The sequence below is a fragment of the Castor canadensis genome, chromosome X, assembly GCF_047511655.1.
Source record: "Castor canadensis chromosome X, mCasCan1.hap1v2, whole genome shotgun sequence".
NCBI classification, from domain to species: Eukaryota; Metazoa; Chordata; class Mammalia; order Rodentia; family Castoridae; genus Castor; species Castor canadensis.
In genome coordinates, this window is record NC_133405.1 from 132,713,642 (window position 1) to 132,785,730 (window position 72,089).

Here is a 72,089-nt window from a genome sequence, read left to right on the forward strand (position 1 = left end):
GTGAGATAGTCTGGTCTTTGCCCATTTTCTGCAAAAAGGATGGTTGATTTTTATTTTTTCTTTTTTTGCATGTGGGAAATGATTTTGTTGATAAGCATGACTATTAAGAAACTCTGTTTTGAGTCCTAAGAGCCACAGCAAGTTTTAGCTAACAAGAAAAGAAAGGCCATTTTTACTATCCTTTGCTTTTAGAATGAATCAGATGAAAAAGTAAGTCCAAACTGTCCAATGTTGATAAATTCATATGGTCCAGGCTAATCCATGATCAAGAGCAAGGTCAGCAAACTTTCTGCAAAGGTCCAGATAATCAATACTTTAGGCTTTGCCATCCTGTTACACTATTCAACTCTGTGAAAGCAGTCAGACAAACCATGGGCATTACTGTGTTCCAATGAAATATCTTTTACAAAAACGGCCGAGAGCTGGATATAGTTTGCAGGCTGTAGTTTGCCAGTCCCTGGTGTAGAGGTGTCACTCAGTGTAATTATTTTGAATTTTTTATTAGCTTTTTGTTTGTTTTGTGGGGTTTAGTTGTGGTGTTTTTTCTCTAGTTTCTTTTTTTTCCAGTGGTACTGGGGTTTGAACTCAGGGCCTCACACTTGCTAAGCAGGTGCTCTTACCACTTGAGCCACTCTGCCAGCCCTTTTTTTGTGATAAGTATTTTTGAGATAGGGTCTTCAGTACTATTTGCCCGGGGTTGGCTCTGACCTGAGATCTTCCTGATCTTTGCCTCCTAAGTAGCTAGGATTACAGGCATAAGCCACTGGCACCCAGCTTCTCTTTCTTGCTTGCTTGCTTTTCTTTTACCCTTGTCACTTTAGCATTTAAGCAATCATAAAAAGAAGGAAAAAAAAGAAAGGAAGGAAGGAAGAAAAAATGAAAGAGAAAAGAACGTCCTAGATGGTGCAAAGCTTCCTTGAAGAGCCAATAAATAGTTTGGCCATAGTGCAAGCAATTTAAAGGGCCAGCTGTTTTCACTCTGCATTGCTAGATGGAAGAGCCATCCGGTCTCAGAACAAGTTCCAAGCTTCAATTTGGAATTTCAAAAATAGACTTTGTTACTGGAACATCTCTATCTCTAAGCATTTGGAGGAGATGAGATGTTATTAAATAAATGTCATGGGCCAAATATGTCATGTGTCCAATGCTATTATTAGGTAATATATGAGAAACTTTGACTTACGTGTATAAGAATTCAATTTTATGTGTGCAAATAAGAACATTGTGTATGGGGATGAAATGCTGAAAGAAGAAATCAATGGATGAATAATACCGCTACAGTTAAATGCACTGAAGGTACAGCGTGTGTATTTTGATTCACACTGCCACTGTGGTCACTGACACAGACTTCAATTCCAGGTCTTGTTTGAACCTTAGACAAACTTTTTGGCACACATGGCATTTCCCTCCTCATGTGTAAAATAAAGAGGTTACATGAGATCAGAGGGTCATAAACTCAGATTCCCCCTTGGGCCAGGATGATAATATAAGCATTTAAGCACAGTCTAAAACAGTAAATGTTAAGCTGATTGTGCTGTAATCTGCTCTCTTATTCTGTCTTTTAGAACAAGGTAGAGGATAAACAGTGTTCTTTGCCAAGTTCGTGTTTGGCCTGTGGGTTATCATCCTGTGACCATAAGGCACAGAGGGTTTCTGCACCTCTACCCTGTTAGCATTTTGTTTCAGATGTTTTGAGGTTACTATGTAAACATGAGTGTGTAGGCATGAACTGTATCCACTGATACGAGTGGATACTGAAGAAAGTATAATTCGTGCATCAACAGTATCAGCATTACTTGGGAGCCTGTTAGAAATGCAAGTTTATAGGCCCCACTCTGTACTGACTGACTGACTCAAACTCCTGTTTGGGGTCCATGAATTAGTGTTTTATCAAGTCCCCCTCTCTAGGTGCTTCTGGCACTCACTGAAGTCTACGAAGCACTGAAATAGATTCTTAGGGGAGCAATTCAAGCTTTTCTTCCCTCTTGAATGGAGTCTCATCTCTATTGGAAGTGATCAGGATTCTAACTGGCAGGGTGGAAAGCAAAATGGTGAAGGAAGATAAAGAGAAGTGCACTTCAGTTTTCATCAATGAGAAGGGAAAGAAGGAAGCAAAGAACTAGATTTTGGTGGCATTTGATGAATGCCCTTGAAGAGCTATAAATAACATGGAGTTCCTGATATGAATTCCACTGACTACTTACCTGTATATAGTATCTAGGCTCTCTTAACATGTTTGGATCATATATCTACAGTGATTAGATGACAATTACAGTGGCTGTCACTCCAAAACAATCTCCCCTTCTTCAGTGACTGAAACTCCTCCACCTTCTCCACCTCTGGTAACACTTTCTTCCCCTCTCCACTCACTCCAGCAGGATATATTTGTACCTCTTCTCCTCCAACCTGGAGTGAGCACACAACTCCAGCCAGACTCAACCGAATCCTCCTGTGATTTTTTCAAGCTAGATCTAGTATAGTGGCTTGAAAGAACTGAGGCAGAAACAGGGAAAGCTAATGATTCCAGTTGGCCTCATATCCCTCCTGTGGTCTGAGTGTGTAATACCAATAAATGCCTCCTCTTTTCAACTTAGGTTATTTGAGTAAGCTTTCTATCACCTGCAACCACAAAATCCTGACTAATAGCTCAGCTATAGTAATGTAGCAAATATGATGCCTAGTACCTACCAAGGACTCTGACTTGGATTTAGGATTGTAAAATATGCTGTAGAATAATACTAATACATTAACTTTTCTTCAGATTGACAAGCCATTGTGAATATTTATTACAGTAGTATAATGCTAAAAGAGACTTTTGAATATCACTGTTTTCATTTATTTATGATTTGATTATTAAAAAGATTTTCACTATTTTCTCATCTCCACATTGACTTTAAAAAAAGGTAATTTTCATATTGTTCAGATTTTTCTTGTTTAAAGAACTAGACCCCACAAAATATGAGTCAGGAAAGTCACTGTAATGTGTGTGTATGTGTGTGTGTGTGTTTTTGTATGTGTAAATGTGTAACAAATATTCATTAAAAGACATATGGCAAATTCAGAAAGGAAAAAGAAAATTAAACTGGTCCATAATCCTACTATTTTCAAGGTAACTGTGATTAACATTTTTTGTTTCTTTAATCTTTCCCTTCCATATAAAAGTTTTACAGTACTTCAGTTTTGGCAATCATCAAACACACTAGGATGTTCCAATTAGACCTGTGGAGTTGTGCTGAGCACTTTACAAAACAGCCTAACTGTATCTGATCTATGATCTCTAGCTGCTTACAATCTAAAAGGGTTTGCAAAGTTTATCTGTAAAAAGCCAGCTACTAAATATTTTAGGCTGTGAGCATTATACAACCCTATTGCAACTACTCAACTCTTGCTACTGCAGTGAAAAATTGCCACAGATAATATGGAAATAAATGTGTGTGGCTGTGTTCCAATGAAACTATTTACAAAAGCAGGCATGCAGACTGAGTCTCCAACCCCCAATCTAAGCAAATCCAACAGGTCAGCATTTTAAGGCCAATCAATTAAGAAAAAAAAAACCTCCTACATTAAGTGATTATTGTTTCACTTGGTAAAGAATAAAGAGAGCAATAGTACCACCCTATGCAGCCACCATGAAAGTTAAAGAGGAATGAACGTCATCTGGAATAAAATCCACACCCTCAAGTGTTCTCAAACCCTCAGGAGCATATACATGTGCAAAGAAATGATTCCAGGACAACAAGCCAATTGGATTGTGTTAAGCTAGAAGAACTAGAACTTGGCTTGCATTAGCAAAGCCAGGAGAAGCTGTATTGGTGCTTATCTGGGAAACAATGCGGTACATTTCTAATATGTATTTCTTTCTGTGAAAGAAGCCAAGGAAAAGGAACAACACTGAGGCTTGATGTGGATGAAACTTCTTGGAGTGACCTTGACAGTACCTAGAGGTCCCCAGTGTCCCCTGGTTCTAGAGTGGTGAAGGTGAATGGGAACTACTCTGCACTGGATCAATTCTGGAACTCCCTAGAGGATTAGATTTTCCTCTGAAACAAGTCAGGAGATGAGTACTATGAGACACTTCCTTGCTCATTGCTGGAATGCTGCTGGCTTCCCAGCAAGTACTGGGGCAGGGGCAAGTTGTCACTGAACCTTCTTTCAATGTGAAGAGATAGATGATCTCCACAAGACTTGACTTGTTGGTGAGTCTTCTTTTCCCATGACAGGACTGACTCATGGGACTTATTGTAGACAAAATACCTTAGAAGCCAGCTCATTGTGATAATCACTCCCCAGGGCAGCAGAACTTTGCCTAGGAATTTAGATTGGGGAGCCTGAAGGCACATTCTAGGAGTGAAAGCTGGAGGAAGACTAAAAGCTGAGGCTCTAAGAAGGGTACCTAGAAGAAGGTCAAGGATGACAGACAGTCATGAAGAAACTAGAATAGAGACTAGAACTTACTTACAAATAGAAGAGTTGGGAGGAAAAAAAGCTAGGACTGGTGCTTAGATCAGGATTTGAATTTTGGGAATGAGCAGGAAAAATCTAAATTAGTTATAAGTTTTCCCTGAAGCCCAATCCAGTTGAGGTCAATCAAATACCAACAAGGCAGCAGCGGGGTTCTCAGAACTTGAGTATGCATAAGAATTTTTGAAGGTCTTGTTTAAAACGTAGATTACTATATGTCATACCTCCTCCCTTCAAAGATTCAGAGCCAATAAAACTAAAAAAAAAAAAAAAAGCTAAAATTGGCCTAGGGGATTTACATTTTTAAGAAACAGTCCAGGTGATTCTGATAGTCCTTGAGCCATACTTTTTGGAAGACTGGACATAATAAGATAAAATTATGTCTGTTTTACTATTACACCTCTAATAGCCTCTGGGTCTGTTCATTTGTTTAGTATTTTTAATCTTAAAAGCAGTCTTGTACCTATTATTTGATTTAATTTTCTTTCCAAGAATGTTAAAAACAAGGATTTTTGTAATCACTTAAAATTGAGGTTCATAACACTTCATATATAGTAATAAATAGCCAAGCTTGCTGCATGCACTGAAATATACACCCAGATGAAATATACAGGGAGCTCTTCTAAGCACAGTCTCAAGTGTTTTTTGCCCATTGTATCAGATACTTGTACAAGAAATGATAACGTGTAGACTATAGCAATCCTACCCAAATCTTTTGGATCTTTGAGAATTAGAATGACTTGGGATGAGATCAGGAATCCTCTCAATCTTACACATGGAAGGTATGCAATATGGTGGGCACAGGCCCAAACAGAGATAAAATCTTTAAAGGTAGGGTCAGTGTGGTTTGACAGAGTAAAATGGAAAAGAAGGTACCATTGAGAATACCAAGATTTGCACACCGCTGATCCAGGGTACGGCCTACCATCAGAAAAAAAACAAACTTGGCAAGATTTACACAGGCAAAAAGACCCAAGAAGGACTTGTAGCCAATCAAAGGAAGTTTCAAGCTAACTGATGAGATGTGGTTCACTTGCTATTCCATATCCCCTACTTCCGATTCCCAGAGAAGGCTTTAGAGTCAGTAGCAGACGTTAGAGCCTCATCTCTCTGAGTAGACTCAGTAGAGTCAGCCATCTCCAAAGGGCACCTGTCTCCTTGGCACTTGTAATTGAAACAATAGATGCACCTTAATCTTGTGACTAGTCCCTCTCTTGAAGAGTCCTGGAAACTAAGATTACCAGTGCCATACATTTAGAGCTACTTTTGTTTGATGACTTGTAACTAAAAGTGTGGTCCATGGACCAGCAACATCATCATCACCTGGGAGATTGTTAAGAATACAGAATCTCAGGTCTGACCTAATACTGACTGTATCAAAATCTACAAGATCACCCCTGCAGATGCTCTGTATGAACATTCCATGTGAGACTCTAAAGCAGACTCTCTTCTATAATTTGTATTCAAACTAATACATTGGCTAGAACCTTTTGGGATTAGATCAGCTCCTAGCATCAGAAGCAGGAGATAAACTTCCATAAATTTTAACTCTTTTCCTAGTAATCTCAGGCTATTTACAAGAAAGTAAAGATGCACAACAGGAGGTTGAGGGTTTGGCTTAACTGGTAGAAATCTTGCTTAGCAAGTTTTAGGTCCTGGGTTCAATCCCAAGTAACACACACACACACACACACACACACACACACCCAACAGGTTTAGAAAGAAAAAACAAAACAACTGAAAGTTATTTAAACAGTTTTAAAGTATGAGTAGTAGTTGACTGGGTGTAGAGACGGATGACTGTAATCCTAGGATGCATGAGACTAAGGCAGGAGTATAGCACATTCAAGGCCAGCCTGGGCTACACAGTGAGACCCTGTCTCAGAAAAATCCACAGCAATATTTCTCATCCTTCCAGAATCCTGCCATTTCCTTATTAAAAGATGGACTTCATTTCACTTCCTGAGGAAGGACTATGATTCTACACTGAGAAAAGAATGTGGCAAAAGTGATAATGCCTATATTCTAAGTCTATGTCACAAAAGGCAACCTAGAGGGCAGATATGGTTCTGTGGTGAGAGCATGTACAACCTTCCCCCAGCATTGAAAAATACATACATAAAAGAAAAGGAAAACTTATAAAAAGCAGCATAGCTTCAGCCCAACTTGGTCTATCTTGGGCTGTTTACCATTGGTACCCAGTCACCATGTTAGCCATGTGGAAAAGTGACATGTCAGTATTCCAACCATAGCCCCAACTGTTTTTGTCTTCTCATCTAATTGCATTAACTTTCACTCAAATGAGCAAGCAAACCTTCAGATGATTTTAGCCCCCAGCCTTTGAACAACCCAAGCAGATGCCATATGGAACAGAGACCAGCTGTTCTGCCAAGCCTTGCCTGAAGTGCCTATTTGTGAACAAAATAAATCAATGTTGTTTTAAGCCACTGTCTCTTAGGATGGTATGATACATGGCACTAGATTACTGAAACATAGCTATAAACTTTTTCCATAGTTATGAGAATCAGGTGAAAGAAAAATAAGAGCAGAAAAATAGTAAGCCTAGTAATAAAAAGCATTTGGGGAAACGTATGCTTTGTTTCTGAAATATGGGTGAGGTTTTGTTTTGCTTCGGGTTTTTGCCTAAGCTTTCTGGAAAAGAAGCATATAATTAAATGGTTTTTTAACATTATCACCTAGGGGTTCTATTAAAATGCAGATTTCAATTCAACAGGTCTAGAATAGAGCCCAAGATTGTCTATTTTAGAAAAACTCTCAAGAGATGTCAAAACTGCTGTTCCCAGCACCACACTTTGAAAAGTGAACATGTAAGGGGTGATTATTTTTTTGCAATACATAAAAATAAGCTGAATAAGACTGACCTTAGAAGAGGCCTTCATTATAGATAAATGCCTAAGGCAGAAGAACATTCACTAAGTAATCTGTGAGGGTCCAAGCCATGATAGTCAAGTACAAAACTTGCTGATGGATTATACTGGTCCAAGGGTAAATTTTTAAATACCCAAGGATGTACTTCATTTCTTAAGTAATCCTCCAAAAATACATTCTCTTATAAATATTCTTTTGATAAGGTTTGCAGGGTAGAGTGTTCAACGTTAACATACCTGGTGCGAACACTGCACAGACATTTCCTGTTGCTAATTAAGGAGAGATCCATATGTTTTAACTACCAAAAACATAGGATAGACTTATGGTCATTTTAGGAAATTTCAAATGCCAATTCAAGACAAGTGTATGGATCTTCATCACAGCCATCACACAGAGAAAGCAAATCAAGAACATGTCTGTTGTATTAAGCAGAGTTCTCCATTGAAACAACCAGTGGGATCTATACAGACACATAACAGGGAATTTATTGTAGGAATTGGCTCACATGATTTGGGGGACCAAGAAGTCCCACAACATGCTCTCTGGAGAATCAGGAAAGGCCGTGGTTTAACTCCAGGTCCAAGGCCCATGGCCTGAGAGGCAGGGGTTTATTGGTGTAAGTTCCACAGAATGAGAGCCTGAGAATCAGATGCTCCAATGTTCAATAGCACAAGAACATAGACGCTTCAGCTCAAGAAAAGTGAGCACACTCACCCTTCCTCTGACTTTTTGCTCTGTCAGTCCACTGATTCAAATGCTAATCTCCTCTGAATACACCCTCTCAGACACACTCACAAATGATGTTTTACCAGTTATCTGGGCATCCTCAACCCAGCAAAGTTTGCACATAAAATTAACCAACCATGGACAATAGCTCCCTCAACAAATAGTTCTGTACTATTCCAACCTTCAGATAAATGGTTAGTCAAAGCTCCATATGTGGGTCGATTAGTATTCACAGGAACTCTACAAGATAAGTGTCTGCTCTCTGTTAGGGGACATCTTGTACTGAGCTTGACCTTAAGGGTTGGAAAAATATAGGGTTTGCTTCATTAGCTAACATAGCTTAGCTCTTCACTGATTTCCATCTTACAGGCTGAGAAATGACCAATGTAAACTGCAAACAACAAAATGTTTTCATTCACACATTTCTTCTCGTCTAATTGCCAGCATTGATTTTTCACCCATATGAGTGAGCAATCCTTCAGATGATTCAAGTCCCCAGCCTTTGAGCAGCCCCAGGTACAATGATTGTTAATTACAGACAAATTCCTGAATCCTGCCTGGCCCTAATGAAGAATACTGGAATTGCTAAACCCAGGCTTACGATCCCAAAGAGGAAACAGACGAAGAATGAAAACGGACAATTGAATGGATGAGGTTGGGTCCATAATTAGGAGAGAAGAGAGAATTTTTTTTTCATTTTTCTTTTATTATTCATATATGCATACAAGGCTTGGTTCATTTCTCCCCACTGCCCCCACCCCCTCCCTTACCACCCACTCCGCCCCCTCCTTCTCCCCCCCCTCAATACCCAGCAGAAACTATTTTGCCCTTATTTCTAATTTTGTTGTAGAGAGAGTATAAGCAATAATAGGAAGGAACAAGGGTTTTTGCTGGTTGAGATAAGGATAGCTATACAGGGCATTGACTCACATTGATTTCCTGTGCGTGGGTGTTACCTTCTAGGTTAATTCTTTTTGATCTAACCTTTTCTCTAGTACCTGTTCCCCTTTTCCTATTGGCCTCAGTTGCTTTAAGGTATCTGCTTTAGTTTCTCTGCATTAAGGGCAACAAATGCTAGCTAGTTTTTTAGGTGTCTTACCTATCCTCACCCCTCCCTTGTGTGCTCTCGCTTTTATCATGTGTTCATAGTCCAATCCCCTTGTTGTGTTTGCCCTTGATCTAATGTCCACATATGAGGGAGAACATACGATTTTTGGTTTTTTGAGCCAGGCTAACCTCACTCAGAATGATGTTCTCCAATTCCATCCATTTACCAGCGAATGATAACATTTCGTTCTTCTTCATGGCTGCATAAAATTCCATTGTGTATAGATACCACATTTTGAGAAGAGAGAATTTAGCTTTCTTCTAAAAACCAGAATGGTCTATGAACTTGGGTCCAATAAGAAAATGATGTGCACAGAACATAAGACAGACTAGACACAGCATTCCCTGATGGAATTTATGCCAAAGAAATAATAAATTATAAATCTACATCTAGTTTATCAGGTAATTTCAAAACCTGATGAGGATGGGGAAATCCATTGGAATAAAGAAAGTGGATGAAGAGAGAAGAAAACATCAGAAAGGAGCAAATCTCCACCAGCTTCTTGTACAGACAGAATTAGATTATTAACACTAAAAAGGTTTTATCTGTCATCATTTAAAATTCATTAGTACTTCAGAAAGTCTCAGAATTTCTTTAGCATAATGAAATTATACTCATTCAAAATGAGAAAGTTCCCATGTTCAGGTAGTTAATGGAAAACGTGGCTTATAAGTTCAAACTAAGGATCAAAATGGTCTATAACAGGATGGTCAGTTTCACCAATTAGCATAAGCCTTGACGGGTTCACAGGGAACTCATGTTCTCCAAGGGCTTCCGCAACCACCAGTTTAGGTTTCAGCTTTCCAGTCTTTTGGGTCAGTTTCCACTTATGTGACTATTGTCCACTTTCTAAAATGCAATTTACTTTCATCTCTCATCCTATTCTCTTTCTTATAGACCCACTCCTTAAAAATTTTTTAATTTCTATCTTAGCAAGATTTTGTGAGAAGAGGTAAATATTTGTTGTGTTTAATCAGAAAGCCAGTATATCTATTGAATTTTTATTTTAATGACTATTTTTTTATTTCCTAGTTTTTGCTGTGTGTATGTGTGTGTTAATTGCTGTTGTCTCCACATCTGTTAATAGCTGTTGTCCCTGGCGTAGGGTTGCGGAATTGTTTATTGATAGTCAACTTCATATACTTTCGATTGTTCTAACATTTTGTGTTATCCAATGACACAAATGTATTATTCTTAAATTACAAAAATATTTTTAGTTTTGAAAAGATAAGCACAATAATGACATTTATTTCTTGTGATTATTCAATCAAGATAAAAAACAGTTAAGGAAGAAAAGAAAAGAAAATACATAAGACTTGAAATGGCCAAGTACCTGTAGCTCACACCTGTAATCCTAGCTACTTGAGAGACTGAGATCGGGAGGATAGTTTTGAGGCCAGTCCAGGCAAATAGTTCTTGAGTCTCCACATCCAAAATAACCAAAGCGAAATGGACAGGAGGTGTGGCTCAAGCAATAGAATGCCTGCTTCCCAAAGTGTAAAACCCTGAATTCAAACTCCAGTTCCACCAAAAAAATTAAAAGAATCAAAATATTACTTATAAATGTCAGCTTGTAACTTAAAGTGTCATGAAATTTTAAAAAAAGAGTGGTTTCTTTTGTTAGTATTTTATTAAACAAGATTCCTAAGTGTATATTAATTCATTAATGATTCATTGGCATTTGATTAAGTGACAGGCAACAAGCAAGGTCGTTGGATTACAAAGCTATAAGAAACCCAAACCAGTGGAGGAGACAACTAGATCAATAATTGCATTAAAGATTTATTAGTGCTAAGGTACACTAATACACAGACACAAAAAAGCTTTGCTGGACACAGACACAAAATAATAGCTCTCTTTGCGGGGGCAGCAGGCAATCTTCAGAAAACTGACAAAGAGAATCTTTTTACTGACTTTCTTTTTGCCTTCTAGTGCTCCCTGTTAATGTGCAAGAAATAACAAAACAATTTGTTATTTTTCTTTTTTTTCTGAGTTTCTTTTTCCCTTATATTTTTTCATTTTGAAAAATGGAAACCTGCCAGGAGCCAGTGGCTGACACCTGTAATCTTAGCAACTCAGGAGGCAGAGATCAGGGGGATCATGGTTCAAAGCCAGCCCAAGAAAATAGTTCTTGAGACCCTATCTCTAAAACACCCATCACACACACAAAAAAGGAAACCTATGAACATTTAGAGCATACTTCCAAACAGAGTAATGAAAGTTAGATTAAGGAACATTTGCTTTTCTATTCTGTCTTGAACTTCATAATAATTAGTTAATTCTTTAAAAGTTTACCATTGTTAACATTTATTATGGAATTTAACTTTCTGAAGAGGCAATATATTGCATGACACAAAAACAAGAATGTAGTTGGAGGAGTGGCTCAAGCAGTAGAGCCCAAACCTAGCAAGACCAAAGCCCCGATTTCAAATTCCAGTGCCGCCAAAAGCAAAACAACAAAAAACCAAGAATGTATATATTACAGTGTGGAGAGAGCCCTGCTCATAGGCAAATACTGTCCTTGGCTTCATATGCCTTTGTTTCTGAATTTCAAGCAAACAAATGAGTGTTTCTTCTTATTTCCCCCTTTTTAATTCAAGAGTTATTTCTGACAAATACTGTTTAGCCTTACAATATTGATATCACCTAGAATTTAAATTTGCAGCAGACTTTCAGTTAAGTATTAAAAACTGAACATCCACATTTATCTCTGATCCTATGATCATAAAAGATGAAACCCACTAAAATGATCACAAAAGATGAAAGCAGTATACTTTCACAAAGATATAAAGAATAGGAGAAAGGAAGCCAGTGACTATGAGATACTGTGAAATATTTTATTATTCATTCATGCTTAGTTGTTCTCCACCTGTATTTGCTCTGCTTCCATATATGGGAAATCACTTCTCCACCCATATTATACTTTAGACACAGCCATTTGCCTTGCTTTGGCCAATGGAATTCGAGCAAACACTACAGAAGATATATCTGAGCAGAAGCATCAATGTACTTCTGTGGTTTCTTTTCATTATGCTCTGTCCTTCTCCAGGACAACAAAACTCCCCAGATGGTGTCTGCTCTCAAGCCTGAATGCCAGAATGCAGAGACACATGGATACAAAACCAGCACAGGCTAGTAGAGGAACAACTCTCATGAGAATTCAGTAAAAAAATCAATGGTGTTATAAGCCTTGGAAATTTAAGGGCTATTAGCAGTTATAGCAATAGCTCACTGATACAATTGTGGATTGCTAACCAAATGTCTCACCGAGACATCTACAGGTAACCTAGAGGTTCACCAACATTAAATCCAACTCAACAGAAAACTATCTCACTGCCCACAGTGAACGTCAACTGTTATCAAGTCCCACCTCTGCTCACAAAGCTTCTAATTCATGCTTTAGCTTTAAATACAAACATATGATCAAGAAAAGCTGCAACAATGAAAGAACCCAAAACATACACAAATAAAGACACTTTTAGGAGATAATGATAAATCAAGAAGGATACAAAGTTTAAAGAAATTGAAATTAATATTTTAAGAACCATAAGGGACAGTATTTTACACATGAAATAAGATTAGAATAATGTGAAAAGTAACAGAAAAAATATTCTTACAGCCCAAATGGAAAAAAAATTCAATAAAAGGTTTATAGCATAAAGTCAAGGTTATCTTCTAACAATACTTTGAACAAGCACATGGAAAACCATTCACATCGTCTGGTGCCCTAAGACATTGTACAACTAAGTGGACCACATGAGAATAAAACACAACAGATGAAAAATCAGAGAGGAAGTATAAGAAAAAAATCTGTCTACCATATCTACTATCTACTCAATAGACATTCCAGAAATAGAAAACCGGAGAAGCAAAGGAGGAAATTTTAAAAATAGCATGTGAATATATTCTAAAACAGAGGGATCTCCAGGTTAAGAGTTACTGAGAGTTTTGCATAGATAGATGGGTAGATAGCTAGCCAGCACAGGAGACATTGTGAAGTTTCATATCATCAGTTTTTTAATTATAAAAGCTTCCTGGTGACAATAACATATAAAGGATTGGGAATCAGATTACCTTGATAGGAACACAGGATGCTAAAAAAACAAGGAGTAATGCCTTAAAATGTTCAAATTCTCTACCCAGCCAAAGTATCAACCGATTGAGCAGTTAATATAATAACATTTTCAGGCAGAAAATTACTAAAATATTAACCTCCAATATGTTCTTTGTCAGAAAAACACTGATGGATATGTTCCACCAAAACAAGAAAATAAACAAGCAGATACAAAGATGACAAAGGAAAGAAAGGAACGAAGGATTAAAGGAGTGCTCAAGAGTACTCAAGTGGTAAGAGTGCCTGCCTAGCACATGTGAGGCCCTGAGTTCAAACCCCAGTGCTGCCAGAAAAAAAAGAAAAAAGGAGGAATGAAAGAAATGTTGGCTGTATATCCCAATACATAATGGCATAAAAATATTATGTGGTAAAGAATTCCAAAAAGTCACAGCAAAGATGTTTATTTTCTCTTCCATGATACCTGGGGTCTCCGTTGGGATAATTCAAATAACTAGGACTGATTCAAATGGATGGGGGCTGGAATAGCTGGAGCCAGGCCATCCACTTCCTTCATTCAACCACCTGACAACTAGGCAGAGATGGCTGAAGGACAGGCTCATTAGGTTCTCTACTGGAACACCTACATGTGTTCTATATGTGTTTTCTAAGAATGGGTGTCTCAGGGTGTTTGGATTTCTTGATGGTAGCTTAGGCTCTATTTGGAACTCTAGGCAAAGCTTCAAAGATTTCTATGGTGTAGTCTCCAAATTCACGGTGTCACTTCTGCCATTCTCTATTATTTCAAACTGTCGAGCCCACTTAGAATCAAGGGAAGAGGGCAATAACGCCTCCAAGGATGGGAAAAGTGTCAAGGAATGTGCAGCCATGTTTTAAAACTGTAATCCTAGCTATTCAGGAGACAATGATCAGAAGGACCTCAATTCAAAGCCAGCCTAGGCAAATAGTTCATGAGACCCTATCTCAAAATACCAAGCACAAAATAATGTATACACATGGAAGTAAATGTAAAAACAATAAAGTAAAATTTAAAAAACACCTCCCACTCAGCCACTTTTCTTCACCCATGAAAAAATAAAAAAAAAAAAAAAGAAAATACCAGGCACAAAAAGGGGCTGGCAGAGTGGTTCAAGTGGTAGAGCACCTGCTTAGCAAGCATGAGGCCCTGAGTTCAAACACCCCCCACACACAAAAAAAAAAAAACACTGCATAGGAGATCAGGGAATCTAACACAGAAGACTAGCAAGAAGAAATCCTGGGAGGATGGTCATGTCTATGTAAACCTTAGAAGAATTAACCTAAAGTTTCAATACTGTTGTGTTTAAAATAGCAAGCTAAATTGCTGTCTTCTCCAAAGCCATAAATAATATATCTTTCTGTTTGATACCTGAGTCTAGTTGCCTAATGGTAAAATGAAAGTGTTTTACTTAACCTCAAGTAGCCCCTCCTCTTTCCTAATGATATAATTTGAATTCCTTGTTGGTGAATAATAGATTTTCAAGTTAGAATGGAGAAGAAAATCTTTCTTAAATGAGCTTTCACTACTCTGTTTGGAAGCATGCTTTAAACAGTCCTATAAAAAACACAGAAAAGTGTGTGTGTGTGTGTGTGTGTGTGTGTGTTCTCACATTTTGGGTTGCTGAGAAAGCGAGATAGGTGGACACTGGTATGCAAACACTGGAAAGTCTCCACAATCAAATCAAAGGTGGGTAAAGAGGAGAAAGCTAAGAGCAGTTCAGAGGCCCGCCTGCCTCTGGGAGCAGGAAGCCCAAGGGTTCACAAGTTCAATGTGGAAGGACATCCAGAACAGGCTCTGCTGGAGACATTATTGCCTTCATCAGGGATGTATTGTTCCTAATGAGAAACAGCTGCCTTCCCAGGGTTTCAGGGAAGTTTCTGCCCCAGTGGAAGCCAGAACTCACCGCCACGCATGGAGGGTCAATACCTGCTGTTGGCCTTTGGGCTGGGAAGAAGGAAGCTCGCCTTCCTGTGAGTTCCCAAGGGGATAAGGAAGTCTGCCTGCCAGAGGGAGGCTAGCTGCTGATTTGTGCACACCAAGGCCTCAGTGATGACAGTGCCAAGTGTTTTGATTTGTCACTTGTAAAAGTGAAGCTCTGCCTGCCATTAGAAGGGGATGATGTCCCGGAGGAAAGGCTGGGAGCTGCAGGCTTTGCACCAGGCTCCAGGCATCTGCTGCAATCTACACTGCAAAGTTAAATTTAAGTCCAAGTAGAAGTGCATAACCCAGCAACAAAGGGGACTTCTGCTAGGAACACAGAGTGGCAGCAGGCAGCCCCAGGATGTCAAAGTGCAACCTTCCCTGAGAAGAGACATTTTATTTAAATCTTGAGAGTGGGTATTTTTAAGAAGGAATTGTGTAAACTAGTCAAGCAAAACCACGGAAGGCCTTAGTGTGGCTTTGTGAGCAGATAGCGGCTCATTCTGAACAAAACATGGCAGAAGTACACTGCCTTCTGGCCTCTGGTTTGGTTTCCTACCTAGAGTTCTTAGGTTAAAGAAAACCCTAAGATTTAATAGACATGCCATGCCATGTCTTCCCTATAAACCTGGAAGTAATGTCCCCTTCTAAATGAAGTCACCAAACTCAGATGAAATTACTATTTGCATTAGCCCCCTTCTCTCCTCCCTTTTCCTTCGGGTTCCATCCTCTGCCCCTTCTGTGACTGCAAAGGCAAACTTTCTGGTAGCTCTCAGGCTACCAGATTTCAGTCTATTCCACATGACATTGATTTTATGATTTATCTTTTAAGTCATATGTTCAAATAGTCTAAACTGAGGCTAGTGAGTTGCCTTGCAAATCTGATTTTTAGCATTTTGGTGAGAAATAGCACAACAGAGGCCTGGCTATGAAACCTAAATCCTGGGTTGGACTCCGGCCCTTAACATTTTTTAGCTCTTTGTCTAGGGAAGTCACAGAATTTCTCAGTTCTGCAGTTCTCTCACCTGTGACAACAACAAAAGGACTGATTGAGGCTTAAACGACATAGGTGGAAAACATCTAGAATTGCACTTGCCAAGAAGTAAGCATTTGAAAAATGCTAGATGATGTTGTTAATATGGTAATTATAATACTAAGAACTCTCATTGAAGACACTCGTACTCATTAACCCACAGCTGAGCTAATACTCTAGTTAGAATACCTCCTCCAAGTACGTTGGCTGGCAAGGTTTCCAGGAACCTGGTGCAGAAATTTTAAAACCCTGCCCCTAAATAGGGTTGGGTAACACTTTCAATTTACAGGAATTAGATCAGATTTTTGTCATTCATTAGTTGAATAATTATATATTGCCTCTCTAAAATGTTCCAGTGACCGTGCCAAGCAAGTCTTACTCAACTTTATTTTCCTGAAAATAACAGCACAGTTTTTAGCATCTATTAGAAATAATAACACATGTTTAGGGCTGGATATGGTGGCTTGTGCCTGTAATCCCAGCTACTCTGGAGGCAAAGATTAGGAAGATCATGGTTCTAGGCCAGCCCAGGCAAAAATGCAAGATCTTATCTGAAAAATAAGTAAGGCAAAAAGGGGTTCAGGGCATGGCTTAAGTGGTAGACCACCTGCCTAGGAAGCTTAAGGGTCTGAGTTCAAACCCTAGCATTGAAATAAAACCCACATGTTTACAAGTAAAAATATCTGTTGTTTCATTCTCTGAAACCAAACAAAATTAAACACGAATGTCACAAACTACAGAAGTCAAACAAAATTATAGTTTATGCTTCTCAGAGATTCCTATAATCCCACCTAAATGTTCCCAAGACCCTGAAATGAATTTTCCAGAACATGCTAGGTGATATATATTTTTCCTACTATAAATAGCCTTCTTCGATCTGGACTTTAAAATGAGCTAGATCCCAGTATCACTAACCCTTCATTCTTGTTTTTTCACATACTTTATACTTGAAGTTTATTATTTCCTAACTTTTTTGGTAGCTAAAATGTATATCATATATTTTATATTTAAGAGCACTATAGAAAAATTTTAAATAACTAGTAGATAAAATGATGAACTGAGTGATCTTACTTGCAAAATGATTAACACATCAAAACAGCTAGTTTCCCAGAGCTAAAAGATAAGGTTTAACTCTGAGCCCTGGCTGGACTGTTTACTGTTCAATTTGGCTTGTCAAGTGGTTTCATATTCTTTAGTCAAAGGGTCCTGAAGTTAACCTGGGGACACTGAGTGAAAGCTATCATTTTCAAGATGTTTCACTGTGGTAAACCAGAGCACGATCGATGAAAACGAAATGACAGAACCAGGTTGAAGCTACTAAGGCCATTGTTAAGGGCCCCTGGAACAACAGATCGCTTGTCATTTTCTCTTCAGTGGGGCAAAGTCAAGGAATGGATGGGAAAGAGTTTTCCATCTAGGGGATCAGTCTTCCCTGTGGTCTGGGTTTACGTTGAGTGGGGTTTCTTGGATCTTTGACTTGAATGAGAAAGGGGAGGAACTCAAGTGAAAGCAGTTACTGGGAAATCACAGGGGTTCATTTGTGATTGTCAATCAACCTTATAACAAATTATATTTATTGTTAGGATTGCTGTTAATCCTTGTTGTTTACTGATTCTAAGAAAATGCAAAAATACAGGCAAGACAACATGAAAAAATGACAATTGCCTCCCATCCAGAATCAACAACAGCATTTTGGCTTATTTTCTTCTTCTCGCTCCTCCCTTCCCTCCATCCTTTGTCTACATAGCTCTTTCTATCTGGCTCTTTAGCTAATTATCCTTATATGGTTACACATATGTTTGTAGTTATAAAAGTTTGCATTATCACTGCTTTTATGATGCTTTTACTCTTAATCTTTAACTTGCATCCTTTAATCCAGGGGCTCTCCCAGCACTGCTCAGCAGGGTGGTTCATTGGGAACTTCTGACCTTTTATTCCCTGTTAAAAAATTGCTTGCAATCAAGAATTTGGTAGATTTCTTTGTGGGGGAGGGTGGAGTTAACCAAAACAAAAACACAAAATCATACAGTTCTAGGGAAGATGCACTAAAGATTTTTTTTTAATTCTGCCTGGAAAATTATGTTCCAGGGCCTTGTCTTTGCTCTTCTTCCCTCACATCCCTTCAGATGTGGGCCTCTGGTTGTTCCTTGGATAGCAGAGAGATTGTTTCATAAAACAGGATTAGGGGTGACTCCGTCAAGATCCCTGTAGTGGTTTCTAGAAGGAAGAGTAGTCTGTAATTAGTAAGGACAGTAAGTCATGGCAGTTAACACCTTTATAGTTTTATTTTACATTCATAAACCCTGTTGGGACTGGTGGAAAGTCAGTTTGAATTGTCATTCAAGGCACTTTGAGTCCTATTCCTAGTTTTATCATAATTATTACCTTTTATAAACACATTAAACTATCTGGTACTCGGTTTCCCTGTATATAAAAAGGAGGGGGAGGGGCTGGTGATTGGAGGACTGGATGATTGCTAAGATCATTCCAGATCAGCAATTGCATTGTCCTATGAAGCTTTTGGTGGCCCCATATTGGCTGGATATTGAGGCCTTATTTCCATCAGCAACCAGTCAGCAGAGAACAGGCACATACTTAGATGGAGCCTGAGAATATACTAATTGGGTATGGGAGAAAGGGGGAAGAGCCAGGATCTGCTTTCCCACAAGCAAAGTTGCAAAGTCTGCTGACATTGTTCCTCTATATTTCTTCTAGTCCCTTGGATGAGATAAGTTAAGTGAGTAGGGTTGTGTTGTGTGTGTAGACATAAAGGATAATTTATTATACCTGTACTTCCTGGGGCAACTGGCTTCAGTTGGTACATCCTGAGCCAGTATTTTAGAGAAGAAAGAAGCTAACTTGTGCAGCTGCCTTCACAGGTGTTACCACATTTGTTTTACACAGCATCCCTTGAAGGCAAATACCTTGTTTTGTAGCTGTGCAAACTAAGGTTCAGAATGATTGAGTGACTTGTCCAAAACGCAATGATTTATGGGACTCCAGGGCCAAAGCACATTTCACAGTACCCCTCTCTCTCACTCTACTGAGGCAGAGAGGAAAAGAAAAAAAAAAGGAAGGTAAGGGGAGGAGAAGCAGCAGATGAAGAAGTGCAGGAAAGGAGTTTCCTCTGCATTGTCAGGTGGCAAACTAACCTCACAGAGAAAGCACCGGGGGTAAACGTCTGCAAGCTCCTTTGCTCTGCTCCTTTCTTTCCTGGGAGTCTTTGGGTTCTCTGGAGCTTCCAGGCTTCACCTTAACTCATACTGGCACCTCATTCTCTCGAGCAGTCACCAGGTTCAAGACTGTCCTGCTAGCTACACAGTTGTTTCAGCTAAGTGGACAGAAATGTGATCCAAAGGGTCTATATCAGGATGTGAAAGCCTGAAAGACGCCCATGGTGAGTCTTACTAAGAGTATTGATGTATGAAAATAAGGCTAATGGCATGAAAATAGAGTAAATGATTAAGTTTAAAACAAAAACAAAAGAAGAAAGACACTCAGGCTTTTAGGGAATTCCAGCTGCAGTTACATGGCAAAAGGGGATCCCAAATGGAAGCTCAGAAGGTTCCTGCTCATGAAGGGCTCGGATACAAGTGAATATTTTTGTACTAAAAATAAGGCAGATCTCAAGCTGAACCAAAGAAACAAGTAAATGTGGAAGTGGGCTGTGTTAGAGATTATGCACGCCCCTGCAATTGGACCTGCTGGCAGACCCTGGTGATTGCTCCTGAGGAGCTGACTCAGCGAAGACAAAGTGCTTCCTGCTTTCAAGAGTACAGGTTAGTACTTGTGGCTTGGGGCATTCGACCCCAGCTGTTGGCCTTGCCACCCACTCAGGTGGGAGGGGAAGGCAACTCCTGACAGTGACTTCCCGTTCCCCACTCTTTGTGCTAAGGCCAAGAAAAGAAGAAAAACAAAACAATTTTACCTGCAATCCTAATGGAGGTGTTTTCCTCTAAGCTGCATTGTTGTTGACATAACCAGCTGGCAATGATTAATGAGACTCAAAGGTTTTTGTGTCGCTGGTTTAAAAGTAACTGAATTTATTCCCTCCCTCCAAATGAGTTACCAAAAACGATTTTTTTTTTGGTAGTTCTGGGGTCTGAACTTTAGGGCCTTGTGCCGCTAGGCAGGTGCTCTAACACTTGAGCCATGACCCAGACCTTTTTGCTTTAGTTTTTTTGGCGATAGAGTCTCACATTTATTCCCAGGCTGGCATGGACCATGCATGATCCTTCTATTTATACTTCCTCTGTAGTTGGTATACAGGCGTATGCCACCATGCTCAGCTTTTATTAGCTGAGATAGGGTCTTTCTAACTTTTTGCCTGGTCTGGCCCAGAACTATGATCCTCTCCATCTTAGCCTGCTGATAAGTTTGGCCTCAAAGAGAATGTTGACGTGACTTATTCAAGGCCACTGGGTAAACTGGTGAGTTCAACCTCCACAGCCATAGCACACACAATGGGCAAGAATCTTCCTCCTCCTCCACATTCTCACATAACTCCATGCCTGCCCCTGTGCAAGTGCATGGTGTTTCCAGAATTTAAGAGTCATTCCTTGGTATCTTAAGAGTCTCGCTATCAAAGTCCAAATCTTAGGGCAGGAATAGCAATATGAGCTTTTATCATACATTTATCTAAGTGGAGTATTTTTCCTCATAGTCTTTTCTGCAACAATTAGCTAGAAGCCAGGCCTTCTGGGAATAAGGCAGAATAAGATGCATCACCTTATGGAAGGAGACACAGAAGACTGGACATGGGAATTTACCAAAAGTAAGTCTCCTTGTTATGGGCTGGTCTTGCTTCCAGCTGGAGATCCACCCCAGGTTGTAACTTAATTAATCTTCCTCTGGGAAATGTGTTTTAAATATCAAGCACTAAAATAGTCAGGGAGCTGGCACGTTTAATTAAGCTGAGGTTTATTTAAGCTTATTTACCATCATTACTGGATCTTCTGCCTCCCTGTCCCCTGGACATAGGTAACCATAAGGACTGGCTCCAGTCCCTTTTGGGTGCCTCTCACTCTGTCAGTCACAAAAGGAAGCTACACCTCCCAAATTTTTCTCCAACTGTGGGGTCAGCAAACTTTTTTCTGTAAAGATAGTAAATACTTTAGGCTTTGTGAGAGATAGTCTCAGTTAACCTTACTGAACTCTGTCTTTACAACATGAAAGCAGCCATAGACAATATGTAAATGAATGGGCATGGCTGTCTTCCATCAAACTTTTATTTATAAACAGTGAAATTTGAACTTCATGTAATTTTCACTTGTCACAAAATATTATTCTCCTTTAGATTTTTTTCAACTATTTAAAAATGTCAAAACTATTCTTAACTCATGGGCTTTCGAAAAGCAGGCTGCTAGCCAAATTTGGCCTATAAACTGTCAATCCTATTCTGACCAATAGTTTTCTTCAAGTTCCAGTCTTCCTCCTGTCCAAAACACCATCAGACTTGATATTTCTTTTACTTTTCTTGAGACAGGGTTGCTATCTATGAAGTCCTAAACTTATTATTTAGGGTTAGAGAGTTAGGTTTAGGGTGAGGTTGGCCTCAAACTCGATATCCTCATGCCTCAGTCTCCTGAGTACTGGGACTACAGATATGCAGCACCATGCCCAGCCAGACTTGATATTTCTAATGGAAAATTTCCCTGTCCTTTGTCCACTCTGCAAAATGGCTGTACCTCTTGACATCTTTATTTCTCTTAGTATACCAGAATTCTCCTAGGGACTCAGGCTAGAGGTCTGAGGGCCAACTTAGTTCACATTTGTCATCCCTTACACAAAACCAGTACCCCAATCCAACTGCTGCCCAAGAAATTCTCTCTATCCAAGTTAATTTTCATAAAGCAAGATTTTCTTCAATGAACTCTCTTCAGTGTCTCTATTTCTTGTGTCCACATGAACCCAACCTGTAGCTCCTCTGCTTGTACAGGTGCGGCTTTCTCTCTGAGAAAGTTTCTAGTTTCATCCTCTACTGTATTCCTACAATGACTTTTCTATGCAAACTGAAATGACTTGCCTTTCACAGGTGAAATTAACATGCTGGGGGCAAGGAGAGGGTTCTTACTTTTGTGCCTTTGCTCCTAGTCTTCACCCCTTTGAAATCCTTTCTCTACCCCCTGGACCTGTCAAAAGGCTCGTGCCCAACCACACAGAGACGCTGCTTTGCATACGCTTTAGAGTGACTATCATTAAAAGACTAATGGTGACAAGTGTCAGCAAGAATATGGAGACATTGGAACCATTATCCACTGCTGGTAGGAATGTAAAATGGTGGAGCTGCCTTAGAAAACAATCCAGCAGTTTCTCAAATGGCTAAACGTGGAATTAACCAAATGAGGCAGCAATTCCACTCGTAGGTATATACTGATGTGTAGCTGCATGTCTACGCAAAAACCTATACACTAATGTTAAGAACAGCATTATGGGTAATAGCCCAAAAGTAGACATCTCAAATGTCCATCAACTGATTAATGGATAAGCAAAATAAAATATGGTCTATTCATACAATCAGAATTATTAGGACATAAAAATAAATGAAGTAGTGATATATATCACAACATGGATGAACCTTAAAAACATGCTAAGTGAAAGAAGCCACACAAAGGGGCCATTGAGTCCATTTATATAAAATGGCCAGAACAGGCAAATCTACAGAGCCTGCAAGCAGATTAGTGATTGACTGGGACTGGGATGGGGCAAAAGGTTGGGAGAAAACTGGAAGTGTTTACTAATGGATAGAAGGTTTCTTTTAAGGTTGATCAAATGTTCACAATTATAGTTGATGGTTATACAGTTCTGTAAGTACACTAAAAACCATTGCATTGTGTACTTTAAACAGGTGACTTATATGGACTGTGAATTATATCTCAGGAAAACTGTTTCAAAAGAAAGTTTATGCCTAACTTGAGTAATGTAATTTGGCCAATAAAGAAAAAGTTATCTTTATTTCATAGCTAACAATCTCTTACACTCTATTGGCCTTAGAGCCTATCCTATAATTTTTTCTGCTTATATTTTAATTTCTCAGCTACAGTACAGACTCTCATACTTTTACATATAGGTGTTTGTGTCTGCTGGTTTAATTCAGAAAGCAATTCTGAATAAGCAGAATAAAGTCATTTAAATTGAACTAGGGCTAGAGATGATAAGTTATTAAGTGTGAGTGTGTCAAACACAACTCACAAGTTATCATTGGTTTGACATGATGAAATGAGACAGAAAATCTGGAGTTTCACTGGGAAATTGCTATGTCTTGAATCTACCTGTATCCCTTGGACATTGAAAAAACTGTGTGAGCTATCTTTCCAGTCTACTGCAAAGTGCCTGAAAATCAGGATATTTAGTTATGCATATGTATAGTTCCCCACCCATGAACCTAAATGTATAATATACCCATATTTATTTTCAAGAGTTATTAATTCATTTCATTAGCAAATATTGATGAAGAATTTTCTGTGCATAGAATTGGACCCAATGACTATTTCAGTCAATTCAATAGACAATAAATGGTAGTGTTAGTTAGTAGGGCTGCTGGCTTTCTATATAAGTATGTGATAGTCAAGTTTTATTTGCTAACAATTTGTTTTATTCTAAAAGTCTACATTTAGAACACATTTTCTTGAAATATATAAATTAATATCATATGAAAATGTACCTCCAAGGTTACATTCAACCCATATTGAGTAAGTCAGCAAGGAATTAAGTATATGGAAAGCTATAAAATCTTACTTGTATTTAGCATTTTTCTTTGGAGAACATCCATGACCCATCCATAAGTTATACCCAAGTAAATGTCCCCAGCACAAGGGTTAAGATGCCTTAATAGTATTCTAGGTCCCGAAAAACTTGTTACCCTAGAGTAAAGACACAGCAATGCAGCCAGCACAGGTGGCTCACGCTTGTAATCCTAGCTACTCAGGAGGCAGAGATAAGGAGGATTGCGGTCCAAGGCCAGCTCAAATAGTTCACAAGACCCTATCTCAAAAAAACCCATCACAAAAGATGGCAGGTGGAGTGGCTCAAGGTGTAGGCCCTGAATTTAGACCCCAGTACCACAAAAGAAAAAAAAAGAAAGAAAGAAATGACACAGGAATGTATTAAATTACTACAAGTTTTGACTTCAAGGGAATGCAGTCGAAAATTATTTGTGGGTCAAGTTACCTCAATTTGACCTGATTCTTAGCAAGTAAACATGCAAAGTGAAAATTATAGGCAAAGCAGGGCTGTTGAAAGGCCAACTTTCCACAGAATGCTTTACAGCTTCATGTTCAAGGTTATTCAGTACCTTGAGGGCCAACCTGGGCCAGGGCAAGCTCACTAAAGCTAGAGCTTCCACCTACAGGTGTGGGGCTGTGGATATAGTTAGTAAAAAGCAACATCTACTTCTTTGGAATGCCTTCTCTTTGCATCTCTCTGAGAACCTAGAAAGGTGGTGACCCCAACGATTCAAAAATTGGAGCCAGACGTGGTGGTACACAGCTGTGATCCTAGATACTCAGGAGGCAGAGGCAGGATGTTTGAGAGCTTAAAGCCAGCTCGGGCAAAGGTAGTGAGACCCTGTTTCAAAAACAGAAACAAAAACAAAGGGATTCAAGAACTGAAATTCTAGCTCTTCACACTGGCTTTGCCTTAGTGGCGCAGTTTTCTCTTGCTGTGTAGAAAATTACCACATATTTGGTATCATTATATAATAGCACACATTTGTCATTTTATAGGCGGTCAAAAATCTGGAATAAGCCTAGGGATAGAACTAGCATTTGCTAGTGTGCATGAGGCCCTGGGTTCCAATCCCAGGACCACAAAAGAAAATCCAAAATGGTTTTCACTGGCTAAAATCAAGGTGTCCACAGGGCTGGTCCCCTCTGGTGGTTTTAAGGGAGAATCATTTCCTTTGCCTTTGCCTTTTTCAGTTTCTAGAGGCCAGAGGCTACGATCATTCCTTGGTTTATAGTGCCTAGCATTTTTTTTGTCTCCACCTGCCTCTTACAGAGGACCCTTGTGATTACATTGGGCCTACCAAAGTAATCAATCTTAATGTCTCCATCTCAAGATCCTTAGTGGAATCAATCTGCAAAGACCCTTTTCTCATGTAGGGTAGCATGCTCCAAAGTTTTAAGGATTAGAACGTGGGCATCTTGGGGGCATTATTTTACTACTCTGCCCCAACAAAGAGGAGAACTTCTTGAGTCATGAGCCTCACCATCATTGGCATAGCCTTTAAACACTTGCAACAGTCTGAGCATAGATTGCGACCACCACCCATGTCACGTCAACCTGAAACAGCTCTGGAGTTAAGTATTAGTGCACCCTCTTCCCAAATGAGAACTGAAGCTTTGGGAGACTTAGCTTTTAGACCAGCCCTTTCTTTTGGTGAAGTCCAAGATTTTAAACACTACCAGGGAATTCTATGTGGCCTCCCATGATCGCTACAAGCATGTCTGTCAGGGACTATGAAAGCGCCTTGTCTTTCCTTCTCATGATCTCCTGTGCAGCCTCGTGGTGAAGCTCTGGTATGGCTCCCAGGTTCTGTTGCTCGCCCAATGCCCAACAAAGACTTAGATGGGTAAGACTATCATCCTTCTCATCTGTCTGCCTCTGTGGAGAAAGTGGCCAGTTGTTTGACATTTGTGTAGTGCTCATTACGCACCAGGTATGGTACCGGACCCTGACAGTTCACCACTTTTATCTTAAACCATTCTGTAAATCACTGATGTTGCCTCCACTGCAGACTTTCAATTTTAGTAGCACAACTTGCACTGTACTTTATCACTTCAAACAAGTAGCTTCCCGTGATCCTAATTTCAAGTGTTTTTAAAATGCACGAGAAGATAGGGTATGAATACTTAATATTTAGTCACTGTCTTTTCCCTATCCAAGCCACTATTCTTTCTTTTTTTTTTTTCTTGGTTTACTAATTTTAAGTGACTACAAGCAAAGGTATGTCCTGATTTCCAAGAGATAAACTGAGGCACCAAATGGTTATTTGGTCCAGGAAGATAAGAAAAAATACCAAGGGACTCCAGTCTGATACAGCCACTTCTAGAAACCGTGAACCAGCCCTGAGAAATGTGCAGCCTGGATAAACTGTACATGAAAGATTAGTTTGTTTCCTGACTGGGACAGGGCACTTGAGTTTGCCTGGCTGGTTTACTTGGATTGTGCATAGAAACCCACAGAATATCCCAGAAAACCTCAAATCATCACTATCCTGAGATTGGGTTCATGGGGTTGCTAGGTTAAGACAGTGTTGTCTTTAAAGATAGAGGAGATCTGAGCAAATCTCTATGTTGAAGGAGTAGAGGCAGAAAAGAGGACACAAACATAGAGTAGAAACAATAGCCACAGTCTAAAAGCAATACAGCCATGAGGAAAATGGATAAACAAAAAGTTCCATCCAATGGAATACAACTCAGTAATAAAAAATCAAGACTGACCACTGTGCACAACATGGATGACTCAAATAATCATACTGGTTGAAAAACGCCAGACACAAAAGAATATTCACTGCGTGGTTTTATCTGCATGAAATTCTAGGAAATGCAAAATAATTTAGGGCGACAGAGGGTAGATCAGTGGTTACCTAAGGCTGCACTATGATTTGGATATATCATATTCCCCAAAACTCATTTGCTAGAAACTTAATCCCCAGTGCAACAGTGCTGGGAGGTAGGGCTTAACGGGAGGTGCTTAGGTCCTGAGGACCCATTCTCATGAATGGATAAATGTCAAGTATAAACGCTGTGAGTTTGAGCTCTCAGTCTCTCTTGCCTTCTGTTCCCATCTCACCTTCCACCAGGGATGGTGCAGCAAGAAGGCCCTCACCAGATGCTAGTGCCTTGATCTTGGACGTCCCAACCTCCAGAACTGTGAGGAATACATTTATTTTCTTTGTAAATTACTCAGACTATGGTATTCTACTGTGACAGCACAAAATGGACTAAGGTTGAAAGCAGAGAAAAAGAAATAAACAGCAAGAAGGGCCAAGGAAACTTTTGGAGGAGATAGAAATATTCTGTATTTTAATTGCAATGGTGGTTTTGTGGGTGGCAAAACTGTATGAATTGTATACTTTAGATTGATATCATTTGTTTTTAAAAATTATGCTTCAATAAAACTAATTTACTAAAAGACACAGGGGCAGGGTCTCCTTGGGGCCATGGCTTGAAGGAGAAAAACTCTTCTACTGCCAAAGCAGAAATGGTCACAGTCCCTTTCATAAATAAGGGGGGGCAGTGCAGAAAGAAGAGGGTGATTAGCCCTCTGAATTGGTCTGAATGCTCTAGAGCTCCCTGCATTACTGTCCCCAGCCAAGAGCCTCCCTTTTAATATATACACTCACCTCCATTCCCATGAGGTCAGCTCACAACTGAAGACTGGAGACTCACAGGCCGCATCTTAACCCACCATGTGTGCTTTCCAGGCAGAATATTTGCCAGGTCTAACTTCCTTCTACCTCTAAATTCAGCCTGCCTCAGCCTGGTTGGTATTCCTGTCACACACAGCCCCTGAGAACCATGGCAGCAAACTGGCTAACGTGTTCTGAGTGTGTTTTCTTTAATTTCCTCCTGTGTCCCTTTAATCACCAGCAGCTTCACAAGCAATAGGAAAGTGGGAGTAAAGACTGAGTCAGAAAGCTGGAGTTGGGAGGAGAGCCGGAAAGATAGGAATCTGCAAGCACCTCTGTGGTTATCAACTCTTTATTTAATCACTCACTAGTATTTTGCAATAATGAAGACAGAGCCATAGCAACCAGACTACAAAGGGAAGCCCGGACTTCTGGAAAAGACTCTGAGTCTCAAGAGATGTTAGCGTTTCGTAGCTTCTACTTCTTTTTTTGTTTGTTTCATTTCAGTAGCCACTGGTGACACACTGCATTTTCTTTACACAACCCAAAACTAGGGAATTTTTGATTTACCACAGTTAAAACTGGAGTTCTTCAGCTAACAGAAATACTAAATTGAAATCATTTTTCTCCATCGTTAAAAATATCCTCTTTACATCATATTTGCTTACTGCTGTCTGATAGCTGGTACCTTTTAATATTAATAATAATCTTTTATCCTTCTGAAAAAAACAGGAAGTTGTAATTAAGTAGAAGAACCAAGGGGAGGAAAAAAAAACAAAAAACCTTTCCCCTCAGACACAGGGCTAGCTAGTCAAATGCAAGTCCTTTGCCAAAGATGAGTCTCTTATATGAAATGAAAGCTGGTCAGGGTCCCCACCCTTAAGTTACTGACCCCGAGACTCTGCCTCTGTAGCCACTTGGGCTTTTATAAAACAATATGATGTGAGACACTCTAAAAAGGACAAAAAATGTGGTCATGCCTGTAGAGGTAAACATGGCACTGCAATGTCTATTTGGGGCTCACCCCTTAGGTAAAGTAGTGGCCTATTGTTTCTTATTACCCACAGAAACATGTATCCGCTCTATGTTTAAAAGTGAACATGCTAAGCTGGGAGTGGTGGTACATGTCTATAATCCCAGCACTTGGGAGGCTGAGGCAGGAGGATCACGAGTTGGAGGCCAGCCTGGGCTACATAGTGAGACCCTGTCTCAAAAAAAGAAAAAGAAAAAAGAGTGAACAGATTATTCACAATAGCCAAAATATGTAAACAACCTAAATGCCCATCAACAGATAAGTGAATAAACAAAATGTGGGCTATCCATACAGTGAAAGATCATTTGGCCATAAAAAGTAATGCAGAGTTATTTGGGAAGCTGAGATCAGAGGACAGGCAGTTCAAGGCCAGCCTGCACAAAAAAGTTAGCAAGACACCATCTCAACTAGTAGCTGGGCGTGGTCATCCCAGCATGGTTATTCCATGCTCCCATTATCTCAGCAATGGTGGGAAGTGTACAATAGGAGAACTGTGCTCCTGGGCAAAAAGCAAAATCCTATCTGCAAAATAACCAGCGCAAAAGGGACTGGAGGCATGGCTCAAGTGGTAGAGTTCCTGCCAAGCAAGTGTGATGTCCTGAGTTCAAATCCCAGTACCACAAAAAATATATATATATATATATATAAAATGCAAGTACCAAAAAATGGTTAAGGTGATAGATATGCTAATTATCTTGATTTGATCCTAACACATCATATATGTGTATCATACTGTACCCCATAAATATGAACAATTGTTATGTGTCAATTAAAAATTTTAAAAAGCAATGTAGTACTGATACATGCTATCAATGGATGAACCTCAAAGAATTATGCTAAGTGAAAGAAACCAGATACACAAGGTCATATATTGCACAAGTCTATTTGTATGAAATGTCCAGAGTAAGCAAGTCCAAAGAGACAGAAAATAAATTAATGTCAAAAGCTAAGAGGATGGGAATAGGGAACGAATGCTAAAGAAAGTGGTGTTTCCTTTTGGGATGATGAGAAAGTTCTAGACCTAGATAGTGGTGATTGGTGCACAATGTTGAGAATGTACTAAATCGTACACTTTAAAGTGGTTACTTTTATGTTATGTGAATTTTACCTCAGTTGAAAAAATCTGTATTCTCAAAAATTACAAAGAAAGTAGATTTTAGGTATTCTCACCACAAAGATGTGATAAGTATTTTAGGTTATTAGCTTGATTTGGCCATTTCAAAATCTATTTATATTCAAAACCACATGTTGTGCATGATTAAGATATATAATTTTGCCAATTTAAATGAATAAATTTAAAACTAAAAAAAATAAAGAAATAATAAAGAGCTTTCCCTTGGAAAAAAATCCAAGTCAGAATAAATTCTCATGATGTCACATAACACTTTTAACACAAATAAAGTACTCAAAATATTCAGAAAAAATACTGCAAAAAAAAAAACCAGATAGATAGGCAGGCATATTCAACTCATTCTGTTAATATAAAGTGAACCTTCTGTGTGTCAACTAGAGGACAGACATGTAAACAATGCTGTGCTTAGGACAGGAACGGGTGAACAAGTAGAGGCAGTTGGAGAGTTATTTTGCCCAGAGGCCTCCAGCCTGGTAGAGGACAAATATTGACACTACGCCTTGTATCAAGAGGCCATACCTTGACTCAGCTTGAATCTCAAAGGAAAAGTTCATTAGTAGGGCAAGACATAATTTGGTTAGGAGCTCAAAGGAGTGGTAATGAGCATACTAAATATTTTCAAGAGTTTAGAAATGGAAAACCTCTGGAGGCTGGACTCCTTGTAAGGTGAAAAGCAGTGTGGAGTGGTACTTTCTAACTGAGAATTAGGAATCAGGATTTCTGGCCCCTGTTTTGGTTACTCCACTACATGACTATGAACTTGGTCATGCCGTGTAACCTTCTGAGTTTTTCTAGTGTCCTCTCCCCAATGGACATTGGGCACCACAAATATTTGTGGAAAATTTAAAACATAATGACTCCCTTAGGGCTGGAGAGAAGGTGCCTTAAAGATGAACCAGTGGTTTTCAGACTAGAATCCCTTGGGACTTGTTCTATTTCAATGGCTGGTCCCCCCCTCCCCCCCCGTCCCCCCCCCCCACCACACACACACACCTTAGAGTTTCTAATTCAGCATGTCTGGAATGGAGACCTGAAACTTTCATTTCTAGAAAGTTCCATAACCACTGAGTTAAACTAACTGGTTGTTACCAACCCTGAATGGTCACCGAAATCACTTGGAAATATTTTAATAAATACATACCAGGATCCCATACAATATGTAGTGAATCACATCCTCAAGAGTCTAGATCCTTCTGTCTAACTCTAGGCCCCATGATGCTTTTGAGAGGTGGGACTGGGGCTAGACTCTTATAGTGAGTGGGATTTGAAACTGGGGAGAGGATACTAGAATTCTGCTTGGGCCAGAATGAGCAGGAACAAGCTCCAGATCAGGAATCAGTAGACTATGATGATTGTCCTGGGAACCATGACTCAGCTCGTCATAGATAATATTTATTAACCATGCACTACATTTATTTAGTACCTAAAGAAGTGATAGAGGGAGATACAATAAGGAAAGAAATGGAGGCTTTGCGCAGAGAAAAGCAGCTTTTGCTTGGTAAAGGCCTAAGGAGACTTCTTACAGAATGTTCCAGATAGTATTAGTGCTAGTCTGCCAAACTTTATTCCAGTATTTGTTAATTTTTCCCAGATTAAGTCTGATAATAAGAGGTTTTCAAATTAAAATATTGTGGCATAAATTCCTGAGGAATGAAATTCAATTTACTGATGTCTTAGCACAAAATACGTCCTCAGCTGCCATATCGTGGGGTACTTGCTAGAAGGATTGCTGGCTGAATAGTTGCTTGGTGGAATGGAGAGCAGAAGCTGTTCTGTTCCCTCAGGTTATTACTTCCTAGCCCAGCAGCTTACAGCACAGACACAGAGCTCCACCTGCTAATTATTCAGATATTTGACTTTGGGTTGCCTGCTTGACCCCAGATCATCTTCAGAACAAGAGCAATAGGCAAGAAGACCCTAGCCCATCAGAAAACTTCAGGATGTATTCACTGGCAGGCACACAAAATGAAAGTGTCATGTGGTAAGCTTCTGTCTGTCCTGTAGTCTTCTAAAATTCTCCCCAAGAGTTTATTTAACTTGGGACAACCCCCTTCTTGTCCCCAACCTTGCAAAAAGGACAAACCTCCTTAATTATCTTCTATATTAATCTGATTGATGTGATTATGTAGCTAATAGCCTGGCTATTTGGGTATTTCTTTCTGGCAACTAACACTTATGAAAACTTCTTTTTAAGAAAAGTGTAAATTCTTTGAGGTCTTACTCTTTCATCGTTTATCTCCTCTTCTCAGCACTTAGCACAATACTGAACACATAGCACATTCGTAATTTTCTTTTCTTTTTCTTTTTTTGTTTTTATTGAAAGGAATACACAACAGAATCCCTGGAAGGTAGGATTGGTTTGCTCGCTAATCAGAAAATGATGCCTTGAACATACATCTTTAATAGTTCCGCAATGACTATATTCTAGACCGTCACCTTGTCATTCCTGGCTTTTTCTTGTGACTCCTATTCTCTGTCTTTTCAATACAGTTTATTCTGCAGCCATGGAAATCACCCATTACATTTCTTGCTCATCAGGTGGAGGCTTGTAGAGTGTGAACTAACCTAGAATCAGAAAATCTGGGTCTGTTACATTGTACCCATTGAGCTACATCTCCCCATTTCCCACACCCCTCCACACAGATTTATTCTCTAGCTCTGTATAGTTGACCTTTTTTTTCAGATTCAGCTTATAAGTGAAGTTATGCCATATTTGTCATGCTGCGTCTGACCTATTTCACCTAGTATGTGTTCCAGGACCATCCGTGGTGTGGCAAAAGGTAGGATCTTCTTCTTCTTTTTTTTGAGGTACTGGGATTTGAATTCATGGCCTACACCTTAGGCCACTCCACCAGCCTTTTTTTATGATGGGTTCTCTCGAGATAGGGTCTCAGGAACCTTGATCCTCCTGATCTCTTCCTCCTGGGTAGCTAAGATGATAAACATGAGCTACCAGCTCCCAGCTCTCCTTTTTTTTTTTTTTTGGATATGTAAAATGTACAAGTCTAGAGAGCTAATGTACAATATTAAGACTATAGCTAATAAAATTGTATTTCATTGGGGATTTTTGTTCAATAAGTAGATTTATGCTGCTTTTGTCACATAGAGGATGCATATGTGAATTTGCTTCATTATAATTACTTTAATATTAATATGCATCCTATAGCATCATGTTGTAAACCAATAAAAATTATTTTTAAAAAAAGATCTGGGTTTGTATCTCAACTCAGTCTTAGGGATCTGGGTGACCCCAGTCCAGTCAGTTAAACTATTCCAGCCTGGCTTCTTTATCTGAGAAATGTGCACAACCACGTCCAAGTTAGCCATGGGTTATCTATCCAGTTTGATTAAAACCAACTTAAAAGCGAAGACCAGATATTCTATCCCTTTGGTCTATTCATCGTTACCTGCTGAGCACCGCATTGAGCTAATTAAATACTTGAAAAACTAGAAGAAAGAAAGGAACATAGAAGTAGAAATTATAGAGTCTAGGAGAAATGCAAAAATTAGAATTTCCCCCCTTTTCTTCTATTTTGTATTTTCTTAGCCTAAGGAGAGAGGATAGCAACAAGGTCAGCAGGGAGAATGACATTTGTACAAGCCAGTACAAGTTGAAAGAAGCCCGGAGACTTTGAAAGTCCATTTGCCCAACAGCCAGTCAGTGAGGCTTCTAGACTCAGTCTGATCTAGTCCATCTTTTCATACACAAAGGAACACATGGTGGTGAATTATGGTCTCTAGGCGTTAACAGTCCTCAGAGGAATGATGTGATGTGTTAACATGTCAGATTGACTGTTGTGTTTATCATAAGGCCCCTGGAAGTTAATGGTGGAAAGTCTTCTGTTTAATGCTACAGACTAGACCATTTCCCTTTCTTCTCCTGTCAACATGTCCCATGTGGAGGTTACTATGGGAAACACTGCCTTTGCAAAACAGTAGTCCTGTCTGCAACCCAGGCGATTCCAGTAGCAACACTATTGTGCTCAGAGACACAGCCCTCTGTGATTTCATCCAAGCTGTGGAAAGACAGCCTGGTAGGGGGAAAAGCATTTTATAAACAAATCCAAAAGAGCAGTGTGTTCATTTACAGTGCTGGGAAAATAACCAACAAGGGCTATGACTTGAATGGATTGGCAAAACTGACAAATTTTAAGCTCTAATTTTCTGAAAGATAATTGTTTCGCCAATCCATATACAGAAAGTCATTTCCAAGTTGGGGCCTCTTCATGAAAAGTAGAATGTAATTAGGATGCAAGTAATATGAGAAATGCCAAGGTGATTGTTAATTGTTGTTGCAGTTTTTTGTTTGGTTGGTTTTGATACAGGGCTGGCCTTGAACGCACTATTGTAGTGCGTTGACCTCAAACTCCTAATCCTCCTGGCTCTGCCTCCTGAGTGCTGGGATTACAGGCATACACTACAACGCCCAGTGCCATGGTCATTTTAAGAGCAACATTTTGTATAAAAATGAGTATTTAACCAGGAGGTTGGTGATGTATGTTTTGATATATGAATCATAGAGCACACTGCGGATCAGAAATCTCAAACCCTTTGGGCTGAGAAATGGCTCTGGACCAAAGCTATAGCAATATAAGTGAATGGAAGATGAGAAAATGTAATGTCTTGCTAAGTTTTCCTAGAAGCAGACCCTGAAACTAGGATTTAAGCACATTGAGTTATTATTAGGTGGTTCTCTCAATACTCTCAGAATAAAAGAAGCAAGGAAGACAGTGGGGCAGTCGGAGGAGCCAAGCAGGAGCTCTATCTCAGTGGAGCTGCAGCCTGATTTGTGGGGGCTCTGGAGCATGAAAAGACCATAGTAGCACCTTGAATCGGGGGTGCTACCTTTAGTTTTACGTACCTGTGCACTGTAGGGAGGCAAGAGGTGCATAACCTCCCTAGAAGGGGACTCCCTTTGGTCAGAAGCAATTCTCTGAGAAAAGGGGAAGCCATGAACACCCAGAAGGTAAGGGAGTACATGATTGGGGCACCACCAGGATCTATTCTGGTTGCTTATCCAAAACCACTAATTCATTAGTGGCACAGTCAAGACTAAAACCCATCTCTGACTCATCATTGCCTGGTCAAGTTTACTTTGTATAATAGCAATCTCCACCATGACGCAATCCTTTACAAAGCATTTTCAAGGCCATTATCTCTTTCCATGCCCACCAAAATTCTGGAAGATAAACAAGAGCAGATATCTATGGATACATGTCCTGAATGAGGGCACGGAAGTTAAGAGAGTGATCTGGCCCAAGGCCATACACCCAGAAGTACCAGAGTTGGAGTTAGAATCTTTTTCCATGGACCATCACCATCTCTTATGGGTCAGAAGAGCCATCTACCATTTGACCCTGCCTGCTGGATGCCTGCTGAACATAGGCTCACAGTCCATTTGGTTTTGTCCTTTGACCCTCATATGCTTTGGCAGTTGCAAGCTTCAAACTAGGACCCCCATCTGAGCAGGAGTTTGCTCAAGGAATATTTGAGATCCTTGTATAAGCTAGCCCTGGCGTGGGGTTTCTGGTTTCTATTTCTAACTTTTGATACCCATTCTTACTAATAAGAACAAAATAGTCTATTTTTATAAAATGACTCAGATGTCTCTGGAAACATTTACAATGCTTGGAATGTTTTTGTTTTAAGAATTTCCTGATTTATATGCGGCAAGGCATTTGAATGCATGAGCTAATATGAAATTCCTCATTGTTTGCTTTATGCTTTCCTTGCATTTAAATGTAATCACAGTCGATCCTCAAGTAAGCTAGAACTTCCCCAGCCATTTGCTAAGTTATGTGACTCACTCTCTGCTCTTCAGCTTATCTCCTCTCCCATTCCCTTATGGGAACCTTTCTTATGACCTAGTGGTTTCCTGTACTGGCGTCTGGATAGCCAGATCCTGCTCCAAATTCTGTTCATATATTTACACAGGGGCATCACAGAGTCAGAAAATAGTGGTTCTTCACCATAGTCCACCTTGTGCTGACCTTGTGACCTTGTAGTAAAAAAAGTATACCTAGCAATTATACTTCCTACATCTATTCTAGTGAAATGACTATAGACATTGGTTACAAGAATGTTTACTACTGCAATTTTTGCAAGAAAAAATAGTTAGGGATTCCTCAAATGACTAAATATTTATGCATTTATATATTGAAGCCCTACCCCCACAATGTGATATTGGATGGTATTATTGCAGGCCGGTGTCGAGAGTTCTTGCCTTCACGGGCCAAAGAATTGGCTCATGAGGCAGTGAATTGACTCGTGAGACAAAAAGGTCAGCACACAAAGTAGGATTTATTAGAGAAAAATGAAGAGCTGCCCCTAGAGAAGGACAGGGAGCCCAGAAAATCGGTAACTCCCTGTCATTTACAAAGGGAGTTTTTCATTTGGTCCTTTTTGTTGGGGAGGGGAGTCAGGAGCCGGGGTAGAGTGGTCTTTTAACATGTCTCTGAAGGAACATACACACAGTCCTGTGAAAGCCTCCTGCTTATCGGCCTTGTGGCATTTTTGAGGCATCCCCAGGGGGCCATGACTTGTGAAACCCCGTGTCCCTTTACAGGATGTAGGGCTCACAGTGCTCTCAAGGGGGATAGGGGCACTGGCTCATTTTGTCTTCTGATCCCCCAGACCGAACAGTATTCAGAAGTAGGGTCTTTGAAAGGCAATTAAATTTACATGAAGTCATGGGCATGGGGCCCCCATGATGGATTAAAATCCTTGTAAGAAGAAACACCAGATTGAATCAGCTTTGTAGATAAAATGGCTATGTTTATCCCCACATAAAAATCTCTCTCTCTCTTAGACACACACACACACACACACACACACACACACACACACCACACACACACACACACACACACACACACACACACTGGGATACAGCAAGAAGTCAGCCAGCTATAAGTCAGGAGAGTGCTCTCAACAGCAACCTTGACCTTAGACTTCTCAGCTTCCAGAACTGAGAAATAAATGTCTGTTCTTTAAGCCATCCAATCTGTGGCATTTTGTTAGAGCACCCAGCGCTAAGCAAGACACAGATGATAAAATAACATGCATCAGCAGTTCTCAAGTTTAAGAGCTTGTTAAAGAAAACACAGTTTGACGTGCTCCTCCCACCCCGCCCCACCCCACCCTGAGTTTTTTATTGAGCACATGTAGGATGGGGGCTGAGAATTTGTATTTCTACCCGGTTACACAGGGTTGCTGACACTGCTGGTCTGTGGACTGCATCTGGGGAACCATTGCCAAATAAGAATGTATAATAATGACTCTTCAAAGGCCGTTTATCTGACAAAAAGTATTTGAAACCTCTTTTTGTAAATGGATACCAATGTTTTAAAAGTACAATGGTGGTTAACTGAAGTATCTTTGAGTGGCAGGATTATGGGGCCGGGCTTTTTTGCTTTGAGTCAGTGTTCACAGACCTGGGTTTCATCTCATCTCTAGCTCCCATGTGCCATGTGAACTTGAACAAATTAGCTAAGCCACAGCAGCCACAACTTCCTGGACTACAAACAGATAATGACACGTACCTCTAGGGGTTATTTTGACTACTGTGAGAAGTAATGAACTATTCATATATTTATTCATTTAACAAATATTTGTGAAACCCCTCCTGCACCCCGGGCTCTGGACAGGGACTGAAGGTGAAATGGTGAACATTGTGTTTTGACTTCATGAAATTTGTAGTCTATCAAGGGAAAAAAGACACTCAACCTCCTTCATCTTTTTCCCCTGTACAGATTATACTTCAATGAAAGCATATCTTAAAAGAATTACATTTTTCCAAATCACTTTTCAGTGGTTTTTCCCTTTACAAAGGAACACACTTCTGGATTCCTCTAAAGAGCCAGTCCCTCCACTATAATCTGATTAAAACATGTATTCAGGAACAAGACTGCTTCATGAAATGAGTCAAGCACCTCTCACAGTGTGGCCATTGCCTGGGAATGTAGGTGTGGCCCAGTCTCCCTCTGGGTGAAGGGATATTCCTGTTGGCAGAGGGCCTGGGAGTTTCCTGACAATCCCCAAACCTCTTCCTACAAAGTGAGTCAGATTCCTTACTGGACTTCATGCACAGCCTAAGATGAGAGAAAAGTACCCTGCACCTGCCCAAGAACCCGGAGGAAGGACCTTCTCATCCTATCAGTGAAGCACTGGAGAAATCTCGCTATGACCCTATTTAAAGAACAACGTGCATGGTTGAGATCCTGGAGACACATTGTCTAAAACCCATGCAACACAGGGAAGGACAAGCATCCAGTATTGTCTTCCCCAGAGAGGTCTTGCTGATAGGGAGAGGGTGAACTGGCCCTCCGTGTGCATAGGGGGAGAGGCCCCAGGAAATGGCTTATCAGAGGCAGAGCCTGGCCTTCCTGGGCACTACCCTTCTGGGCCTCCCTCTGGACCAAACCTCTGACTTTATCTTTTGATAATACAGTGTGTTTACTGCACCTGCTTCCACCTGTGAGGTCCTGCAGGTGGTGGGTGTGTTTCAATGTCCTACTCCAAACTCTGAGCTCACCTCTAAGTATTAAATGACAGAAGTAAGAATGAGAGGAAGTTGAATAAACCCTGTATTAAAAAAAAAAAAAAAACATAACTCTAAGAGAAAAAAAAACAAAAAGAAAGAATTACTATGTCTCAGAAGGAGATCATTCTTCATTAGGTATCTTAGACTTTATGTTTCCTGGCATTTCTTGAACTTTCAGAACAAAATTGTAAAAATACTCACCAAATGTCATTGTGGAAGGAAGGAAATGTGACTCATGACAGGGGCCAATAAAAACCAAGGTGGATGTAAATACTATATTGTTTCCATTTAAGGAGCTATTAGTATCTAAGTGAAAACTATGGCACAAAAGGAACCCATGTGGTTTTGTGAAAGGCAGAGTTGACTTTGCAACAGTTAAAAAGACAACTATTGACCCCCAGCATAGAAAATAAAAGGTAACTAGCGTAAGAATCCGTTTTTGAAATTGAGATAAAATTCACCCTTTTAAAGTTTACAACTCAGCAGTTTTTAGTATGTTCACAAAATTGTGCATCACCAGTTTGTAATTTCAGAACATTGTCATCACTCCAAAAAGAAACCCCATGCCCATTAGTCGTCTCTCACCATTCTCTCCTCCCCACAATAGCAGTGACTAATTTTAAGGCAGTGAAACTACTATGTGTGATTCTGTAATAATGGATACATGGTAGTGCACAGTTGTCTAGACCCATAGCGTGAATCTGAATGTCAACTATGGACATTGGTATTAGTGGTGTGCCATGTAGGTTCATCCATTGTAACAAATGTTACAACGGTAGGTGGCGTTCATCATAAACGAGGCTATGCACATGTAGGGATCAGAGAAATTTTGTACCTTCCTGTAGATCTTTCTGTAAACTTAAAACTGCACTAAGAAGTGAAGTCCATTAAAAAAATTACTGAAATCCTTGGCACTAAAAGTGTGTTTCAGAAGCTGGGCATGATGGTACACAGCTGTAATCCCAGCACTGGGGAGGCTGAGGTTGAAAGATCACAAGTTCAAGGCCACCCTGGGCTACAGAGTGAGAGTCTGTCTAAATAAATAAATAAACAGTGTGCTTATGAATACCACTGGTAACCAGACCATTTTTCCTATTACTCCTGGGTCTTTTCCCAGCAAGACTTTTAACCCTGAAATGGTGTGTCAGTAGCTGAAGAATCTCATTAAGAGAGTGTTAAGACCTTTAGTTTTAGTTCAATGCCCTGAGATGGAGAGCTTGCCTGCCACTCACCTGCCTGGAACTCACTTTCCTCATCTGACAATCAGAGAGATGGCTTAGGTAATTCCAAGGTCCCCTCGAGCTTTAACCATCTGCAAGCTGGGTGTGGCCCTACAGAAGTCCATGTTTAAGTCAGCTCCAAAAATATGAGCCATACCCATTTTCTCCACCCCAAGGGATACATCATAGCCCAATATCCTTATTTTTCAAATCAAAAGGCAAGGTTCTGGTCCAACAAAGTTGGAATTTTTTTGTTGTTTTGTTTTTTGCTTTTTGTTTTTGTTTTTCTTTTATACTTGAGAAGGTGGTTGGGCTCTCTGGTACCATATATGCTATATCAAGCATATATGCTTGGAAAAAAAGGAACATTTAGAAATATATAAAAACGTAAATTAAAATCACCCTGACATCTTTCTCATTCAAGATAACCACAGATAAATGTTAATGATAAAATATTTTTAAAAAGAGATAACCACAGAAAATATTTTGTGGTTTTCTTCCAGTCTTTTTGAATTTATTTCCAAGCCTATTTTCTTTAGACTGTGGGCGCCATGTGTTTCATTCTTATATATCTTCCCAAAGCCTGGTACTCAGCAGGTATCCAATAAGTGTTTGATGGAATGAATCATTTGACTAAGGTTGCATGATAAAATATTTTTAATTCTGAAATATTTCTACAGTTTATGAGAATAGCAAGGCAAAGCGCTTGCAAGTAGTTGTTCCATGTCAAGAACCAATCTTAGTTTGGGACCCAAACACATGCTTACATTTGATGAGTTGGCCATTGAAAGATAACTTTTAAAGATTTTAAAAAGATGTTTAGTGTTGTGTTCAGCTGCAAGTAATCAAAACCTGATTTGAACTAGGCACCCGTGTCTCACACCTGTAATCCTAGCTACTCTGAAAGCAGAGGTCAGGAGGATCACAGTTCCAGGCCAGCCTAGGCAAAAAGTTCTCAAGACTCTGTCTCAACAGAAAAAGCTACTGCAGGAAGCATAAATAGGAGGATCATAGTCCAGGCCAGCACACACACACACACAAAAAGTGTCTCCAAAAATAACGCTGAAGCTGTGGAGTACCCATGAAGCCCTGAGTATAAACTCCAGAACCGCCAAAAAAGAAAAAAATTGAGAGGCTTAAACCTGGAGAGTGTTGTTTTTTTTTTTCTTATGTAACAAGAAATTTAGAGATGAGTGTTCACATCAAAGAGTTCCTCTCCATCATGGCTGGGCCTATGGCTCTGCGTTCACGTGGCCTTTCCCTCCCTTTCAGGATAACAAGTGTCACGTCTGTATTCAAGGCAGATGGAAAATGAGAAAAAAAGAGGGAAAGGACATACTAGCTGGCGCCATCTCTTTTTATCATGGGAGTAAAAGCTTTCCGAAAGAAAGCTTCTTCTTTGGTCTCTCTGTCCACAATCAGATCACGTGGTTCCTCCTGGCTACACGACGGTCTGGGAAGCAGCTGGGCAGACTGCTTCTGCAAGCAGAATGGAGGTTCTGTTAGTGTGGAAGAAGGGGATGAATGAATGTTGGTAAACAGGTATCTGTTGTCTAAGCTGCTAATAATCGAAGCTACGTGGCTCTTTATGAGATTTGGGTTAACGTACATAAAGCAGCCTTTTCAGTTGGCATCCAGTGTAGAAGAGCTTTTAATAATACCAATGAGTAAATGTATTACAAGAAGCCCTTTGAACACATATTTGATAGCTCATAACCCAGTTCTTGTGAATACGCAACTTAAATCTTACAGTTCCCACTGCATAGATGAGAAAACCCAGACAGAGCAGGTGCAGTTGTATGGCTGTGCGGGCACAGAATTGGAATCTAATTCTTGTACTTCCAAAGCCTGGGTCCAGAACTGCCCTTCTTTTTCTGCCTGCTCAATCAGCACTGCGTGTTGAACCTTTGCTAAGGTCATGGGACTTAAAATACTAAGAAATGAACAGGGTCAGCTAGAGCTGGGAGCCTGTGGAGGCAGACTGTCTGTGGTTTCTTCTGCTCAAGAAGGCCTGTGGGCTTTGGTTTGATTCACTGCAACATGCTGATAGATCTTTTGGCTGCAAGTATGGGCTAGAAAAATATAGACTGAGGAGCTGGGGCCCACGGTGGGCACATCACACCCCTCAAAACCTCATCTTTCGACAGAACATAGAAAAAGCACTCCACTGCAGATTGCAGGCCTGAATGTAATCAGGGGAGGTGCAGGGCAGAGAGAGGCCTGGCTTTGGGTGCATGGCAAAAACTTCCTTGTAGAAGAACAATGCCTTCAAGATCTTCATCTTGAACTATCAGAGTTTCCTTTGGTTGCTGAAACTTTTCATGACCCAGGACTTTTGAGGGGAAGCTATAAGGGAATTTCAGAGATCAAAGCTATAAAAACCTCTTCCACTAAACTTTAGATAGAATGCCTTATGTGTGCCCCTGTGAAGAAAAGTTATACAATAACTGGAAATAAGCAAAAGGTTGACAAGAATAGACTTATTCTTGCAAAGTCACACTGAAACATGGTCAATGAAGCCCATCAAAGTGCAATCCAGTCTCTAGGGCAAGGCATATTTGTTTGGCTTACTATTTACCATTGATTAGGATCGGGACTCTGAAGGTCAATGTTGCCTTGTAGTTTGATAAGTTACCAATAAGTTTTGTACAATAGAGTTGCAAATTATTTCTATTTGATAAAAATAAAATAAAATAACCCAAAGGTTAGGGATTTATTGCACTGTATGACATAAAACAGTTTCGTATCTATCTTTGCAATCATATTTCAACATTTTTCCATGTTTTTTCATATGCATCAATCTCTCCTACATGCTGCTTTCCTCATTAATGAATGAAACATGCTACTGATACAGGCTCACCATATATTTGTAAAAAAGGTCATGCTTCTAGCTCTTCGAAGTTTGCTTTGGTACTGTCTTAACAATTCTTGTAGAGAATCAACTGCAGTTTAAGGAATTTAGCAATGTGAAGATTATAAAGTGCAAGGAAGGAAATTCCCCTGGGAGTGTATGCACTGTTTAACTTGATCCTTGCCTTCAGCTGTTCATAAACACTGCCTAGAAGCTATTCCTCACACTGTGTTGGTATTGGACTAGAGAACAAAAATCAAAATAAACAAAACAATGTAAAATGAAAAAGCCTATGCAAACAAAAGGATGAATATAGAAATTACAATTTTAAAAATGAAATGGAATCTGGTGGTGGTTGGCCACCCAGAGAGTATCCTTCTTGCTTCTAAATTCTATCTCTCTCTGCAGGTACTTGCTTTCTTTCCAAGCCCTGAACCAATTTTCAAGGACCTGTGCAAGGGATGGAATTTCTGGTGCAAAGAAAAAACAAGCTTCATCATGTATATTTTATTCTAATCTCAAGAGCAATCACTTCCTCCTCCTTGTGAACTCAATAAGGAAAAGTAATGGTCTATGTTTTATTTGTTGTTTTGTTTGTCTTTGTTTTTTAAGCACAGCAACCCCCCCATGTAGAATAGTCACCAGGAGGTTTGAGGTTTAAACAAAAAAGTAAAACCATAGCCACCAAAAATCTCCTAGCCACTCTCCTTTCCTAGCTCTGTAAGATGAAGGAATAAAAACAAACCAGAACACTGTAAATTATCACTAAAGACTTCTCCACTGTAATTGCATTTGTTCTTTAAGTTTCCTAAAGAAGTGTTAGAGCTCTTAATAGTCTTCTTTCAAAAAACTAGACGAAAAAAGAGATCTTTATAAATTTGCTCCCACGCAAAAGGCTTGAATGCCTTTCTGTCTGTTTGGTTTCTCAGATGCCACATTTCTCATGATATTTGCTTTCACTTTGTAAAGATTTGGATCCGTACAGATACATGGAAGGATCCTTCCATTGTGAAACTTCCACAAAACATTTTGTTTTGTTTTCTATTTTCTGAAATGATCAGACACTGACCACATTTGGTGAAGGGTGCTGGACCCTCTCTTCTCCTTGAGCTAGCTCTTGATCTCCTTCTGCTTTGCTACCTCTGTATCCGTAATGCCTAGGGCAGTATCTGGTGTACAATAATGCTCGATATGCACTTGTTGAAACAATGAAATTAGCCCTTCCCCTGAAGATCATAGAGAGAACATGAACCACTAATTTGTTTAAAACCAAGGATCTCAAAGTACAGTTAAACTTGGATGGGCCGTGGTCTAAGAGACATGGTTATAGAGATTTTTTTTTGTATGTCCTAAGTTCCTTTGGCTAGGAAATGAAAGCTGTGGACATCTGCTTAGGGAATTTTGAATGCTGACAGAAGAACGGGTTAGCCATCAATTCAGACATTGACCAGTTCCGGAAATCTCATCTATGGGCTCTACTTTAAGAGCCTCTTTTCTCTACTGCCCATGAATAATTGTCTGTAAAGAGACAATGACTGAGACTGAGGGTCCAGAAAAACAGCTTCTTGAATAGCAAGAATGAGGTCACTGAGCCAAAAAAGACCACAGGCAGGTTGTGAAGAGCTCAGGTCAAAGAGAAAGTTAAACTCTTTTTGGGGCTGGAGGTATGGCTCAATGGTTTGAGTGCCTGCCTAGAAAGCAAAAGATCCTGAGTTCAAACCCCAGTACCTTTAAAAAAAAAAAAAAGAAACTATATTGAGGAAGAAACAATGGGAGTATAAAATTTACCCAGGGCAAACACATTCCTTTAGGCACACACTATGATTTTTGGGGTGCCTTAGAGAACAGATCTGGTGTTTAAGAAAAGGCATTTTGTTTCGGCAGTACTGGAATTTGAACCCAGAGCCTTGTAGTTGTTAAGCAAGTGCTCTACCACTTCAGCTATGCCTCCAACCCTTTTTTGCTTTAGTTATTTTTCAGATAGGGTCTGTGCTTTTTGCCTAGGGCCAGCTTCGGACTGAAATCTTCCTATCTCATCTTCTGAATAGCTGGGAGTACAGTCATGAGCCACTGCCCCTGGCATTTATTTCTGTTTTTTTGGGTACAGGATCTTACTATGTAGCCCAGGCTGGCCTTGGGAGGCAGAGGCAGGAGGATTGTGAAGGCCTGGTGCCCCCAACTGAGCAGAGCTGAAAGGAATAAGATTAGCTGTCTTCTGTACCCCTACAATTCTCTCATACAAGCGCAGTAGTGCTGCCTGGGAGCAATTTTGCTCCCAGGAGACACTGGACAATGTGTAAAGACAACTCGGTTGTTATCACTGGGTAAAGGCCAGGGATGTTCTTAAACATCTTAGGGTGCATAGGACAAACCCCAAGAGCTGGCCCAAGATGCAAGAGCACTGAAGTACCTAGCACTAGTGTGCGACATGTCCCATACGTTCCACAGCTGATCAGGCTTATCCCCTGCTTCCTGCATAGGTTGACACATTAAGGGAATGAAGGTCACCAGTACATGAGAAACAACAATGTGGGGTATGTGGGGAGGGGGGTTGCAGAGATGCATGATCCCCTGGGTGTGGTCTTTATAGGAGAAATTCCACTGCTCCTCTGGTCACATCAACGGAAAGTTTGGCATTTAGTTTCATTAGGAGGTACACTCAGGGAATACCAGCACCTCTACAGTCAGTCTGAGCCAAACCACATCAGATCAGAAAGGTAAATCTTGTGCAGCTAACACCATAACACTAACTTCTCCTGAGCTAAACAGAAATGAGTTTTGCATGGTCCACATTAAGTCCCTCCGTCCTTCCCCCAGCAGCACAGCTGATTGAGAATGAATGGGAGGGTCCTCCTCCTCCATGTTCTCCCCACTGTGGGTGGACATTTTTAGGGCTAAAAGGAAGTGCCTGGAGTTCTGAGCTTACAAGAGAAACAAAACCAAAAAGGAAACAAAACAAAACCCAAAAAGCCCTACACATTTGTCTGTATTTTCCATAAATAGTTTTAAAACTAAATTTACTTCCATTCTATGAATTGACAATGAAGCTGACATTGAATAGCCCTCCGGACATTGCAGATTTGCTCATTTAGAGTTCCTCTTGCCCCTCCCCCCTTTTAAATTTCCTCCAGGATACTGTGCTTTTATTGTTAGGCCACCCAGGGATGTCCTTGATCATGCAGGGTGTTGTGACATAGGCTTGCATTCTTGGGAGCACTCCCCCCTGGCCAGGGAAAGGCTGGGGAAAGGTCAGGGCAGAGGAAACGCAGATGTCAGAGATCTGAGGGCCTGTGTAGAGCTCTTCAGCTGGGCCACAGCTGCTGTCTGTGCCCCCTCCACCTCTTCCTCTTTGGACAAAATCTTTATGTCTCAATGTCCCTATCAAAAGCACAATAGAGCACAAGCAAATTATCCAAAGAAGAGCCAGCTGACAGGCCTTCCTTCCATCAGATGTTCGGAGCACAGCCTGGCCACATCCCTCCCAGGTCTGTGGCATCCCTGAGCATTGAACAGCCCAATGCTACTCTGTTCTCTGATCCCATCTCCTGAAGGAGCAGAATACTGGGAGGGGTTCAGAGTCAGATTTTTTTATGGAGTGTAAGGACTGTTCCAAAAGTGATTATGATTCAGATGTTTCTTACTGACCTGCTCCCAAAATACACTCTTGGGGCAGAAATAAATTAAGTTTATGGGGATGAGAAGATTTTCTGGCTAATAAACTTACTCTGCGAATGCAGTCTGTCAGATCAACAATTATGTGATGGTTTACAGGCATCATAAAAAAAGAATCCAAAGCCTAAAAGCCCATGTACCTTCTTTTCAGTTTGTGCTACTAGAGGGGGAATAAATATGAATGGGAACTTTGGAGAAAATGAACTTTGCTACTTTGGAAAAATTTCTTTCAGCTAAGACTGTTGAGGTTAAAGGACATGTATATCGTGATATATGAAATTAGTGCCTGATGTGAAAAGAAAGATGTAAAAGCAAAGCAAACTGAAAACATCTAATAGAAAAGTAAAATAATTGTGCACACTCAAAAAACATACATGAAGCCTAGTGTGGTGGTTCATGCTTATAATCCTAACACTCAGGAAGCCAAAGCAGGAAGATCACAAGTTCTAGGCCAGCCTGGGCTATATAGAGAGACTCTGTCTCAAACACACACACACACACACACACACACACACACACACACACAGCATACAGTTTAGGAAGTTTCAGTGAAATTGTTCGAAATATATTCATTTGCGCATAATTACTACTTACATTTCCAAACTCGTGCTATGAATATGGTCAGACTTTGGAGCCAAAATAAATAAATACAAGATGAGGGTCCACTAAAGAAATTCAAACAAATAGGAAACTTAGCTACTTAAAGTTGACACAGGAAGTCGATGGTTTCACATTCACAAACTAAACAGCCCTAGGAAATGAGAATGTATCATATATACTGAAGGCAAACATGAAAAAACATTTGTAGAACACCTTCAACAGTCTCCAGCACACAGACTTGGCTGCCTTCAAAGCTATCATCATAAACGCAGGAAATCTGGATGTCTCTTCTACGTCGGATGCCGTACATTACACCTCAGGAGCATTTTGTATTTGGCTAGGCTCATATTACTTTAATACAGAGGTCAGCAAGTTACAGCTAGTGAGCCAAATCCTGTCTGCTGCCTATTTTGGACAATGGTTTTCCCCTTTATAAATGATGAAAAAATCAAAAGAAAAATAAGATTTCATGACACATGAAGACTTACCTGAAATTCTAATTTCATTGTTAGTGAACAGTGTGTTTGGAATATAGCCACGTGCTATTTCCATATTAGCTGAGGTTGCTTTGGGACTTTAGGGGGGCAGAATCAAGTACTTGTGATAGAGAACATATACGCATAGCATTCAGAGCTGAAATATTTACTATATGGTCCTCTAAAGACACTTTGCCAACCCCTATTTTAACATGCAAAGACCAGGTTAATCTGAAAGTAGAAGCAGAAAAAAATAAGAGAAAAAAGAAGAAGAGGGAGGAAAGCACTGTTTGGGAGCTGGTCTTCAGAAGCAGCGCTGAGCCTCTCCTGTGCACCTACACCTCCTCCCACGCCATCCTGGCCCCATCAGATCACAGCACAGCCCACCCCACAAAAACCCTGCCACTCTGCCTGCTGCTCTGTCTATGCAAAGCTCAGGGGTGGTTTGAAATCTGATGCAAAGATTGGAATTAGCTCTTACTTTAGCTGATTGAGGTTACCTAGGTTACACGACAAATCAAAAATAGCTGAAATATTCATGTAAATGAAAAACAAATGTCCAGAGAGAAGGTGCAATCAGTTTTCAGAAGAAAGCAAGATAGATTTGGATACAACCCCCCCACCTTTGGTAATGAGCTCTCTGGAGCTAAGTGAAGAGAGAGGGTGAAGGGACTTTTGTGGGTCCCAGCAGGACCTCCACCACAGTAGAAACATTTATTGGTTGTAGGTCTTGGCAAAATTTGAGCTGCCTGTTTCTACTTTTGATGTTCAATAGTTATTTTGTTAATAAACTCCTATGTAACTTCACAGTGGTGAGAGAATGGTGACTTTGGAGGTTATTCCCAAGATATATTTTGTGATTTTTCTGCACAGTTTTTTTTTCTTGAACTTCACTGATAATTAGCTGCAGGCCATCAGAAATGCCAGAAGTTGACATCATTGCTATTCCAAGTAGGGTCCTTGGACCAGCAGCAGCAGCAGCAGCACCATCTTCTTAGCACTTGAGGGAAACACTGGATCTTAAACCCTCTCCCCTAGACCTGCTGAATCAGAATCCACATTTTTAACAGCCTGATCAGATTGTCTGAACATCTATTAATTTTTGAAAGGCATTGTTCCAAGAAAGTGCACAAGACTTGGGGTCTTGGAGGTCTGGTTCCAGATTCATGGGTGCTAATTTACTAGTGACCACGAACAAAGTTCTATCTTTTTGTGTCGTTCATCTTTCCTTTAAAGTAGGGCATTAAATTGCCTTAGCCAGTTTAAGCTTTTATATCAAAAATATGATAGACTGAGCAGCCTAAACACCAAACATTTATTCCCCACAGTTCTGGAGGCAAGAAGTCCAAGAACACGGTTGGGTTCTGATGAGGTCTCTCTTCTCGGGTACAGACTGCTGACTTCTCCTCATACACTCATAAGAAATATAAGGAAAGAAGTAGAAAGAGGGCAAAAGAGCTCTTTAGGGCTCCTTTCATAAGGGCATTAATCACTTTCATGAAGGCTTCACCCTCACAATCTAATTTCTTCCCAAAGTTCCCACCCGCTATGTTATTATATGTGAATTGGGGGCAGACACAAACATTCAAGTCCATTGCAAACATCTTCCTCCACTTTTGGAATAACACTCTCATTGTCAAATGAGACAGCATAAAATTGCTTGGAAAAATTATTAGTTAACCCATGGTTCTGAGATAAAATGAATGGCAATGGCTAACATCCATAGAACCTTAATCTTGAGTCTTGCTGTGTATCAGCTTCTGAAGATGGCGCTTTCCTTCCATTCTCACTAAAATATCAACCTTACCTTATGAATGAGGAAACTGAGCCATACAAAAATTGAGCTTCTCATCTGAGGTCACATATCTACTTAGTTGCAAATGCGGAATTTTTGCCCCAAAGGCATGTTGTTATTCCTGTATTATGCTCCCTCTAAACTACAGTATCAAGGTGTGGCAACAGAGGAAAGTGTTATAAAAGATGACATCTGAAAACCACTGCACACTGAAAACAAAAGCATAATATGTTTTAAAGTTCTTTTTAAAAATATATACAAAAAGGGAAGAAAAACAAAAAACAAAGAGAAGTTCCTTAGAGATTAATGGCAGACATCCCAATGTACACAAACCAACTAGAATGTGGTAGAAAGATGGCAACCAACTTCTTTCCATGGTGATTTTGCTTCTTGTAGTTAATTGTGAACCACTGACTGGTACACAAGAGAGAAAATGGAGTTTCCTGGTTCTTACCCTCTGACACTTATTCTATTTTTTACTTTCCAAAATAAAGAACTGAAAGTTGAGGACTTAGCTCAGTGGTAGAGCCCTTGTCTGGCATGCAAGAGGCTTTGGGTTCCATCCCTAGCATTGCAATTAACAACAACAACAACAACAAAAGAGTTGATGCTACAGCTGAGGGAAGGTCAAGTCTTAAGAGTGGAAACTTACAGGATTGAGTAATCTTACAGTGTTAAAGATATAGAGATGTTTTGTTTTGTACATTTTGTAAGATCTACCCTGATCCCTTTGGCAGCAGAATCTTAAAGCTTCCAAATAGTTCTAAACAAATGTTCTCAAATTTGGAGACTTTTTGAAAATCCCCATATTTCTTGGCTTTGAGCTAATGTTTATCTCTTGTTTACTTTGTGATGGGAACTCTTCTAAGAGCTATTCAAATGATATCTCAAATATTAACCCTCCCAACAACTCTTTTTGGCAGGTCAGATTATTACTATGATTCTAGATCATGATGTAGATTAATTGTATTATTACTTACTGAGGAGGCACAGAGAACTTAAGTAACTTCCCTCAGATCACACAGGTAGTATCTGGTAGAAATGAATTTCAAACGGAAGTGGTTGGTTTCATACTGCATGCTCTTAACTCCTACCTTAGAGAGCCCACTAGTAAACCTACTTCCCTGGGATACTTTATTTTTTAATCTTTGGTTTTAATGAGGTTTAAAATTATATGTTTAACTGAAGATATTTCAAATGAAAGACTACAGGCAATTGAAATTTTCAACCAATGAATTGGTCTCAGATGCACAAATCCCAGCTCAGAAACTCAAGAAATATAAGGGAAAAAAAGAGAATTGACTCTTCCAAAACTCAACAACTCTGCAATAACAAACACTAATGACAGTGAAGTTGATGAAATCTCAGACCAAGAATTTTTTTTAAATGGTCGTAAGAATGAATTTTGTCAAGGGCTTTTTTTTTTTTTTGCATTTATTGAGTTGATCATGTGGTTTTTGTGCTTGATTCTGTACATGTGCTGAATTGCATTTGTTGAGTTGTGTATATTGAACCATGCATGCATTCCTAGAAAGAAACCAACTTAAACATGATGTATGATCTTTTTTGTTATTAAAATTGGTTTGCAAAAAAAAGTGACTTTGTAATCATCTATTAAGTCATAATCTGGCTTTATAAAATAACTTTGAAAGTGTTTCATTAATGAATCTATTCTAATTTTTGTCTTTAAGCTTCCTATTTTAGGTACCTAATGTAAGTCAAATGATATAATTCTCCTTTTCAACTAATACTTAAACTTAACATAATGTTTTCAGTATTAATTTCAAATTCAACAAATTCTCAAGAATTTCCTTAAATCTATAAATCATTTTAAGAAATATTGATGTTGTGTATATCTCTACAGAATAAAAGAATATCTTATAAAAAATAAAATTACATGTTTAAAGTAGAATCTGGAGACTGCATTGGTAAACACTGGTGCTTCCTTCTTAAAAAAGGAACTGCAGTTTTGATAGTTTGGGAGAGTCCATGTAGTTAAAACAGGAACTAAATCATCCAACCCACATTTTTAGTACAGATGATCCTCAAATTATGATGGGTTTAGATTCTAGTAAAACAGTGGTAAATGGAAAATATCATAAGTCAAAATGCATTGCATACAGCCAACCTCCCAAATATCAGAGCTTAACAACAGAGCACTGTAGAGTCATGGCTGCTTATAGTGCCTTGCATTACCAAGGAGGATCATACCACAAATTGCTAGCCTGAGAAAATTCAAAATTCAAAAGACAGTTTCTACTGAATTGATTGTATATCACTTTCACACCATTGTATAGTTGGAAAATCCTAAATCAAACCATCCTAAATTGGGGACCATCTGTATTATTCTATAGCAGTGATTTTCCCTGGGTGGGGTTGATTTTGTTCCCTTAGGGAACACTTAATAATAATGTCTGGAGACATCTTTGATTGCAGTGATTTGGGAAGGTGGGCGTTGCTCCTGGCATCTAGTGGACAGAGGGTCAAGGCTGCTGCTAACATCCTGCAATGTACAGGACAGCACCCACCAAAAGAATTATCCAGCCCTGAATGTTAACAGAGCTGAGAAATCCTGTTCTTTGAGACTAAGAGTGGATAGAATTTATCTATTAGTTAAGATACTAATACTAGTTAAGAGTATACACAAGGATCACAGGCTAAAAAAGAGGGTGCTGGATGTTAGAGGTGAAAGACAAGTGGACAAATAGAAAACCATAAGGAATGCACTGGAGTGAAGACTGTTCAGGTGTTTAAAGGTACATGGGAAGGACAGGTATAAACTTAACCTTCACAGTGATGCTGGGGCTGAGTGTTTTAAACGGAAGTGACCAAGTTCCCCCAGCTATGTGAGCCTTCATGGCAGAGGAAAGAGCAAGCAGCCTGGGGCCTGGGTTTTGGTTGATTTAGCTGTGACTCCTAGACATCTTGTTTAGCTGTGACTTGCCTATGACCTGCCTTCTGACTCAGCCTTTAAGGCCTTCTCTTTTTCACCTTCAAAGAAATCATGGAACCAGGCATGGTGACTCAAGCCTGTAAACCTAGCTACTCAAGAGGCAGAGGTCCAGAGGATTGAGGTTCAAGACCAGCCAACCAGGACAAAAAGTTCATGAGACCCCCATCTCAATAGGGCCTCAATAACTAGTTGTAATGGTATGCACCTGTCATCCTCAACTATAGGGGGAAGCACAAATGGGAGAATTGAGGTCATTCTCAAAGTTAACTAAAGCAAAAAGGACTGAGGACATGGCTCACATAGTAGAGCACTTGCCTAGCAAATGCAAGGCCCTGAGTTCAACTCCCAGTACTGAAAAAAAAATCAGTGGAAACTTCTCGAAAATCCAATTACAAGCTGAACAGAACTGTGAATTTTTCAATGCAGAAAATCTCTGTGGAGGGTAGAAAACCTCAGCCAAATGTGACCAACAGCAAATGAACTTATAAACATGTGTCATTCAAGCTTAGGACATAGAGGATTCAGATTTCAGAAAGAGGTGGAGTGATATAAAAGCTCAGATTTATCTGGGGCCATTAAAAGCTTTGAGGAAGCAAAATATGGCATCAGGGTAAACAGCTAAATGATAACAAGAGACATTGCCACCCTGCCAGCCAAGTTTCTGAAAGCAAATGGATGAAAAGATTATTAAATCCTATGATGCTAAATGCTCTCCATTAGTCAATTTGTTTCTGAGGATCTGATGGGGAGAAGTTAAGCTAAGAGGGTTTGAGAGTGTAAGCTGCAAATAGAATAGGGACAGGCACGTGGTTAACCTGCTTGAGAGTCACCATGATGACTGTTTGGGTGGTGGCTGTAAATATGACATCCTTTTCAGAGAAGTTTAAACTTTTAGATGCAAGTTCTAATGTTCCGGGTTTTCTCTGAATCTTAAATTTTGGCAGAGTAGAGACAAGGTAATTTGTTCCATTAATCTTTGGAACCTTCCTTCCCAAAGCTCAGTATCAAAGCCAGAACAGAACCAGAGTGTGGGCCTTCGGGGAAAGCAGGAGTTTGTTCTAATCAAATTGAGTTTCTTTATTTATTTTCTTTATTCATTTATTCATATGTGCATACATTGTTTGGGCCATTTCTCCCCCCTGCCCTCACTCCTATCCTCTCCCCCATCCCCACCCTCTCCCCCGCCTCCCCCTCGCTTCCAGGCAGAACCTGTTCTGCCCTTTTCTCCAATTTTGTTGAAGAGTAGACATAAGCAATAATAAGAAAGACAAAGCGTTTTTGCTAGTTGAGATAAGGATAGCTATACAGAGAGATTTCCTAGCATTGCTTCCATGCACAAGTGTATTACAACCCGAATTGATTCATCTCTACCTGACCTCTTCACTACTTCCTGGTCACCTTCCCATATCGACCTCTGTCGTTTTAAGGTTACTATATTAGTTCCTCTGCAGTGGGGACATCAAACTCTTTCAAGTTTTGGGTTTCCTACCTTTCCCCATTCCTCCCGTATGTGCTCTCCCCTTAGCGTGTGACCCAAGTCCAACAACATCGCTGCATTTGCCCTAGATCTAAAGTCCACATATGAGGGAGAACATACGATTTTTGGTCTTCTGAGCCTGGCTAACCTTGCTCAGAATGATGTTCTCCAGTTCTATCCATTTACTTGCGAATGATAAGATTTCATTCCTCTTCATGGCTGAGTAAAAGTCCGTTGTATATAAATACCATATTTTCTTGATCCATTCATCAGTAGTGGGGCATCTTAGCCATTTCCATAATTTGGCTATTGTGAACAGCACTGCAATAAGCATGGCTGTGCGGGTGCCTCTGGAGTAACCTGAGTCACATTCCTTTGGGTACATCCCCAGGAGTGGGATTGCTGGATCATATGGCAGATCTAGTTTAGATTTTTAAGAAGCCTCCATATCAAATCGAGTTTATGACTAGAGTGAAGTTTTGGGTTCCCTTGAGTTTGGTTGCTTTTTTGAGGGTTGGGATGGAGAAGTTTGGCACAGGAGTTGGAGAGAGTGTCATTGTCCCTTCTACATGTGCCTCCACTGCTAAGAGTTTGGCCAGGGTTCACTTGCAGTTTGCACATGCAGATTGTGCAAATAGATTGCTAAGGAATCAGCTTCGTGTTCAAGCAGCATCACTGCTTGGAAACCAGCTTCTTTCTAGACAAAGCATATGACAGTCATGAGCTTTGGAGCTGTTCTAATTTGCATTTTCATCCCTTCTTTTTTCTTCTTCTCTTTCTTTTCTTCTCTTTTCTCTCTTTTTGAGACAAGATCTCACTATGTCGCCCAGGCTAATCTCGAACTTGCGATCCTCCTGCCTCTTCCTCCTCCGTGCTGGAATGACAGACATACACCATCATGCCTTTCTGCATTTCCTGGGATTCATTCTGGATTCCTCAGAGGAAAATGGTGGGCTACTAAGACCCATAAGCCCATTGCATGTAATCTCCAGAAAACAGTTTCACAAAATAACAGGAATTGGTTCAGGTTTTTGCATTATGTTAACTAAGATTTATATTGTCTCTTTTAATTTAGGGAAAGTTTGTTTACAGGTATGAGTGAAAGGCATTCAAAGGACACCCTTCTACTATTAGAGATCTTTGGAAGTTCTTGGATTTGCTGGAAGTAAGGCAACATAAAGACTGACCATATGACCTCATTGGAACCCTATAAAGAACTGCCATTGAACTCTCCTAGGCTGGAAGAGAAGGTAAAAACAGCAGAATAATTGGAATTCTCCATGTACCCTAGCCTTCCTGACTCAGGCTTTCTTGTAATATCTAAATAAAACAGCTTAGGGCTCAATCATACATACTGTAGGCAATCACATGCTCATCCTTAGGTGTCAGAGGATCCTCAGAGGGTTATTTCCCTCCTCCTGGAGGTTATTACCTCTTCTTGGTCTCAACCTCATTTAATTCCCACAGAGACCTTTATCCTACATCCTCATTCTCTCTGAACCATACAGTTCCCAAATTCTTGACTTGAGGAAGAGGAGGGAAAGGAGAGGATGATATTATCATAAGCAAATTACATGCTTTTTTTAAGTCCTGCCCCACATTTTAGAGCATGCAAGGTTCCCATTCCTCAATGACATAGGCTCAATTGGAGTCAGCACCTTCAGCCATCCAAAGTTCTTGGCCAAAAATTTGAAATCATAGGTTTTCCTTAAAAGTTTATTTGCTTCCTGATCCTGATCCCATCTTTGGTGAAAGAGGATGCCATACAAAATATATCCTCCCGCTTCTTTTCAGATGAACTGCCAAAGATTAGCAACTGGACCCTTAAATAAGAAAATGAAAGATTTTCATAGCAATCCATCAAACCCAATAGAATTCATGATTTCTAAAGACAGATATCTCAGTTGGATCTAACTTTGTGTTTTCAGCACCTTGAATATGTCTGACACATAGTTTTATTTAAAAAATCTGTTGTTGACTGAATAAATGAATGGCTTATAAATACACTTAAAATTTGCTTGCTTGATAATAATTGATTGAGCTACTAGTATGTGCCAAGGATAGAGATAGACAATGTGGACCTACAGAAATGAATCTGGTCCATCACTTGCACCAACAAGCTTCTAGTTGGGTAGTGAAGACAAGACACATTCACTAATTGCAGTAGTCAAAAGCAGACATTGGAGATGTCAAAATATAAGCTTAGATAAGAAATCATGGCAGCCAGGCATGGTGGTGCATACTTGTAATCCAAGCACTTAGGAGGCTGAGACAGAAAGATGATAAGTTGGAGGCCAGCCTGAGCAACATGAGACCCTGCCAAATAAAATAAAATAATACATCATAGTACATAGAGTGGAGCAGATGGGGAAGAGGGTTCTTAGGTCAGATCAGATATCTAAGGAGAAATTGGAACCCCTCTCATGAGGCAGAGATTTTCTTAAGGTTATAAAAAATAATTCCCCTGAAGCCATATTCTTCAAAGTCATTATCATTTGCACAAATGACATACTTTGACAGGTTCTCCAGTACATATCAACATTTTAGCTATTGTTTTCCATGTTGGCGCTTCAAAAATAAGCTATATTTTAGTTCACTAAGTACATTTTCTCATAGCAATAAGCACAGACAAGTTGTTAAGAACCTGAAAATGTCTACCACAAGTCTAGTCTTCCATCCAGAGGGAAGCAGCAGCTCTTATGAAATCATAAATAACAACCCTTCTTTTGAAGAAAAGAAATTGCTCTTGTTCACCAAGGGAGAAATGGACGCTCTCCTTTTTCAACTTATTGAGTTGAAGTTAACCAGGGAAGCAAATGATTCACAAAAGGGAGTCACTGGCTGCTGCTGCTTGTTCATAGAACCCCAGAAGGTCCCCTAGGCCTTTGGGAATAATTAGCTCAACGGTAAGCTTTGAACATACACTGCTTCCTTTCTGGTTGCTGTTCTGCTCCAAGCTCCAATCGCAGCCAAGTTGTTACCTGAGGAGGAAGATGAAAAGAGAGGCCAAAGCATGTTCTCAGGAAACTACCCACAAGTAAAAAGACAGAACCCTTAGAAGTGAAATTTGGTGTAAAAACATTCAGCAAGTCCCTGTGATTAGACTGACAGAGAGCATCCAGGTTTTCTGTGGTCTTGTGGAGCACTGGATTAGCCAATTCTCATCATGTCATGTGCATGTTTTCCTAAATAAAACTTAATTCCTCTTGGTGTGATTATAGCAGCACAGTTCATATGAATGTTTTAGAAAATATAGACCAGCATAAAGTAGAAAATAAAAGTCAGCTACAAATGAAAATCCCAGTGCAATTTCTGCTCATTTCTAGAACCCCATTCCTTCTGTCCAAGTCTGTAAGTCTGCTGAAATAAGTTGACCCTAGATAGACTAACAGGAGAAAAGGCATACAAATTTATTTATATGTATGGGGACATTACAGAAAGGTCTTTGCCCAATAACTCAATGAAATTAGGATTCTTATATACCCTCCATCAAAGGAAAGAGAGAAATAAGGATTTGGGCAATTTCGAGGGGTAATAAATGATTTTGAGGGGACATTGATGGGTTCAAAAAACAAGCAATGGATTACAACAAGGTTCTTTGGGTTCTAGTGCTCTGTTTGACTTTCAGTCTTCTCATGTGATAGGAGTTTAATCTTCCTTGGGTAACGAAATTTTACTAAAAACGATTGAGATTGAGGGCAATTGTGTTCCTTTTTGGCAGATCTTGTCTTTAGGTAGAGAAGGAAACTTCAGAGAAACACCTGAGGCAGCTTCCTAGGCTATCCAGCTTCCTTTCATTCGAAGTGTTCACTTGGCATTCTGGGTATTCTGAGATGCCATACTTTGGAGTATTGTTTTCAAAGCCCCAACACTGCCAATCTTATTTCAGAGTTGCTTCTTTCTAAACAATTGGGCTATTTTGGATATACTGGTCCTTATCCTTTTCTTTCCTCATTTAGTGATACTGCCTTGCTGTTTAAAGGTTGTTTGAGGAGCCTGATGACATATGTAAAAACAGTAGTAGGTGATTAACCATGGAACAAGCTGCTGATGGTGACCAGAATTCAAAGCTGACCATCTCAGAGTCCCCCAAGTGTACCTAAGCCTCAGGACACACAAAGGAATACATTTGTGTCAAAGAAGTTTCAGCCACAAACACTAACCATCCAGCCCTCAGGCGCTCTTCCACTGGCTTCCTGATTCAAATTGCTTTATTGGAGTCAACTCATGGCCACACCCTTCCCCATGGAACTGTCACTCTAATTCAAAGCTAACCCATCCCAGCAGCAATAAGAAACGTGCTTGGAAGAACAGACCAAGAAGCACTTGGCAGTTATAATTTTTCAAGCATTCCACAATGGCCCATGCAGACATTTTTCTTAAGTAGTGGAAATGTCAGGAACTGTATTTTTAAAGAGCTTTAACTCAGTATTCTGACTTTGTTACTACCTGATAGTTAAGACTTAATGGAAAAAACAAGATATCAACTAAATGTACTCAATCATAGCCATACATAAGCAAATCAGTTTTTGTTTAGTAACTGAAATGATTCATCAAAATTTATTGTGTTACAAACGCTTAAGTCACTAAGGTCTTCAAATGGCTCTGAAAGTCCCCCTCCAATGCTACTCCCTCTTTTTTGCCAGTTGGGTTTATTAAGCATTGCCTTACTGAATGTGAATTGAAGACATTTTGGGTTATTTTGTTTGTTTGTTTGTTTGTTTGTTTTGCCCTATGTAATGAAGCAGTTGCAAGGAACTTGATGTGGCACATGATTTTGTTAAGATGAAGGGAACTTCCTCTCCTCCCTCTGAAGACTTAGTCTGCTGAAATAAACTGACAGTCTACTAATAGACTGATTAACAGGAGAAAAGGCATATATATGTGTTTCTTGCATGCATGGGGCATCACCAAGTGAGTACCCAATTACCCAGTGACATTTAGGAACTTGCATATCCTCCCCATGGCGGAGAGGAGAGGATCATGGATGTAGGCAATTTAGCAGAAGACTAGTGATTTCTGGGGAAGATGAATGGGCCCCAGGAATAGACAAGCAGCTAAGACAAATTTGTCTGGGCTCTGGGAAGGGTGTCAACTCTAGCCAAATTTCCTAAAAGTTAATAGTCTAGAAGATTCAACCTTTAGGTAGAGAAACTGCAGAGAAAGCTTTTTCCTCCACCTCAGGAGAGAAGCGGAGGGGAGAAGAGATAGGGAAACAGAAGGTAAAAGAGATCTTGGTTCTCCTATAGTTCAAAGCACTCTGCATGCCAAAGTGCCATACTTTAGGGTATCATTTTCTGAGTCCCAATAACTTATTATGAGAAGATATTTTATTCAAGCATGACCTTGTTGGAGACAAGTGGAGATGGAGCAAAACTTCCAGAATGTAAAAGTCAATCGTTAGTACATTTTTCTGAAGTAATAAAATTAATATAGTTGAATATCTACCATGTTCCAGGCTATGCTCCATGTTTTAACCTATTTGGTCTTCACAGCACTCTAAGATAAATGTTATTACTCCCAATTTAAAGTTGATGAAACCGAGACAGAGAGAGGTTAAGTAACTTAGCTACATCACAAATAGAAAGAGGCAAAGCCAAGATTGGAGACCAAGAAATCCACGTCTATAATCTCTGCCCTTATCCACTATGCTGTACTTGCTTGCTTACAGATTCCTGGGCTATAAAAGAAAGGAGGACAGGTATGGTGGTTCACACCTGTAATCCCAGCTACTTCAGAGGCAGAGGTAAGAAGATCATGGTCCGAGGCCAGCCCAGGCAAAAGTATGAGACACAATCTGTAAAAGAACTAAAAGCAAAAAGGACTAGGGTATGGCTCAAGTAGTAGAAAGCCCTGAGTTCAATTCCCATTACCACAACCAAAAAAACCAAAACAAAACAAGCAAAGACCATGGAGATCTTTGTTTTAGTCATACAGCAGTCACTCAAGAATCATGTGGTAAGCACATATTGTACCAGACCTTGGAAAACTTATGGTCAATATAATGCAATACTTGTCCTCAAGGAAGGCATTCCAGTTAGAGACATAGATAAGTAAAAAAGGTAAAAAAGCAATTATAATTATATTTTCCCTATCAGCAGAATCAAGTTCAAGCAAGTCCAGGCAGATCGCAATCAATACCATTTTAAAAACTTGGGTATTAACTTATAAATGTACAGATACAGGCATTCCTGCAAAGGGTGAGCCAACTACCAGCCCATGATGAATTAATTGACCTCTGGAGGCAAGCGAGGTAACTGCTCTTGGCCCCTTTCATACTGTTGGAAAGTTTGTGAAAATATCCTGGGATTTGCACTTTGGGCATTGCGAATGAAGGGAAAAAGTAGTCCAGATTCTCCTTTCCACAAGATGAAAAAAAATCTTGAACCTGTTATTTCTACCTTAAGTCTTTATTAAAAAAACAAAAACAAGTTATGAGATGTAAAGGAGGCAGACAATGTTAGAAGAAACTTAAAAGACACTCCCCATAAGAAGCTTCTTGGGCTGGTGGAATGGCTCAAATGTTAAGAGAGTGCAAGCATGAGGCCTTGAGTTCAAACCCCCGTACCACCAAAAAACAAAAGAAACTCCTCAAATATGTTCTTTTTCTCACAACCAACCAACACCTTCCTCCACCCCTCTGCTATTGCTACCCAACTTGGCTCCTCCTGATATGGGTTACATCTCAAATTGCTGCATGATGCCAAATCTTTCATTGTCATTTATGATGTTTCCTTGAAACAGGCCATATAATTACATAATCACATCACAGCTAATGTGCTTTATTGGAGCAGGACTGTTGGGCCACTCATTCTCCTGGAAGATCTGTCTCCTAGGATACATCTCAGACTCAGTTGTAGCAAGGACCAAATACAGACATGGCCAGCTCCTCCACCCAGATGTCCACCCTCAATCTTTTGGAGATTGTTGTAACTAAGGACAGGCTGGGCAAAGGGTCCTCTTGGCAGAATTTCTTTAAAGATGTCACAATTGGGCAATTGCTAAAGGTTATTGGAAGCCAGCTGATGGAGCAGATAAGGAGCCCCAATGAGCTTTTTGGCCAGCTGTGATTCCATCTGAATTTAAGACCTATTTGCTCTTACCTTAGGAAATTCCCAGGCCCTCTTCTCCCTGCTTGTACAGGAAAGGCTAGGGCAGGGTTTAGGCTTATCAGTAATACACTTATTTCTTTTTTTTTTGAGAAAGTGAAGCCATATCTTTCCTGAAATCAAAACATGACAGGAGAGTATTCTGTTTCCTTTAAAGTTCATCTCTTGGAATTGCATTTTGCCCTGGATTTTAATGGGGTCCTGCCAAGCACAGGTGGGGGCATTGCTCAGTTCTACTTGAAGGCACAAGCACTGGAACCCACCACTTGTTCTTGGAGAGTAGAAAGAATGTGCTTGCCATTTGTTTGTCCTTATTTAGCCTCAGTTTCCTGAGATGGCTTTTTTGGGCTCTTTTCTCAGGCCGACAATAGTGGACGCAAATTCATTTGTGGAAAACTGTCTGGCTTTGGTCTGTCATCTGTGTTTTTAAATATCCTTGAGTTAGTCTATTACCATTCTATTTAGCAGCCACCCACGTATGGAACACTTCCACTTTGAGTGGCAGACATATGTTTTCTTAAATTCCTAATTTAGAATTTGCTTTAGAATTTAGAATTTGTTTTTTAAGGTCTAGAATGGGCAGAGAATGACACTATCCGTTCTTGATAGAGCACTCTACATAATTTGTGGGTTCCGGTACAAAATGAAAAGGTAGGGCCCTTGTTCAAAAAAAAAAGAAAAAAGAAAAAAATTATTTTAAGACAGTGACAGTAGAGCACTAAATCAAGCACAATGCCCTTTGGGCAAAGGGCCCCTCTGGGTACAGGATGCTGACTGTGGCAATCTGTGTAACTGCCAGGGTTGCATTTCCATGAAGCCAGCCCCAATTCGTGATTATTCACAGGTGATTTGAAACCAGACCTGTGGTTTCCCTCATTCACTTTCCTGCTTGCTGGTTTGGGATAGATTTCTGGACCTTTAGAAACTGCTACAGTAAGAAGTGGACTTGGGAGAAAAAAGTATATAAAATGAAATGGATTCATTGGACTACCTGGCAGAGTGTATGATATTCAATGGGAAGGTAGGTAGAGACACTACTGAGAAACTTCTATTACTTGGTTATTTCATCTGTCTATGTGTATGAAATAGTGAGCTAGAATGTGAGAAAAGGGAAATCACTAAAATGAAACTCAGCTTTTCAAAAAGCTAAACAGAATTTCTATATGATCCAGCAATTTCATGCTTAGATATATACCCTAAAGAATTGATAACAGGGACACAAAGAGATACTTGCGTACCAGTTTTCACAATGGCATGGTTCATGGTAGCTAAAAGGTGAAAATAACCCAAATGTCCATCAAAAGATGAATGGACAAACAAATCTGATATATATGCTTACCTGGAAGATTATTCAGCCATAAAAAGGAACAGAGTACATGTTACAACATGGATAAACTTTAAGAATTTTAAAAACGTTATACTAAGTGAAAGAAACCAGTCACAAAAGGTCAAATATTCAATTGTATTTACATGAAATTTCCAGAATGCATAAGTCCATAGAGATAGCAAGCAGATTAGGTGGCTGCCAGTAGCGGTGAGAAGGGGAGAAAAGGAGTGTTGATGTTGTCCCTTCAGGATGATTGTGCCTGGCTGTGTTGCAATAAAACTTTATTTGTGGACACAGACATTTGAATTTCAAATAATTTTCAAGTGTTATGAAATATTCATATTCTTCTGTTTTGTCTTTTTTTTCTCTTTAGCCCTTAAAAAAATCTAAGAATCATTCTCAGCTTGAAAGTCACGCAGTGAGTGAGATTCAGCCTGCCAGAATTTTCTGGCTTCTGTCCAATAATAATGGCAGTCAACCAGGGGAAAAATTATTGGGAGAAAAAGTAGAGCATATTTCTTACTCAAAATTCAGAGCAGAAGACAAAGACAGAAGGGCCAGCATACAGGATTTAATTCCTCTTCCAGGTTTTAGATTGTGAGCAGAGCACTGAAAATTCCTGTGTTCCCTGGGCTATGATTATGGGTACAGCAAAAAGGATTTATCACCCAGTGGTCCTGTGGATGCTCTTGAAAGCACACTCAGACTCACAAGAGTTTTCGTAAACAAACAAGATGATTACAGAAGCAGGCAGCAGCAGAAATACCCTGAGTTCTTTTTTATTTAAAATTGTGATGTAATTAGAAATGATCCAAGAGACTTTATATTTTGCCATCTAAAAAAATCCTGTGCCTCAGGAAATTAATGCGAGTCAACTCCCTGTATAGCTTTCTTTATCTCAACTAGCAAAAATCCTTGTTCCTTCTTATTATTTCTTATACTCTCTCTTCAACAAAATTAGAGATAAGGGCAAAATAGTTTCTGCCGGGTAGCGAGGGGGTGGGGTGGGGAGAGAGAGGGGGCGGGGTGGGTGGTAAGGGAGGGGGTGGGGGCAGGGGGGGAGAAATGACCCAAGCCTTGTATGCACATATGAATTTAAATAAATAAATAAATAAATAAAATCATGTGCCTAAGCTGGCTCACACCTGTAAATCCTAGCTACTCAGGAGGCAGAGGAGGATTGAAGTTCGAAGCCAGCCTAGGCAAACAGTTCATAAGACCCTATCTCAAAAATACCCAAACCAAAAAAGGGCTGGTGGGGTGGCTCAAGTGGTAGAGCACCTGCCTAACAAGCATGAGGTCCTGAGTTCAAAGCCCAGTACCAAACACATACACACACACACACACACACACATACACACACAACAACAACAACAAAATCCTCATGTGCCTAAAGAGCTTAACTGTAGTTACTCCATGATAGGCTAGATGCCTCCCTACTGCTGGTAGAACGTCTAAGATTTGTTGACATGAAATAAAAGGCAGAACTGCATCAGTGTTTTGTTTCCTCAGTTTCACGACTTGCACTGCATAACAACTTGGTGATAACTTGAGGAACTTATACATAGTTTCCATAAATGTAAATTTTATGTCTTTGTTTAAATGTCTGTAGACCACTCCTCATTTTCAACACAGCTTTTTTTTTTTTTTTGAGACAGGATCTCACTGTGTTTCCTAGGCTGGCCTTGAACTCACATGTAACCCAGTCTGGTCTCAAATGTGCCATCCTCCTGCCTCTACCTCCTTGGTGCTGGGATTATAGACATGTTACCACTCGCTATAGTAGCAAGTGTAGGAAGCCCATATGAAGAGATATGGTCCCTGAAATCCTCCATGGAAAAAAATATTCCAAAATGTGAGCCATTTTACTGTACTGCTCTTACCTGGTTATAACATTTCCTCATATAAATTCTATCATAATACAAACCATAGAGACACTTTTATCTCCAGGCTCTGTCAGCCTTAAGGGTAAGATTTGGATAAATCAGGCTGAGGCAAGGAACTTGAGTTCAAGTCCACCCTGGGAGATCGTGTCTCGAAAAATTTTTTAAAAAATGCAAAGAAGATTTGACACCTTTCCTACAGTAACATTCTTTTTCCCCAATTATGTGACTACTAGGTATATAAATTGCCACAGTATGTATGGAAAGTAATTTACAATAGAAAGGGAGAAGAAAAAGAAGGAAAGAAAAGTAGGACTCTGGACAATAATTTCAAGTATGATTGAATTCAAAGAAAGAAACATGACACAAAGAGGAGACTTTACTAAAATAAAAGCTCCAATCTGCAAAACATCACATCAAAACAAGAAAAGCAAAAACAGGAGGAAATACTAAAATACCTGATAGAAGCAATTCTAAGCCACACTTTAACTCACTTTTCTCAACACATGATAGATGAGGTAAAAGAAGAATGAAGTAAGTATTGGATTAATTTATAACAGAGAATGGATGTTTTGACCCACTGTGACAAAAATAAAATTAAATAACTTCCCAAATATGGGAAGAAAACAGGCATTCTATAACCACAGGACTAGAAAATAATTACAAAAAGAGAGTGGGGTCCAACACTGAGATTTAAAAATTTTTTAAAAGCCAAAACTCTCCTTTAAAGAATATTTGTGTTCAAATAAAAATATAGACCAAAGAATATCTAGAAAATTTATGAAAACAAAAGTAAAGTTTGTCAAAACTTATGGAACATGGCTATCCTACCTCCAAAAAAGGGAAAAGCTACAGATTTAAGCACTTACTAAAAATTAAAACTAAGCTGGGTGCCGGTGGCTCATGCCTGTAATCCTAGCTACTCAGGAGGATTAAGGTTCGAAGCCAGCCTGGGCAAATAGTTCGTGACACCCTATCTCAAAAATCCCTTCACAAGAAAGGGCTGGTGGAGTGGCTCAAGGTGTAGGACCTGAGTTCAAGCCCCAGTACCACAAAAAATAAATAAATAAAACTACTTAAATAATTGCATTTAGCTCAAGAATTGAGAAAAAGAACAAAATTAACCAAAGAACAGAGTAGAAATTAGTAAATGTAAAAACAGAAACCAGTAAATTAGAAAATAGGAAAATCATGGAACTATGAAACATAAGAGCTAGATCTTTGAGAAGTAATAAAATAAAACAAAGCACTAGCTAGCCTAGTCAAGAAAATAGAGAAGGTAAGCTTGTTCAGAGTACACTGTAGATATCTTAAGCAATTATTACAGTGAAATCCCCTTGTACTATAATGTATGCTAATAAAGATATTTAAAAAGAAAGAAAATTGAGAACGTATAGGATTAAAAGTGAGAATATAGAATTTAGAATAGAGAAGGAATGTTTAAACCTATTATTTACTATAATCTCATGCAAATAAATTTTAAAAACTCAATGAAAGGAATGTTTTCCACAAAAGAAAAGAAAGTTACCCTACTTGACTCAAGAAGAAATGGAAAATGGAAGTCCTAAGAACAGAAATGGGAAGTCTCACTCCTTATCCCACAAAGATCAAAGATTCAAATATAGAATGTAAAAACATGAAGGCCCAGAAAACATGTCAGTGAATGTTTTTTTTTAAATTACTTTTTTTTATTGTGCTAGTAAGATATACCTAACATAAAATTCACTGGTTTAGCCTTTTTTAAATCTGCAATTCAGTGGCATTGACTATGTTCACAATGTTAGGCAACAATCACCACTATTTGTTTCCAGAACGTTTTTGATCATCCTAAACAGAAGTATGTCCTCTACCCTGGTAACCATTACTTTACTGTCTGTCTCTATAAGTCTGCCTATTCCAGGTATCTCACACAAGTACAATCACACAGTAGTTGTCCTTCTGGGCCTGGTTTCTTTTACTCTGCATAAGAGTTCAAAGTTCCTGTATGTGGTAGAATGTATCCAAATTTCACTGCTTTTATGGCTGAATAACATTCCACTGTGTGTGTATTACATCTTCTTTAGCTGATCATCTGTTGATGGACATTTGAGTTGTTTTTACCTTTTGAATATTGTTGATAATGCTGCTATAAACTTTGGTGTGCTAGATATGTTTGAATTCCTGTTTTTCAGTTCTTATGGATATATTCCTAGGATAAAAATTGCTGGATAATAAGATAATTCTAGGGAGTGAATACATTTTTTTATCTTGATTTTAAAAAAGCCAAGTGAGACATAAAATCAAGAAGCTATCAAAAAAAAGAAGCTATCAAGGGAATTATTTATAAATGTAACTACATAAAAGATATATAAACTTAAGTGAACTGAAAAGATACTTCGCTCCGATTTATAATTTAAGAATTAAATATCAAAATAAAATGTGATCTATTTTTAAACTATGTACTGCTCCAAAAGTTAAAACTTTACAACACCCAGTAAGAGTAACAGTGTTGGTGGACATACAAAATTTTCAACACTTTTGAACAAAGATTACATGGCACATAATTTTGTCCCAGCAGAGATGAAGATATGTAGGTACAAGAAAGTTTGTTGCAGCAATATCTGTAATGGTAAAAAGTTGAGAGAATCCTGAATGTGCATCACCACAAGACTAAATAAGTTAGAATACAATCAAACAACGGATTGCATTCAAAAGTAATGATAATAAAGTTAGGAAGAATCCAATCCTCTCTCCTTCCCATGGATTTTCTTCACCAAGTTTCAACATATTTGAAATTACCTAGCGAAGAGAAGACATAAGCATTAATAAGAAAGACAAAGCGTTTTTGCTAGTTGAGATAAGGATAGCTATACAGAGAGATTCCTAGCATTGCTTCCATGCACAAGTGCATTACAACCCGAATTGATACATCTTAACTTGACCTCTTCACTTACTTCTTGGTCACCTTCCCATATTGACCTCTGTCGCTTTAAGGTTACTATATTAGCTCCTCTGCAGGGAAGACATCAAACACTTCCAAGTTTTGGGTTTCCTACCTATCCTATTTCTCCTGTTTGTGCTCTCCCCTTAGCATGTGACCCAAGCTCAATAACATTGCTGTATTTGCCCTAGATCTAAAGTCTGCATATGAGGGAGAACATACGATTTTTGGTCTTCTGGGCCTGGCTGACTTCACTCAGGATGATGTTCTCCAGTTCCATCCATTTACTTGGGAATGATAAGATTTCATTCTTCTTCATGGCTGAGTAAAATTCCATTGTGTATAAATACCACATTTTCTTGATCCATTTGTCAGTAGTGGGGCATCTCCAAGCTTGTTCTTTCTCCACTGAGTTGATGTCCCAGGATGCCTTCCCACATAGCTGTAGTGCTTGTTCTCTTGGTATACTCTCTTGTCCTCCTTGAGGCTGGGAAGGCCAGTTATCAGCCTCAGAATCTCTGAAATGCACTCATTAGTTCCAATGACTTTTTCATAGTTTCAACAAAGAGACAAAAAGGATTCCTGGTAAGCCATGTGCTATACTGATAAACTACTGCCCCCACGTTTAGCATACAGGGACACCTTAGCTCACCCCACCATGACCTCTGCTAGATATGCTTCTATTCGCTCCATCTCTTGAATGCAATTAAACTTAAACCTATATGTGATATGAATGTACTATTGAACATGCATAAAATAAATTACTTTTCAACTCGTGACAGAATATGTTCAAGCTAAACAAGTTAAAAGCTTACAATATCAATATTATTTACTTTGGTAATACACATCTTTTTTTTTTTTTTGGTGGTACTGGAGGTTGAACTCAAGGCCTTGTGCTTGCTGGATAGGCACTCTAACACTTGAGCCACACCCCCAACCCTACTTCTTTCAGTCTACTAGTGAATAAATATTTTGATATTCTCATTTTCCTAGCAGGCCAAAAGAGAATAATGCCATGATAATTTTCACTCCAAATTTTAAGTTAACAATTTCTACCCAGCTTTAATAGCTCTTACAGCTGTGTATTTTCTGCCCAAACAATTCAAGAAAAGAGAACTACTTAAAGTACAAGTTGTATTGTGCAACTGCTGGATTTTATAGTCTTCAAGGACTTCTCACTGTCACCTAATCCCAAAGTGCCTATAATTGTTGACTTCAAATGCCAGACTTGAATCTTTGAGATCCACTGTCCCATGACTCCTCTAGAACACTGGGTGACACATACCTCTTCTTTCATTTCTGGAGCACACAGGCCTTTTCTTACCTCAGGGGTTTCTGTTCCTTCACCTCACTCCATCACTTTGGTTTTTCAATAGATTTTTTGAGATAGAATTTACAAACCATACAATTCGTCCTTTTGAAAGTATACAGTGGTTGTTAGTACATTCACAGAGATATACAACCGTCACCACAACCAATTTAAAAATAATTCTTTACCCCAAAAGGAAACTCCATACCCATTATCAGTCATTCCATTTTTCCCTGTACCCTCAGACCCTACTAATCTACTTTGTGTCTCTAAAGATTCACCTCTTCTGGACATTTATAATAACTAAAACCATACAATTTGTGGTCTTTTGTGACTGACTTCCTTCACTCGGCGTCATGCTTCAAGGTTCTTATTGTGACATGTATCAATCAATGCTTCATTCCTTTTTGTGACTAAACACTCTTCCATTGTTTTGTCTACCACATTTTGTTGAGTATACACCTAGGAGAGGAATTGCCGGATCATTTGGTGACTCTGTGTTACTGCCAAACAGCTTTCCAACATGGCTCTACCATTTTATGCTCCCATCAACAGTGTGTGGGAGTTCCAATTTCTCCAAATTCACACTAATCTTTGTTATTGTCTGTTGTTTTTTAATTATAGCCCCCTTTGTAGGTGCAAAGCAAAATTCACTGTGGTTTTGATTTGCATTTCCTTAATGACAAATTATGTTGACCATCTTTTCATGTGGGCATTAGCCAATTTAATAACCATTTGAATAGCTTTTTTAGAGATATGTCTATTTAGAATCCCAATATTTTTATTTTGCTTATTTGTGGGTTTTGTTTTTTGAGACACTGGTCTCATTGTGGAGCCCAGGCTAACCTGGAACTTGCTATGCAGCTCAGACTGCCCTTAAACTCTCAATCCTCCTGCTTCAGCTTCCTGAGTGCCGGGATATAGGCCTCATCATTCTGTGATTTATGGATCTACCCATTCGATTTTTTACTTGTAGTCCCCATCCTCTCCCTGCTGCTAATTTAGAAGTTTCAGGAGGACAACTACCATGGTGCTTTTGTTTAATATTGCACACCCAGCAACCAACAAGATGGCTGGCACATGGTAGACACCCAATAAATGCTGTGACTCATTGCATTATTATCTTACTATGCCAGTTAGAGCCTATGGAAATAACATGATAGAAGGTCCATGCTTTCTACTATAGCTTTCTCCTCTCTTCTTATTTCATTGTGTTGTTCTATAGCCAGCTTAGTCTTCTTTAACATCTGACTTGGATTTAACACTTGGACCTGTGTTACACTAGAAAACCTCTTTGTAATCTCAGTATCGAAATATTTGCTTTCCAAGAAATGCTGTCTTTACTCCATAACCAGGATGGGCTTGCCGTACCCAAAGGCAAAGCTGTTTTGCCTGTAGCTTTGAGACCTGATCTTTCTGGATTCCATGGCATGTGAGAGTTGGAGAAAAGGTGAGAAGATGAGGAACGTGTTCTAAATTTTTGTTCTTTCAGATTAATGTGGCTATTAGGAGAAGGATAGCAGCGAATGATAAGCACTCCGCTCTTCTTAACTTCCTCTAGGCCTTTCCAAGTAATACCCAAAATGAAAGAAATTTAAGAAAGTTCTGGTTTTTTTACTTTGAAAATAAGACCTCTCACTTTTATTTTATTTGATTGCAGAAGCGCTAAAAGTCAATGAGACCTTCCTAAGAAAAGATTAACTTTCTCAAAATCAGGAATCCAATGAACAGAAATAAAAATGGCTACTGGGTGAGTAAGACAATGTAGGCCCAATGTCCATTGTTACTTAGTCAAATCAGTTTTTATTCTTTTTTTAGACATCCTATGATTTTTTTTTATTTTATTATTCATATGTGCATTATTTTTAATGGTAACATATTATCCCATTGTATGAATTATGATATAATCATGTATTTATCACTGAGTGGAGAAAAGCAGACTGCAGAATAGTGTGCATAATGTCATCCCATCTTTGTTTTAAATGTAGAAAGATAGTATGAAAACACACGCAAACTCTTAATGGTGCTTAATGGAGGTAATGGATGGTTTGGTTTCTTTTTAATGCGTTTTCGCTTTAAACTTTTTCTACAGTGAAAATACATTAGTCATGTAAGATTTTATGAACTAAAAATGGCATACATACATAAGCACACAGGAACCCTGTGTGCAGGGTAAGCCAGTGATGCCTGTAACCTGGAGCAGAGAAGAGCCCACCTAGCTCTGCTCTGTTTCCTTTCCCCTCCTTCCCTGGCCCAGCTCTTGAGTTATCCTTTGCTCCACTTCTCAGCACACCCAATACTTTGGGTGAATGAATGCTCACTTCCTGAACTTGAACTTGATACTCCAATCACCAAGGATTTCTACTTCTCTCTTCACAGTAGATCAAAGTTCAGATGGCAGAAAATTAACTCTGTATTTTGACTATCAGGGCTATTTATTTCTACTATGAAGTTGTTATTTTCTACTACATTGATCCATGTAATTGGTGGACTTGCTCTATCCTTCAGCTCTGTGAATAATAAGCCTTTTGCACACTCCTGAAAATTCCCCCTCCTCTGAGCAACTGCTGTTATGGACTTCCCTAACCTTTACCACGAGAATAAATACCTTCTAATTTGGTTTTACAAAAAAGAATGTCCCTCTATTAGTCTCTCACTTTAAAGTCATCTGTTATCACTGCTTCCTCTTCTGCCTCTATCGGTGACTACCACTCTTTTGAGGAAGTACAGGTTTAAATTAATCTGTATTAGTAAAATAATAAAATATTAGAAATAACCTAAATATCCAACCAAAGAGGATGAGGTGAGAAGCAATATGGTCAGATGTTAAGACTTTGGACTCTGACAGCAGACCACTTGGGGTTGAATCCCAGGTGACAAGTTAACTTCTCCTGAATTCAGTTTCCCTATCTGTAAAGCAGCAGTAAGACTACCTACCTAACAGGGATTTGTTATTGTGCTTAGAACAGTGCCAGGCACATAGGAAGTAAAGCACTGTGTATCTGTTGTTAATATGCTCAATTCGACAGTGGAATACAGCATGGCCATTACAATGGGTGATGAAGGAGCATATTAATTGGCAGGCAAAGCATTTCACAATATAGCATCGAAGGGGCAGATTTCAGTGTTTCAGGACACCATGTACCATATGACCCTATTTGAACAATGCAGCTATCCTATACATATATAGATTCAAGGAATTATTTATACTAATCTGTTGACAGTGGCTTTTACTGGGTAGTAGAGTTTTAAGTGCTTTCACCCATTATTTGGTCTTCTCCTTTTTCTTCTTTTCTAATTTTCCAATATTAATTATGCATGACACAACGTCTTCAAAAAAGAAAATAATTCTCTGCCTCATTGAATCCTGTGGCTTCTGGTTTCAGGTTCCCTTTACCTGGGAGGCACATAAACACCTAGATTGCTAGGATTATTTTGTTGTTTGTTTGCTTGTCTGCTTTGGGGGTGAGTTATATTTAGATAGTGGTTAACCATTTTGGTTTTAGTCTTCTTACAAATTTGTTTCCCTAAGTATCTATTCTCATGGAAGCTTGAGGAAGCACAGTTCAGCTCAAGTCAGCAGGAAGATCCGGGTCTTTTGCCTCCTATTCCAGCCTCTTTCCAACTGCACCCACTTCCATTAACAGCCATTGATTACTTCCGTTTCCCAGAGCCTGAGATGTCCTGGTTGCCCTAGAATATTGGGTAGCTAATCATAATTAAAGAAACATTCTACCACAGGATTAAAGTAACAGGTTTTCTAAATTATTATTGTTTCAACTGAGAGGTACCAACACGTTTGAACAGTAACATTTGATTAACTAGCATGCAAAATCTGGTCAGTCCCAATTAGTTTCCTTTGGAGGATAAAACTTAAATCATGCTGCTTTTATTCCCTCAATGTCAGGATAGTCTGTCCAATTCAGGAAAAATTTTGGATCAATTGTTTGTCAGGGTTCCACAGCCCAAACATCTGGAGGCCTGGATTTTATAGAGGATGGGTATTTTGTTGCTACTTGTTTTCTGTAAAAAAAGTAATGATTCATACTCCAACATCCTTCACTGATTTGTTTGAAAATAAGCAGGATAAGTCCTTCCTTTGTCCAGAAAATTATTATTGTAAAACCAATGGCCTTCCACATATCCTTAGTGAAAAGAGGTCAAGAGGACTTCCTGTAAGAACAGTGGACCAGAGAAAAATATATCACA

At 39.4% G+C, this 72,089-nt stretch overlaps 3 long non-coding RNA genes across 3 annotated transcripts in view; 2 read left to right on the forward strand and 1 right to left on the reverse strand.

Annotated features, from left to right (window-relative positions):
- Positions 1–18,269: 18,269 nt before the first annotated feature.
- On the reverse strand, positions 18,270–27,833 carry LOC141419740 (uncharacterized). The gene is made up of 2 exons (XR_012444401.1): positions 27,576–27,833; positions 18,270–18,445 (listed from the first exon to the last, which is right to left on the reverse strand). It is a non-coding gene; the product is annotated as an uncharacterized lncRNA (long non-coding RNA).
- Positions 19,087–43,234, forward strand: LOC141419741 (uncharacterized). Its single transcript, XR_012444402.1, has 3 exons — positions 19,087–20,007; positions 20,892–21,002; positions 42,768–43,234. It is a non-coding gene; the product is annotated as an uncharacterized lncRNA (long non-coding RNA).
- Positions 43,235–61,317: 18,083 nt separating this feature from the next.
- The window catches only part of LOC141419651 (uncharacterized), a 23,557-nt gene continuing 12,785 nt past the window's right edge, over positions 61,318–72,089 (forward strand). Inside the window, exons 1-2 of the long non-coding RNA XR_012444272.1 lie at positions 61,318–61,462; positions 69,541–69,630. This is a non-coding gene — a long non-coding RNA (uncharacterized lncRNA). The remainder of the gene's footprint in view (positions 61,463–69,540; positions 69,631–72,089) is intronic.